The sequence below is a fragment of the Euleptes europaea genome, chromosome 4 (genome assembly GCF_029931775.1).
Source record: "Euleptes europaea isolate rEulEur1 chromosome 4, rEulEur1.hap1, whole genome shotgun sequence".
NCBI lineage: Eukaryota > Metazoa > Chordata > Lepidosauria > Squamata > Sphaerodactylidae > Euleptes > Euleptes europaea.
Window position 1 is genome coordinate 120,644,748 of NC_079315.1, and position 71,919 is coordinate 120,716,666.

The window sequence follows — 71,919 nt, forward strand, 5'->3', positions numbered from 1 at the left end:
GCTATGTCCCTCGATGGAAATGGCAAAGCTGTCTCTTTAAGTATTCTCTCATCTGACCATACCATCTTCTAACTGCTTGTGCCATTTTTAATATATTATTAATTGTTATTGATTGCAGTGCTGCAGAATGCAATTTAATTTTTTTCCCTTAGTTGGCTTGAGTTCTGGAAAAGCAAGACTTATTTTTAAATATATCTTTGACTGCCTCGCTCAGATCTTGCAAATTGAGGGCTGTGGCTTCCTTTATAGAGTCCAATCATCTCTTGTTGGGTCTTCCTCTTTTCCTGCTGCCCTCAACTTTTCCTAGCATGATTGTCTTTTCCAGTGACTCTCGTCTTCCCATAATGTGACCAAAATAAGATAGCCTCAGTTTAGTCATTTTAGCTTCTAGGGTCAGTTCAGGCTTGATTTGATCTATAACCCACTGATTTGTTTTTTTTGGCAGTCCACAGTATCTGTAACACTCTCCTCCGCCACACTTCAAAGGAATCTATTTTCTTCCTATCAGCTTTCTTCACTGTCCAGCTTTCACACCCATACATAGTAATAGCGAATACGATGGCATGAATTAATTTAATCTTGGTGGCCAGTGACACATCCTTACACTTCAGAATCTTTCTAGCTCCTTCGTGGCTGCCCTTCCCAGTCTCAATCTCCTTCTGATTTCTTGGCTGCAGTCTCCCTTTTGGTTCATGATGGAGCCAAGGAATAGAAAGTCTTCAACACTTTCAATTTGCTCATTTTCATTATAGGAAAATTGTGAGTTCAAATCAGCTTGAAAGCCTGACAATGCCACATTATGAACAGGAATATATGAAGGATCGGAATGCAATTTGTCAGATCATCCAGTGAAGTCAATCAAAACCCATGGCCAGTAAGTAGTGATCTAATCACACAATATCCATATTGATGTTTCTCACAAAACTATTAAGATTATACCAGGAAAGGCCCCACATTGACACTGGGAGTCAAACCTGAACTGAAACCCAGATGGGACCTTTATTTTCTCCTAAGCCAGAATCCAAACACTGCTTGAAACTATTTGCCGAATGGGTCAGTTCATCTGTTCAGAGTAACGGTTCAACAACAGCGCCAATTGCCGGAAATATTTTTATAGTTTCAGTGAGTCCAGGCTTCTGTATTCTCCAGTCCTCAACATCTGGAAAGCAGCAATCAAGACAGCCATTCTGTGGCAGCAAGAAACTAGGGGGCAGAAACACGGCTGCTCTTCTGATGGATTCAGCTCACTGAAAATAGGGAGCGGAATCACTGCTAGCAATCCCTTGCAAGTGCAAAGAAGCCTGAACATTTCCCACAGATAAGCTTTCAGCCTCCTCCAGTTTTACAAGAATTAAGTAGGAGCAGCAAAACCAGTTAGGAGGGAAATAAAACTGTGTTCTTTAAAGCCATTTGTTCCATAGCATTAGACAACTCATCACCATAGCTCTGCGCCTTTTAGAAATATTTATGTATCCTATAATGGATAAATGTCACAGAAGGATCTCGGTAGGGGCCGACCGCCAGCTTAACACTTCCCCTTAGCTAACCTCATCTCACTGAAAAGATTAAAAACGTTTTCGGGGGAAAGCTGTTGAAGAGCTGCCTTAATAAGGGCTTTCTATTTCACAGGTGCCAGAGAGAGCAGTCTCTCTTCCTAATCATACAGCTGGTTTCCCAAAGAGCTAAGAGCCTTTTCCCTCATTAAGCCAGGTTTCTTCAGCAGACCAGACGAGGCGGCAAAATATTTGTGCTTCATCCAAGCACCCAAGTCCATATGGTATTTGTATCCTAAGTTCATTGATAAAAAAGACTGTGGGCACAGCATGATTTGAGATACTCAGCATAAACCTTTCCCCAACAGACCAAAGGAAAACTTGTTCCTTCTCTCAACAGAAATGTTTGGTGTGGCTTCATTTTTAATCCTAAATAAAGATCAAAGTACCCTCATCACTCTGGGAACACTCCAGTGATTTTAAAGCAAGCTGCTCTGCTTACCCAGGTTAGCTGTTCCTCTAGCTAATCATCTAGAAGACAAATACAAGTGAGAAGAAAAAGGAATTCACTGCTCAATTTTTGCTAGCCTTGCACTGTCTTCTTACTGAGCCAATCAAGTATGACACAATGAATGGGAAGACACCACTGCCAGGTAGCTAGATATGATTATACACCAGCGTGATGTAGCAGTTAAAAGCAGTGGTTTGGAGCAGCAGATTCTAATCTGGAGAACTGGGTTTGATTCCCCACTCCTCCACATGAGCAGCGGACACTAATCTGGTGAACCAGGTTAGTTTCCCTACTCCTACACATGAAGCCAGCTGGGTGACCCTGTGCTTGTCACAGCTCTGGCAGAGCTCTCTCAGCCCCACCTACCTCACAGGGTGTCTGTTGTGGGGAGGTGAAGGGAAGGTGATTGTAAGCCAGTTTGATTCTTCCTTAAATGGTAGAGAAAGTCACCATATAAAAACCAACTCTTCTTCTTCCTCCTCATCCGAGTACCCACTAGATGTTTATCTTGCCAAGGATCTATGGGCAACGCACATGGTTCCCTTTCACCCCTTCATTTTACTCAGTGGTGTCAAACATAAGGCCCACGGGCCAGATGCAGCCCCTTAAGAACTCTTATCCTGCCGGCGAGCCAGCTGAGGCAGCCACCACCACCACCCCACTCTCAATCTGGGCTGGTGAGGCATGGCCCAGCCTGACCAAGTGACATTTATGTCATGTCCGACCCTCATAACAATTTTGACACACCAAACCTAGGAAGTCCAGGGTTGCTATGCAGAAGCGGGCAATGGCAAATCACCTCTGAACTTTTCTTGCCTTGAAAACCCTAAGGGGTCGCCATAAGTCAGCTGCAACCTGAAAGCACTTTCCACCACCACCAGGCTAGGTAAGTGTCTAGCCCAAGGTCAACCAATCAGTTTCATGGGAAAGTGGTGATTTGAACCCAAATTCCCTGGTTTATATATTTATTTAGGAAAATTTTATGCCACCTTTACAGAGTCCTACTCAACACCTGAACTCCTATACCATGCCAGCTCCTTCACATATGCAATGAAATCCTGAGAAGAAGTACAAGCTTGTTTCAATAGAAAAAAGAGGCAAATTATTTTCACAAGGAGTGTCCAAGATTAGACACTGCTTTAAATGTTTATGAAAAACTGAGTGGATTCAGGTCAGCCACAATTTTGCCTTGATTCTTAGTAATTCTATAGTTTGAAATTGGTGAGTTTGTTTTTTAACACAAAAGAACTGCCCGACTGGATGCCCTCGCTGACAAGAACTCTAGAACATAGAGCTTATCCCTCAACAGGAAAAAATTGCCTCACTGCTACTTCATGCACAATGGAAGTACAACAGGAGATTCTCTGTATTCTCTATACTGGTAAGGAATGTAAATAATATACAGCTTGAAGGAACATGTTTCTGCCCACAGATTGCCCACATTAGAAAAGGAAGAGAAAAAAGGAAGCAATTGTTTCAAGCTTCTCCTGTACTCCAAGTGTTGCACTCTTATCAGAAGTTTCACTTGATCTCTCAACGTCTTATTTCTTTATTTACTTACCATGCCATCAGCCAAAGTAAGATATCCAATAAACAATGCAATAGGGCTAGGTGGGGAAAAAATCAGAAAGACTATGCAAAGGTAAAGGTATCAGACATTATAGATAAGAAACAACGCAGAATATGCCATTTAAAAAGTGGAAGACAATGGAGAAAGAGGAGGATAAACAGACAACACTGGAGTAGACTTTTTTCTTTTATAAAGCGGTGTCCTCCAGAACCCTCCAATTTTATACATTCTGCAGAACGACGGATGTGCAGCAGCCTTCCTAACCTCTTCTGGCAAGGACATTCCAGAAGGTGGAAGCCACAGTGGAGCATGCAAGCATACACAGCTTCATCTCTTGAGGAAATAGAACAATGGCAAAAAGTGCCACACAAAAAAATCAAGCTACATCCCAAGATGGCCCTATTGCAGCGTACAGTGCGGTTGGTTTGGTGATGGGGAAACTGAGGCACTACAGACACTGTTAGCTGGGTGTATAATGGTAGCCCACACAGTCCGAAGGAAGGCAAAATGTGTGTGCTACAAACAACGCATTGGATAGGCTTAAAAGCCAACAACCAGAAACTTAAAAGCCAACAACCAGAAACGCGAGAACATTACAACAGATCAGACCTTGAATATGCAAGGACCACCACCTGTTGAATTTCAACCAAATTAGTATCATCCTGTGACAAAAATATCCTATAACTGCCCACCCTCACATTTTTAAAAGTAACATTCAAATGTTTGCAGTCATTCTTTGTGTTTATAAATAAACGAGAGCCAGCGTGGTGTAAGTGGTGAAGGTGTCGGACTAGGAACTGGAAACCCAGGTTCAAATCCCCACTCTACCATGGAAGCTTGCTGGGTGACCTTAGGCCAGTCACACATTCTCAGCCTGGACCCTAGCAAATATTTGGATGGGAGACCTCCAAGGAATACCAGGGATGTGACGCAGAGACAGGCAATGGCAAACCACCTCAAAACCCTAGGGGGTTGCCACATGTCAGATGTGACTTGACAGCAAAATATATATATAGTGGCATGCCAGAACCACCAAAGGTTGCTCCAAGCCCCCTCCCCCCGTGGCAAGGGTTGTATATGCCATATGCTTGTTTCCCTTCAGAGCGGAATGGAGGAAACTGGGCTCAGAGAACACATGCCATGTGAGTTCAGTTCATAGTTCTCCCACACATGCACACACCCTTTCAGCAAGCATGAAGCAGTGTGGCACGCTGGTCAGAGTGTCAGACTAGGGGCTGGGAGACCCAGGTTCGAATCCCTCCTCTGCTGTGGAAGCCTGCCAGTCACATACACTCAGCCTAACCTACCTCACATGGTTGTTGTGAGGACAAAATGGAGGAAAATTAAATGATTTAAGTTGGTCCAGGTCTCCATTGGGTATAAAGGCAGGGTATATAGGAAGTAAACAAATAAAGTGCTCATTTAACGTTTAAAGAATCAAAAAGAGAGATACAATGTATACGAACATTCATCCTCACTTTCCTCTTTTACAAATTCTTCCTGGGTTACAGCTTGTAAAATACACATGCATTAATACAGACAACACACATTGGATAAAGGGAGCTCTAACTCTTAAAAGCATATGCCCATGTTGGGTCTCCGAGGTTCTACTGCACTCAAATCTAGCTCCGAAAACACAGAGAATCTGGCAGATCAGCCAAGAAACAATTTTCAAATCCAAGCAAAATACCATGAAAAGTGAATTTTCAAGAGCAGATGTGAACGTTTCAGAATTTGACAAACACTATGTACAACTTCTATATAACATCCCAGGAATACAGATAGGAAAGAGGAAGCCTAACAATGCAGCCAGGCCTATGTGAACAAATGGCAGCCACATTAGTACAAACAACACTGAACGTAGCTGCTTAAAAGTGTAATGCATGAAACAGCCAGAAGTTTGCTATCCTTTTGCAAAATACCCAGTGTTTTACGACAAAGGAACACAGCTCAGTTAAGGCAAGGCAGAAAACAAGCAATAGCACCAACCTTTGCGATACAGTTAGCCACTACTTTAAAAGGATTTGACTTTAGAAGTTAAAACAACACTGGGAACATAACTACTTATCACTCAAGCAGAAAGGGCAGAGGGAGATTAACTTAAAATTCCTGGTCCTTACCCAGCTTTATAGCTATAGTAATTTTAAACAGCATTTTCCAGACATATATACGTGTGAATACAGACACAAATATATGTACGCACATGGTGAAAACAGCCAAACAGAGAAAAGCTCACAACACTTGCCAGGATCAGAGGGAACGGAAACACAAGATACTTTCTCAACTCCAGACTTTACATCAAACATGAGTTTACAAGGATTAACACAACACCTCCACATAACACAAGCACAAACAAAAGGCAACTCCCCATATTGTGTGCAGATTTAGCACCAGTGGTGTATAGACAGCACACAAAGTTAAAGGCATCAGATGTTCTTTGAACGTGTGGTGGTTAAGAATGGTGGTTTGAAGTGGTGGACTCTAATCTGGAGAACCGGGTTTGATTCCCCACTCCTCCACAGGAGCAGTGACCTCTAATCTGGTGAACAGGGTTGGTTTCCCCATTCCTACACATGAAGCCAGCTGGGTGACCTTGGGCTAGCCACAGCTCTCTTAGAGCTCTCTCACCCCCACCTACTTCATAGGGTGTCTGTTGTGGGGAGGGGAAGGGAAGGAGATTGTAGACCGGTTTGATTCTTCCTTAAGTGGTACAGAAAGTCGGCATATAAAAACCAACTGTTCTTATCTTGTTTAAGTACAGACTGAGTCAGGTAGATGGTCGAACACAGAATTTTATGAGAAACATGCAATATGGCCAAAAATAAATAAATAAATAACCACACTGGCAGAGAAATGCTAAGGATATCAAAGCAACAAGCATCATTTGGGGTAGCCTGTCAAGGAAGAAGGCTGTATTTTAATAGTTTACTTACAGTCTTCTCTTTTTCTCCTACATTCAAACCCAGCTCCTGTTTCTGACCCTGGGGAAAAGCAACTGTTCTAAAACCTACATCATGGCCGCCAAAGCCAACCAAGAGGGCATTCTCTTGCCTGTGCAATTTTATTATAACCCTTTCCCACTGATTCATAAGACAATACTGAAGATACCTTGGCAGCCAGAGGAAGGCAGGGCCAGACTCCCAACAGTCACTTACAGGAAAACCAAGCAGGAAATTGGCAGGCAAAAAAAGATATTGACTCCAATATTGCAGTATCGTCAATTTCTTTAGGTACCAGTAAAATGACTGTGTGTATCCCCATAAGAAGTTAGCCCATCCTTCAGCAGGGCCAGAAACTGACTCACCTTCAACCTACCTAAAGCAGCTGCTCCATTCTTAGACTTTCATTGACTATTGCTCTGACCTAAAGTCAGTTGAATCCTAGAGACCGCTGCAGTCAGGCTCAAAATAGCAAACTACCTAGCAATACTATTTTTTCAAATTGGGTCATTATTGTTTCTGCAATATTCTTTTCAAAACTGCAGCGATAACACATTTGTTTTTCTATAAACAGTAGCCCAAGAACATAGCATTGCTCCAGCTTCCACTTCTTTACCCGCTCCAGAAATCACTGAGAGGTAAGCAGTACAATAATGACTATTCTCAGATCTCAAATAAAGTTTGCTGGCTGTTTAGGCAGCACCTTTGTTTGAAGAGATTTCTTCTTGTACAATTTTTTTTCAGCACTCCAGAAGACACACAATTCAAATTGTCACAACCCCACACACAAGCACACCTCTCCGCACATAAAAACCTTTACAAATTCACTTCATCCCAGCTGATTACATGATTTAGAGCCCACAAAGGCCTAGGCTATGTTAAAATTACTTAGTCTTGGAAGAAACCACAGGATTCTTTTGTTCTTGCAGATGTAGGAATCCAAGAAAACATTCCCTATTTCTTTATCGCAGGACACCACTGACGACCATCCCACACAGGCAAATTCCAGAGGGCTGCCATATTAACCAGCTAAAACGGCTAATAAAATAACAAATTATTTAGAAGCACCCTAAAGACTAAAACGTTTATTAGGGCAGAAGTTTTCATGAGCCAGCCATTATCAGACACATGAAGCTACTGATGGTTTCATCCTGAATCTGACAAAGCGGGCTCACGAAAGCTTCCCCCCTTACAAATGTATCTCAAGAAGGGAGGTTGGACTCTTGAAAGCTTGAACCCCCAAAATCTTGTTCTTTAAGTAGCTACCGGATTCAAATCTAGATTTTCCACTGCAGAGGAACACGGCTTCCTTTTTAAAATAAAAAGATATGTGAAAAAGGGAGCTTTGACTTTTGAAAGCTTATACCCTGAAAATCCTGCTGGTCTCTAAGGTGTCACCAGACTCTAATCTAGCTGTTCTACTGCAGACCGGCACCGCTCTCTTTTGAAAGTGAAAGCTATCTGACAAAGGGAGCTTTGACTCTTGAAAGCTCTTACCCGGAAAATTCTGTTGGTCTCCCAGGTTCCACCGGACTTGAATCTAACTGTCCTAAAGACTTAAAGCTGCCAGGAGGCCCTTGGTTATTTTGACTGGAGATACCGGCATCCCCGCCACCATCCAACAGCCCTTCTGCCCAGCAAAGGAACTGGGAACATAATGTGCAAAGGAGGCTGGGGGGAATGGGGAGAAAAGAAAACTCAAGTCCCAGCCTCCCATGAATGGAAAGAGTGGTGGGGGGACTAGCTAGCACCCATCCAAGGAAGGGACCCAAGGAGAGCAGCCCAGAAGGACACCCCTCCTATCCAGGGAAGGGGGTCACCACCACCACCCGTGGGCGAAGGAAACCCCCCTTCCTTTTTGGGAAAGGAGATTTTTTTAAATTGAGATTTATTTTTTACTTATACCAACCAATACCTTTAATGGCATAAAAAAGAAATCTTAAGTTATACAATAAAATATTTTTTTTACTTTTATTTAGAAGGTTATGCAGGGAGCTTTTTTGGGGGAAAGGAGTTTTTTATTATTATTAGATTTATTGTTTTACTTTCATTTAGAAGGTTATGCAGGGAGCTGGAACGTCACCAGATCGGAGTGGGGGGGGGGAATTGGCTTTGCCCCCCGCCCAAGAAAGCCCCAACAGGGGGGTGGAGCGGCGCACGTGCCTTGGCGGAGGGGGCCATTCTGCAAACTTCTGTGGTTCCCCCCCCCCAATAGAAACTACTTCTGTGCCATACGGAGGGTGCTGCTGAAAGTACTCGGGTCCCCCCCCCCACGTCATACAGCCCCAGCCTCGTGTGGGGGAGGGTCACAGTTCCCGGCCAATGGGGAGCCGGGACGCCACAGCTGGGACACCCCACACACCTGTGGGGAGACGGTTGGACGCGCTTCGTTGGGGGGGGTAACCTTGGTAACCGGCAAGACCCCCCCCCCACCTCAGACAGACACACAACAACAACCCCTATCCCAGGGTGGGTGTTCACTCTTCCCTCACGCCTTCCCCCCCAATTTGAGGGGGGTTCCTCCGCGGGGGGGCCCCGAGTGGGGGAGGGGGTTTTTCGTGAGGGGCCCCCCCACGCCAAGCCGCCCCCCCCGCGGACACGCGCGCGCGCGCTCGTTACCTGCCCCAATGTGCTCACAAAGCAGCAGCGGCCGCGGCGGCGCCCTCCCCTGTCACGTGACCACTCCCCGCCTTTCCCCTCCAGCCCTGCGGTCGCGGAGCCCCTCCCCCCCACGTGACGAGGACCCCAACGGCCGAGGCTGGCCCCGCCCCGCCGCCGCCGCGCGCGCGCCCTCTCCGGAGAGCGCACGCGCGCCACGAAACCTCCCACTGGTTCCCCCGCGAAGGGCGTGGCGGGCAGCGTGGCGCGTGAGCAGCGCCGAGGCGGCAAGGGAAGGGCGGGGTCCCGCTCTCACGTGATCCGGCGGCGCTTCCGTCGCGGGAGGGGGGGCGGGCCAGGAGCGTGAGCGTCGACACGCAAAGAAGGCGGGGTCAAGAGAGTCTGCGGGGGCGCTCTGGCAGTCGAGGGGCTTTTGCCATTGGTGGCTTCGTTCGGGTGGGCGTGGCTTCCCTTTAGCAACTTTGTTGCGCGCGAAGGCGGGTCCCGATTCTGAAGTCGGAGTGCACGTTTCCTGGCAGCCCTTGGACGACTTTTGTCTTGTTTTGGCTTCAGACAAACAGCTGCGTCATCTGTCATAGAAGGGCGGGGCCTGCTGGGCAAAACCCCACATGGCTTCTGTAAGGGTCGGCCCTGTCTCACTAACCCACTGGTTCCCAACCAGGGGTCCATGGACCCCCAGGGGTCCGCGAGAACTAAGTTAAGGTCCGCGAAACAAAGTTATAAACCCATAATAAATTAATATTTTCAATTAAAAGTTCTCTATTATAAAAAATATATTCAAATATTATTCTAAGTTTAATGTTTAACTAACAGTTATGATTAAAGTTTATTTTCAAATTCTCTGCATTTTTATTTTGAACCTTGGGGTCCCTGCACCGAACAAAAAAGTCCTAGTGGTCCCTGGTCAAAAAAAGGTTGGGAACAGCTGCACTAACCTATTAGAGTTTTTTTTTGAAAGCGTCTGTAAGCATGTGGACAGGAATGAGCCTGTGGATATTGTGTATTTGGATTTCCAAAAAGCTTTTGACAAAGTCCCCCACCAAAGACTGCTAAGCAAACTTCATAGTCACGGGATAAGAGGACAAGTCCTCTTATGGATTGAGAGCTGGCTGAAAAATAGGAAGCAGAGAGTAGGAATCAATGGTCAGTTCTCCCAATGGCGGGATGTGAGCAGTGGGGTGCCTCAGGGATCTCTGTTGGGACCGGTGCTTTTCTACCTGTTCATCAATGACCTGGAGTTGGGGTTAAACAGTGAAGCAGCCAAGTTTGCAGATGATACCAAATTATTTAGGGTGGTTAAAACAAAGTCGGACTGTGAAGAGCTCCAGAAGGATCTCTGCGTACTGGAAGAATGGGCATTAAAATGGCAAATTAGATTCAGTGTGAACAAGTGTAAAGTGATGCATATTGGGGCAAAACATCCCAACTTCATATATACACTGATGGGATCTGTGCTGGCGGCGACAGACCAAGAAAGGGATCTTGGGGTGGTAGTGGATAGCTCAATGAAGATGTCAACCCAGTGTGCGGCTGCTGTAAAAAAGGCAAATTTCATGCTGGCCATAATTAGATGAGGAAGAGAGAATAAAACTGCTGATATCATACTGCCCTTGTACAAATCTATGGTGAGACCACACTTGGAATACTGTGTGCAGTTCTGGTCACCACACCTAAAAAAGGATATTACAGAGCTTGAGAAGGTGCAGAAAAGAGCAACCAAAATGATTAGGGGACTAGAGAAACTGTCCTCTGAGGAGCGGTTAAGACGCTTAGGGCTTTGGTTCTTGTAGGTTATCAGGGCTGTGTGACCGTGGTCTTGGTTAGGGCTGTTTAGCTTGGAAAGAAGGCGGCTGAGAGGAGACATGATAGAGGTCTATAAAATTATGCATGGTTTGGAGAGTGGACCAGGAGAAGTTTTTCTCCCTCTCCCATAATACTAGAACACGGGGTCATCTGCTAAAGCTGGAGGGGGAGAGATTCAAAACAGATAAAAGGAAGCATTTTTTCACACAACGCATAGTTAAATTGTGGAACTCCCTGCCCCAGGATGTGGTGATGGCTGACAGCTTGGAGGGCTTTAAGAGGGGAGTGGACATATTCATGGAGGAGAGGGGTATTCATGGCTGTTAGTTAGAATGGATATTAGTCATGCTGCATACCTATTCTCTCTAGTATCAGAGGAGCATGCCTATTATTTTGGGTGTGGTGGAACACAGGCAGGATGGTGCTGCTGCACTCGTCTTGTTAGTGGCTCCCTAGAGGCACCTGGTTGGTTACTGTGTGAACAGACTGCTGGACTTGATGGGCCTTGGTCTGATCCAGCAGGGCCTTTCTTATGTTCTTATGTCATTGTAGAAACTATAAACAGGGGCGTCGCGGTACCCTGTGTAATATTTGCAGGCACATGCCAAAATACAAAAGTAAAAAAAGTTAACCTAGCAAGCTTTTATTCTAGCATAAAGGTAAATTATGTTTTGTAGAATATATACATAGATTATATGGAATACATTGGATATGGACTAAGACAGCATTCACCGACACGGTGCCCATGGCCATTGTGGCACCCGCCAGGACTTCCCTGGGTGCCAGACAAGTTTTTCAGAAAGTGGTTGCATGGTATGTTGTATGCCTTGAAGTGGCACTGTCGTCAGTTAGTGCTGGCATGTCTACTTTTATTGATTACATTTTAATTTTACATGATTGCATCACATGAACACATACACATGAACACATGAAGCTGCCTTCTACTGAATCAGACCTTTGGTGCATCAAAGTCAGTACTGTCTGCTCAGACCAGCAGCAGCTCTCCAGGGTCTCGCTGAGGTCTTTCACATCACCTACTTGCCTGGTCCCTTTAACTGGAGATGCCGGGGATTGAACCTGGCACCTTCTACATGCCAAGCAGATGCTCTACTACTGAACCACGCCCCCTGCTCATCTCACTCTGAACTTCTTGCATTTCATGGCACTTTGATTCTGCACTTTGCAATGCTTTTCCCTTAAGTATTTGTGTGTGCATTGTAATGTTTACACATCTACTCCATATTTGATTGAACTTCCAGGCTCCCAAAATCTGGAATACCTCTAGGCTGGGTATTACTTATGATTGGCTCTACAGCTTAATCTAACTGTTCTGGGGGGCGGGGGGGCCCTCTGGGGGGTGCATTTTCCTGTCCCTGTTTCTGTTTGTTTATTTTATTTATATCCCACCTTTTCCCCCAATAGGGACACAAAGCAGCTAACACTGTTCTCCTCTCGTCCATTAGGCTGGGCGATGTGCCCGGCCCAAGGCCACTCAGTGAGCTTTCATGGCAGAGTTGGGATTTGAACCTGGGCCTCCCAACCCCTAGTCTGACACTCTGACCACTACACTACACCACGTCTAACCACTGCACCATGTCTCTTGTTTTGAGTAATGTTACTTGAGCAGACCCGCAGCATATTTTATAATAATCGCATTTTACATTTACATTCGAGTCCAGTAACACCTGATAAACCAACAAGATTTACGGGGTCTGTTCTGCCGGAGTAATCACATGCAGACATATACGCAAGCTGCACGCATAAGATGCTTACAAACAGAACCACAGAAGCTGTTTTCCCTTTAGCACCAAGCACGTAGGCACACTCACATTCCAAAGGCTGGAAACCTTCCTCTCACATAAGGAAAGGCTCCAACAGCCTCCCTCCCACCTATTCCTCCTTTCTGATACTTTCGCTTCAGCCTGCAAGGGAACACTAGGCTCCATTCATTAATGTAGCAAGGCTCACACAGGCGCTGTAGAAACGAATGACGTTGCATTGACAAGCTAATATCGGATGTTAAGAAAACGTATCGTTGTATTGGAATGTCAAATGTCTATAAAACCTCTTGCATTTGAACTGCCTTGGTTTGACAGGATCGCGGAGCTGTTTGTCTGGATCCTGGCTCACCCGGTTTATGACTTCTTGGCCAATAAAGCTCAAACCAGCCTCCTTGCCCTCATTGCTCATTGGACTCTATGATAATGGGGGGGCACTTCAGGTCTTACATACCTTGCGTACTTGGGTTGCCAGCTAATGTCATCTACTGCAAGCCTGGAAGGGCAAGAGCTGGTCTTTGAGGACCTCTTCTGGGGTTGGCTCTGCCTTCCTAGGTGGGTTCCAGGACCAGCCCTTCCTCCCAGGGTCTGCTGTGGCTGCAGGCTTACAAGTTGCTCCCCACTGCAGCTGTTTCTATCTATTTGTTTTGTGGCACTTCCACCTTGCCTCCCTTCCACCACATGAACACATGAAGCTTCCTTATACTTAATCAGACCATCGGTCCATCTTCTAAATCAATATTGTCTGCTCAGACTGGCAGCGGCTTTCCCAGGTCTCAGGCAGAGAAAGGTCTTTCACATCACCTATCACCTGGTCCTTTGAACGGGAGATGCCGGGGATCGAACCTGGGAACTTCTGCATGCCAAGCAGATGCTCTGCCACTGAGCCACTGAGGTCTTCCACATCATCTCCTGCCTGGTCTTTTTAAATGGAGATGTTGGGGATTGAACGTGGGACCTTCTGCACCGGGTCATTCCTGGCCCATGGGGTGATGTCACATCCCAACGTTTACTAGGCAGACTTTGTTTACAGGGTGGTTTGCCAGTGCCTTCCCCAGTCATCTTCCCAAGCTTGACTACATCCTTCTTAAATTGTAGTGGTTTCAGTGTAACACCTGTACTGTCTCAGTTGTACATTTACAGTTTGGTTCTATTTATGCTTATTCAAAAATCATGCCCGGGATTGCAACCCTCAAAACACAGGAGTGTGAGAATTGTTCCCAAGTGTAACTGTATTTTAAACGTCGTACTTACTGTGTATGTATATCTATGATGTTAGCCGCCCTTAGCAGGGACGTGGCAAGCCGAGTGTTGTTGGTGCATAATGCACGAAAGCTTTCCCGAAAACAAGAAGGAAGCAAATCTCATCGCCTTGAGCCAGCCACGGATGGCTCACTTTGTTTCTCCGCCAGGGAGGGAGAATAATTGCTGGCCTGAAAGCAGTTTTGTCAAGCTCGGTGACAAACATATCCCTGCATTCCCTTAATCTGTGCCACGTAAATGAATATTATTAGCATCTTTTAATCACGACTTGGCATCCTCTGCTAATGAAGATGGGTAATTGGCAGGAAGCACCCAAGATGCAAGGAGGGTGCGTCAGCTGGAATTCCCACGGGAGTCACACTGCAGCTGACTAAGTTTAGGGACAGCCATGCACTGTGGGTCCAGGCACTGTCTCTCAGTCTGATCCACCTTGCAGGGTTGTTGTAAGGAGGGGAGACCTGTATACAGTGCCCTGAGTTCCTTGGAATAAGGATAGAAATGTGGCTGAATGATAGGCATGCCCCTGGAGATCTTCATGTTGGAGTCTTCACTGGAGCATTATTTCCAAAAGTGCCTGGAAAGTGATTCACTGCTTCCAGGTTGGTTGGAGTTAGCCAGCAAAGGCCATCCTCATCTTGAAGCATTTACACTGCTTCTAGCTGGTTTTGTCACTTCCAATTCTATACTCCACCTTGAGTCTCAAGGAGAGAGGCAAAATATAAATGAAGTAATAAATAAATAAACTGGTTAACTTCCGTGGTGGACGGGATAATGAGCAAGATGAGTAACTGGTTTGATCCAGTGGGGGAGGGGGTTGCGTTAATATGATTGGAAAGGTGATTGACAACGTGATAAATGTAATATGTAGAAGCACTGGGAGGAGAGAAGAGTGTGGTTTCCAGCATCTGAATAAAGACAGGAGATTCATCCCGTGCAAAAACATCCCTTGTTTTGCATTGCTGCTTATGCATGCTTGACACTGCAGTAACTCTTTCAGCCTACATTCACCATCCCAGGGGGTCGTATGTTTGCTTGGCCTTGCCTTTAAATTTCATTCTCACTTATTAGCTGGATTTTATCCTCAAGCATCTTGCAACCAATCAGTAACTACACCCACCGTTGTTTCAGTTCAATTCACACACCCCAAGAAGCCAGCTGTTGCCAATGGCAGTTCCTTCTTCTAGGAACCGAGTACTACTCTCTGCAGTGCCTCAGCAAGAGCAGGTACATATTTTATTTAGGGCTTCCGAGTTCCAGGTGGGGCCTGGTGATCATAGAATCAAAGAATCATAGAGCTGGGACCACCAGGGTCATCTAGTCCAACCCCCTGCACAATGCAGGAAATTCAAAACTACCACCCCCACATCCCCAGTGACCCCTACTCCATGCCCAGAAGATGGCCAAGATGCCCTCCCTCTCATCATCTGTCTAAGGTCATAGAATCAGCATTGCTGACAGATGGCCATCTAGCCTCTGCTTAAAAACTTTCAGGGAAGGAGCACTTACCGCCTCCCGAGGAAGCCTGTTCCACTGAGGAAGCGCTCTGATAGAAACTGTTGTCATTCCGGGAGATTTCCAGGCTACAGCAATCTTAGGGTTGCCAACCTCCAGGTACCAACTGGAGATCTCCTGCTATTACAACTGATCCCCAGCCGATAGAGATCAGTTCACCTGGAGAAAATGGCACCTTTGGCAATTGGACTCTATGGCATTGATAAAGTTACCAGGTCCCTCTTTGCTATTGGCGGGAGATTTGGGGGGCGAAGCTAAGGAGGGTGGGGTTTGGGAGGGGAGGGACTTAAATGCCATAGAGTCCAATTGCCAAAGTGGCCATTTTCTCCAGGTGAATTGAACTCTATCGGCTGGAGATCAGTTGTAATAGCAGATCTTCTGCTATTACCTGGAGGTTGGCAACCCTAGGCATTGAAGTCCCTCCCCTCCCCAAACCCCACCCTCTTCAGGCTCTGCCCCCAAAACCTCCCACCAGTGGTGAAGAGGGACCTGGCAACCCTAAGCAATCTGCTCCCCTGGAGAAAATGGCTGCTTTGTATGGTATTTCTCATTGGTGGAAAGCCCCACCATTAGTGGGCCAGATTTGAAGGATCCAGCCCATTGAACGCAGCCTGGTAGAAGGGGTGGTCTTCATGATTCTAGGGCCTCATCAAAATTTCCCCAGAATAACTCCCCCCACCCCGGCTCAACGAGCAGCCCTTGCCCAAGCAAGGTGGGTGGACGAGCAAAGCTAGAGCTGCGACTGCTGCCCGAGCCCTCAGGGGTAGGACATACACAGGGTTGCCAACCTCCAGGTGGAGCCTGGAGATCTCCTAAAATTACAGCTGATCTCCAGATAACACAGACCAACTACCCTGGAGAAAATGGCAGCTTCAGAAGGTAGCCTCTATGGCATCACACCCCCGCTGGGGTCCCTCCCCTCCTCAAACTCCACCCACTGCACCCCTCCCAAATCTCCAGGAATATCCAGACCCAGATTTGGCAAGCCAGACTAAGTTGCCAGATTTTCCCTAGCTACCTTTGGGGAGTGAGGGGGTAAGATTGCCATATCCAGTTCGGGAAACTCCTGGAGATTTGGGGGAGTGGAGCCTGGGGAGTTTGTAAATAAATAAATAGCTTACTGTTCATAACATTAACTGGTGTGACAAAGTTCCAGGAATCACTATAGAAATAACTTTTTATTGAAATACCCATATTAAGAATGCACAAATATTTCAGTTCACACAACTTCAACCACAGGGGAAGAGAAGGGGGGGACGGCACTTAAAAACACTTATTCTAAAGAACAGTGCTGTAGTAAAAAAAAAAAAATTAGTTTGTCGGAACTCAAAGGAGATGATATTCAAGGTGAGACTATAATGTACTACGTCCAAGTAACCAGGCAACACACAGGCCAACCTTCTAGACATTGTGTCATTGATTTTCTCCATCTTTTGCTGAGAGAGGTCCCGTGCTCAGCAGTGGCATTTTGGAAAGGGGCTACAGAACAATCTTGCAGTCAGATAACAGCAGTCGCTTCGCTAACCATTCAACGTAAATCGGGGAAAGCTCTCGGCTCTTTCTCGCTATCTTCTCCACTCCTCCAATCCATGTTCTTAGAGCAGGGGTGGGGAACCTTTTTCCTGCCAAGGGCCATTTGAACATTTATAACATTATTCGGGGGCCATAACCAGGTGTAGATCTCCCGGGGGGGGGGGAGACTACGGTTTCCAGGTCTCCAGCCACCACCTGGAGGTTGGCAACCCCAGGGGAGACCACGCAGAGAAGGCCTGGAGGGCGCCCCCGCTCCCTTGTCCCCCCTCCCAGGTGGGAGGGCAGCCAGCGGTAGGCCTGAGCAAACGAGGCGCCAGGAGGCAGCCGATCCACAGGGAAGGAAGGGAGGAAGGAAAGAAAACAGAGAAAGAGGAAAAGGGAGGGAGGGGAAAAGAGAGAGAAAGGGAGAAGGAAATGGAGGGAGGGGGAGAAAGAAAGAAAAGGACGGAGGGAGACAAAGAGACAGAAAAAGAGGGAGAGAAAGGAGAGGGAGAGAAAAAGAAGAAAGAAAAGCCTTTCCCCCCCCACACACACACCTGTGCACGCCGGCCCCATGCGACCAGGCCCCAACCTCCACGCCTCCCCCCCCACACACCCCCGGCCCCGGAGCTCCCGAGGGCTGCAGAAAATGTCTTCGGGGGCCGCATACGGCCCCCGGGCCTGAGGTTCCCCATCCCTGTCTTAGAGCATAGCTGAAGTGGGATTATGACCTTTTCTCTTTTTTTCTGCGTTTTCATACTGGCAGACAATACGAAATCAAAGTCCTGGAAGCCCACTGATTAGGTTTTCAGCATAGCCGGCGACATTCAACCCTCATTTTCCAGCTCCGTCCCAGGGAAAAAGAGAGATTTGCAGGAAAAAGAGAAATTAGCAGGATCCATTTTTTCCTCTTTCTTCCACCATTGAGAAATGGCACTGCAGTGCTCAGAAAAAGACGGGCAGAGACAATCTAGAAACACTTCATAGCAAGGAAACAAAGAATTCAACCAGAAAACCTCCCATTTAACTCCTTGCACTGAAACATGGTGGGGTAGGGGGATGGACATCTAAAGTATCCCAGATGAACCATCACCTATGTTCCTATTGCAATCTTTAGCAGATTTGTACATGTTTAACTAAAAAAAAAAAAAAAGACAGATTTGGACAAAGGAAAAACCAATCCAGAGGGTTTAACATTCTTAAAAGGTTCTGAACTCCTCCTTCCCCGCACAACAAAGGTTACTCAATCTTCTCTCTTGGGATTCATTCACTTAGTTTTGAACATTAAAAAAAAAAACACAAAATGGCAGCAGTACCCCAACGAGATGGCCGACAACTCAAGGTGGAATGGTTGTTCAGAGACCAGATGAGGAAAATGAGCCTTAGGAACCAAAAGTGCAGAATTTAACAGTACACATCCACGGAAGAGCGGAGTCACCTGGTAGAATTAAACTGGGACTTTGAGCCCTGATGGAAAAGACACTCAGCAAGAAAAGGGAAGTCACTCTTGGGTAACTAAAACCAAAACGGAGGAGCCAGCCTGGGCGTGAACAGTTTTATATTCATTAAAGTGCTCTCACGACATCACAAGATGCAATCCAAGTCTCGTTCACAAATGCAGAATGAGGTTGTACAATAATCTGAAATTGACTGCCGGGGGTGGAATGTCCCAGCAGACCACATTTTAGAGTATTCCCCAAGAGTGTGGTGACCCGGACTGCAAACCCATTCACACAACATGGCCTACTTAGCAGAAATAAAACACAAACTCGACTCTTGAGATTGTAGTATGTAGGACAGGATTGGGAGTGGTGGGGGGTTCAACCCATATATGTATCTGTATCAGATATACAATGTTTGTGCCCTGCCGGGGCAAATCCTGAATTCAGAAAACTTGCATTCCAATCATAAGAACCTAAGAAAGGCCATGCTGGTTCAGACCAAGGTCCATCACACAGTGGCCACCAGGTGCCTCTAGGAAGCCCACAGACAAGACGACTGCAGCAGCATTGTCCTGCCTGGGTTCTATGGCACCTTATAGAATAGGCATGCTCCTCTGATCCTGGAGAGAATAGGTATGCATCGTGACTAGTATCCATTTTGACTACTGGCCATGAATAACCCTCTCCTCCATGAACATGCCCACTCCCCTCTTAAAGCCTTCCGAGTTGGCAGACATCACTGCATCCTGGGGCAGGGAGTTCCACAATTTAGCTATGTGTTGTGTGAAGAAATACTTCCTTTTATCTGTTTTGAGTCTCTTATCCGCCAGCTTCAGCAGATGACCCCGCATTCTGGCATTATGAGAGGGAGAAAAGCTCCTCCCTGTCCACTCTCTCCAAACCATGCATAATTTTATAGACCTCTATCATGTCTCCCCTTTACCACCCTCTTTCCAAGCTAAACAGCCCTAAGCGTTTTAACCGCTCCTCACAGGGCAGTAGCTCTAGCCCCCCTGATCATTTTGGTTGCTCTTTTCTGCACCTTCTCAAGCTCTGCAATGTCCTTTTTTTAGGTGTGTTGACCAGAACTGTACAGTCTTCCCAAGTGTGGTCTCACCATAGATTTGTACAAGGACTTTGGTTCTTTGGTTGCTTAATTATCCACTCTCCCTGACCCTGTTGAAGCAGAACCAAAAGAACCGAGCTTTTTGGAAGCTTCTGGAAACCAGCTTGTGGTGCTTTGGTACACAAATATTTTGTGCATGGTTTATTTCCGAGGGGCTTTAGATTTACGTTTGCTGTGGTTTAAAATGCAGGCCTCTAAGGTAAGAAAGAAGGGCTAGGAGGAGGTGAGTGAAGGGTGTTGTGATTGGATGGCAGCTGTACCTCGGGGGCAGAGATGACTGATTTGTTCACAAGGTTTGTGTGTGAAAAAGAGTTGAGTGGGTGAAGAACTGTATCTACCTGAAACCACTTATACTTCTAACTAAACTATGTTTAAATGAAAACAACTGGTTTTAGAGTAAAGGTTTCCCTTTTACCTCAAAGCCACCCCCCAGGCGCTGACCATTTTGTGATTCTACCAAATATAACTAAGCCACCCTGTTCATGGGGTTCAACTAAGAAGCCTAAGGCAACTTATTTTCACCTTTGGCAGCAAGAAAAATAAGTAGGAAAGGCTAAGGAAGGCAAAGAGGCATCTCAGAACGCTACCAGAGAAGTACCACTTTTTCAGGTTCGTTGAGCAAGGTGTCTTAGAAATGGATAAAACATTACACTAGTTAATAAATCAAAATTGCCTGTGACCTGGGCGAGAACAGTTATGTTCTGGAAGGAAGGGATGAAAATGGCAGCAGGCCGGCAAGATGAAGAAAACACCTGCTTTATAAAGTGTGTGTATTTAGAAAGCTTTTGGGGGGGAACAAGAAGAAAAGTTGGTTTGTATCCCACTCTTCTCTACCTTTAAGAAGAGTTGGTTTTTATATGCCAACTTTTTCTACCTCTTAAGGAAGAATCAAACTGACTTACAATCACCTTCCCTTCCCCACAACAGGAACCTTGTGAGGTAGGTGGGGCTGAGAGAGTTTGGAGAGAACCATGACTAGCCCAAGGCCACCCAGCAGGCTTCATGTGGAGGAGTGGGGAAACCAAGCCGGTTCTCCAGATTAGAGTCTTCCGCTCATGTGGAGGAATGGAAAATCAAACCCGGTTCTCCAGATTAGAGTCCGCCGCTCTTAACCACTACACCATACTGGCTCTGATCCATCTGCTTTGGAGTTTGACCAATTTCCATGCAGTTCGCAAATCCCCCGCTTGGAAACAAAGCGGCTCGTCAGCCCACGGGCAAAATAAGCACAGAACTCGGTGGAAAAACTCGCACTCAAGACAAATCCACACATTTGATTTTATACACCACACTCCTGAACATCAAATGGGAAAAAAGTTACAGTTCAATGAACAGGTTTGGCTGCAGTTTTAGAAGGTATATTTTTTCTTTTCTTTTCTTAGAAAAAGACAAAACGAATGTCCAGTTCCAAAGACAGCGACAAACAGAAAATTCCTATTGCAGGCAGCTTTCACAAAGATCAAGGTACCATTGGAGAAAGGCACGTTAACCTCTGATTGGTCCTGTGTGTTATTTGGATGAAAATCGTAGTGGCGAGTAACCCTGAGATTGTGGAAGGCTATCAGCAAGACTAAAGCCGGATGCACAGGCAGGAGGTTTAAAAGTACAAGTTTAATGAGGCTTAAGACCCAGGTAGAGCGAGGGCGACCCTGTTACAGAAGGAATAACTTTTCTGTACAGGGATAGTGCTGAGGGAAGAGAGACTCTCGGCTTTTCAGATTTCATATGCGCATTCCTCCGAAGTGCCTCCCTGTCTAGAAAGCTTAAAAACTCTGTTGCTCATTACGGTTTTCAGTGTACGTGTCCAAAGTTGCAGAGATGCTCTTTTACACACAAATGCCCGAAACGTGTTCACAACCAGGGGTTCGTACAGGGACTCTCATCGTTGGATGATTCCGTTTGTTGGCAGAAAAACGGGTCGGATCCGGCAGCTCCATTCCACTAAAGGCAGCTCTTTTCCTCTGGCAAGAGGAGCCTTCACCTGACGCAAGAAAGTGGACTGCTGCAGTAAGTGTCCGCGGATAGTTGAGCAAAAACTTGTGGGAATACTTTCAACTCTGGGGACCGGAAAGGATTCTCATTGGCTCACGGCGGTACTGCCAATTTAGCCCGTCAGCCTGGCTTCAGCTACGCATGCACTGATTCCCCCGCTTCACCCCCCAAGTTGCCCGCACATGCCCCTATGCCTTTTGGTACCCTTCTCCAACACACACAGCATCCTCATGAGATACTACTTCCACGCTGGAGTTTGCCTGTAGCCCTTATATCCACACGAGTCTTCCAGTGCCGCTTCGGAGGAAGAGGCAACCAAAAAGAAGGCAGATTGGGGCGGGGAGGTCCAAATGGAAAGGTGCCACAGATCCCACCTACAGAAGAGATTGAATCGAACCACAGTGACGCAGCGAGCATCGCTAAACTTGTACTTTTAAAGACGGCGTGAAACTGGGTGCAGACTGAACACGGTGGATGAAGCAGTGGTATCTCGTTATATAAATATTTTTAATCTTTTTTTCTCCTTTTAATTACAAGTCGATTTTATTCCAGGTAATGTGATTGATGAAAGTACCTGCACGTACGTACATAATCACATGCGCACGCGCACACATACATACATACACACGGACACACGCGCACAGCCCCGGGGCTTTCACAGAAAGCTCGGCAGCAGCCGATCTAACGGAGGACTCCTACCTCACAGCGAAGTAAGGGGGGGGACACACATCAGGTTGGGCGGCCTGAGCTCGGGGCAGACTCAGCCATTTTCCAGGAAAGGCAGTTAAATGGGGGGAGGCGCAAAAACCCGTTGTATAAAGATCAAAGGAGATTCAACAAAAATTAAAAACTTGTTCAAAAATATACAAAACTTCTGGGAGACCAGTAGAAGATAATGCTCCCCGTCGCGTCCCCTCCAAAGAAAAAGATAGATAAGTTAATCCCAAATTGCATCAAAACCAGAAGAGAACAATGTCATCACACAATTCCTTTGTCTCGTTTTTAGGGGGAGAAAAGCAAAGAAAATGTGGGTTGGTGGTGGTGGTGGGGTTCAGAGAAAAATCGCACTGGATATCCTGGTTCAGAAACAGAGTTATTAGCTCCAGAGACCAGCGTAATTCCCGTGGAGTCCAGACGGAAGGGGGCCTCCTGCCACAAAGAGTTTCGTGCCAGACGAGTCGTAACAGTGGGTGTAAACGGCATTCGGGAAGAAGCTGATGTCTGAAAAGTAATTCCGCCAGGTTTCGTCATGATTCTGTCGAAGGAAAGTTCATGTCAGTTGCAGCCTGCACCCCTTCACAGCCAAGACCTTTCCAGCGACCAGCCTGCATGAGGTTGCCCAGGCCCATGTATCTCCACCACCGCCTCTACCACCAGCGCAGAAAACTCCCTGGTGTTTTAAGAAGTGGGGCGCCCCCGATAGCTACATGAAGACTGCAGGGAGAGGCCTTCCTGACTGGCCCACCAACCGCAGGAGCTTGCCTAGTGGGCACACGAGAGAAGGCCTTTTCGATGGTAGCCCCACAATTGCGGAACAACCTCCCCTCATGGATCCAAACTAGCGCTACCAGCAGCGGTAGAAGTTCTTGTGCAAACACATCCTGCCTGGAAATTAAGATCCACCTTGAACCAAGAGGAAAGGTGGGAAATAAATGTTTCAATAAACGAATAACAGGAAGAGGCCCTCCTGCCTGCCCGACCAATCAAAGCTCATCTGATAGGCACACAAGAAAAGGCCTGTTTGGTGGCAGCCCCACAACTATGAAACCACCTCTACAGGGAGGCGGGCCCAGGGAGGTGGGCCCTACCCCCCTCCCCTTTTGCTCTTCAGAAGACAGTTGAAGACAAGTTTTATTGAGGACTCCATTTGACTAACTTTTATTTATTGGCAAGTCCTAACTGAGATTCTAAACTGTCGTCTTCATGTACTTTATAACTGTTTTGAGTTCTTTTGAGGGCTTTTGAGTTCTGCAAGCTAGAAAGTTGGCTGATAAATGTTTTAAACAAACGAATTAATGAATACAGCAAATGCTTCAGATTTATTTTAGGACATTTTTATGCTGCTCCGTCAAGGAAATCTGCCTGAAAACAGCTTTGGACCCAAGGCCCCAACCCCAACAGAAATTCAGCTATAACTAACCACCCCACCGTTTTGGAGGATAGCCTTGTTGGCCTGCAGTGGAAGAGCTAGTTTTGAGACCAGCAGCACCTTAAAGGTAAGGTAAAGGTAACCCCTGTGCAAGCACCGCGTCATTCCTGACCCATGGGGTGGTGACGTCACATCCCGACGTTTGCTAGGCAGACTTTGTTTACGGGGTGGTTTGCCAGTGCCTTCCCCAGTCATCTTCCCTTTACCCCCAGCAAGCTTAGAGACCAACAAAATCCCCCCTGTAAGGAAGAAGCTTTTGGAACAACAGGGGCTGGAGTAAGGAGCAATCTGGCCTTGAGAGTTTCATGCCCCAAGGAACCACTGCTGTGATAGTTTTGGGAACAGGTGAAACTAATGAGGAAGCAGGAAGCCAAAGTCGGCGGTTAGGCTGGGGGTGGAGGCTTTTTTCACGTTCTTTGGCTTTTGCTACAGGGACTGGCAGGAAGAACGAACAGGACCGGCTCTGCTTTGTGAGTAGCTCTTTAGTCACTTTGAGTTTGTTATTTTTCTTTTTAATTGCCTGTGATACACCATTCACTTTTCTTTTGCTCTCTCTGAAACCAATACACACTGTTGTATTATTTAAGCAAAGGTGTGAGGCCAGTGTGACTCGTCCCTGCCCAAAAACGAACCTCAAGGCTGGAGTAGTAAAGCCTGAGTATTGGGAAACTACTGGTCCAAATAAAATTGGTCCAGGTCTCTCTCTCTTGCTTGCCGTGTTGAGGGGAGACTGGAACCTTACACCCACACACAAACACGCACTCAACTCCCCTAATGGTCTTGGAACTAGGGAAAGCGGGAGTTTCTGATACCTGACTGTTCTGTAGCTCACGGCCAGGAACAAGTTGTTCAGCCTCTTACCATTACCAAGATGGATCAGGGTCCTGGCAGAGGCGACGTTTGCGGCTGGCGTACCCACCTCCCCCAAACACCGCAAGCGACGAGCGACTCACCAGCCAACCTTTGCCAGTGGACAGCTTGAGAATTTCGCCGCTTCCCAGTTTTGATCCGCAGCAACTGTGCGGCGGTTTCTCATCCAGGAACCGTTGGGCCCGGATGTCGTAGAACAGCAGCGAGCCCTGCCCGGTCCCCACCGTGATAATGTGCTCGTAGAAGCTCACAGAGCGAATACCTGTTGCGGAAGAGGGAGGGAGGACATTACTGCAGTCAACTAGTGGCAAAAGACGGGCTCCCGCGGCTTTTTTAGGGTTTCCTAAAATCGGCCCGACTTTGACTGATGTTAACTGCCAAGGAGATGGCTTCAAGGTGTTGGTCTGCGGTGGAAGACCTAGATTCAAAGCATTTAACATAGCATACAGGCAGGAAACATACATCTGACGAAGGAAGCTTTGGCTCTCAAAACCTTATACCCTGAAAATCTTGTTCCTAGATTGCTAGAACCATGTGCAAAGGCAGTATTATCTCCAACTACTGTACAAAGGATAAAAATAGAAGGGGTAACTGAGACAGCAAGTAGCAGCAAAATGCAAGGGCTGTACTTTATGGTTTCTTGGTAAAATGGTGTAATTATTCATAATCATTTTGCCTAATTAAACAAAAGAAGAAATTAGCCATGTCTCAATTATCTAGGGAAGAAGCACCAGACTACATTTTGATTCGAGCCCAGCAGCACCTTAGAGACCAACAAAAACTTTGAGGTATAAGCTTTCGAGAGTCAAAACTCCCTTCGTCATATACAAGTTGGAAAGTGAGATAAGAATGTCAATGCAGACCTAAGAGCGGCAGTCCTCAAACAGCGAGCTTCAAGGGGAGATTACAATGTGAAACTGCTGAACTTGAGTTCATTCACAAATTCAGAACAATGGACCCCCCCCTTTCCAGGGCTGAATAGGGACATAGGATTATTGTTATCAGAGGAAGGGAGCATTGACCCTTGAAAGCACATACCCAAAAATCTTGTTGGTCCTTAAGGTGGTACTCGATTCAAATCTAGCCGGTTCTACTACAGACCAACACATCTGCCCTCTGGAACTATTATCAAACCAGAAGCACAAACTGTGCCCAAGTTAATGGGAAACCACCTCTTGTAAGAATCTTCCCTGGGAACTATTTTGGGCGCACACTTCAAACCGGAGAGCCTGGCGGGTGCAACCTGAGAACATGGCAAAGTTCAATGCTCCAGTGAGGAGAGACGCAGGAGCTCCTCCTCCTAGCCCAAGAAGTCGCAGCCCAGCACCAAGGGGCTTCGGCCGCAGCGGATCTGCATCCATTTCACTTTCACTGATTTAATGTCCTGACTGTAAGGAAGTAGCTATTGTAACAGCTGGGATGGCGCAAGAGCGATCTGGCCTTGAGAGTTTCTCGCCCCAGGGAACCACAGCTGGGATAGTTTTTGGGAACAGGTGAAACTAATGAGGCGGCAGGATGCCAAAGTCGGCCCCATTAAGTGAAAAATGGAGGTTGCTCTGGGGAGGGGAGGCTTTTTTCGGGTTCTTTTGGCTTTTGCTCCGGGTAACCGGAGGTAAGAACGAATTGGACCAGCTCTGCTTTGTAAAGTAGCGTAGCTATTTGGTCGCTTTCCGTTTTGTTATTTCCCTTAATTTCTTGTGATGGTGTGAGAGTTCACTGGTCTTCCGCCCTCTCTCGAACCAATAAACTTTGTTGTATTATTTAAGCAAAGGTGTGAGGCTAGTCTGTGCGTGGCTCTTCCCCACCCAGAAACGAACCTCAAGGCTGGAGTAGTAAAGCCTGAGCATCGGGACACTACTGGCCTAAGATAAAATAGGTCCACGGTCTCTCTCTCTCTTGCCTGTTGAGTTGAGGGGAGACTGGAACCTTTACACTGACCCATGTGAGAAACAGATGGTAGATCAGCTGCATTTTAATCCCAAGAAAGACGCAGGAAGAAAACAGGCAGTGAGCTAGAATCATAGAGTTGGAAGGGACCACCAGCGTCATCTAGTCTAACCCCCTGCACAATGCAGGAAACTCACAACTACCTTCCCCACACACACACCCAGTGATCCCTACTCCATGCTCAGATGGCCAAGATGCCCTCCCTCTCATCATCTGCCTAAGGTCACAGAATCAGGTTTGCTGGCAGATGGCCATCTAGCCTCTGCTTTAAAACCTCCAGGGGAGGAGAGCTTACCACCTCCCGAGGAAGCTTGTTCCACTGAGGAACTGCTTTAACCATTAGAAGATTCTTCCTAATGTCTACACGGAAACTCTTTTGATTTAATTTCAACCCACTGGTTCTAGTCCGACCTTCTGGCGCAACAGAAAAAAACTCGGCACCCTCCTCTACAATGACAGCCCTTCAAGTACTTGAAGATGGTTATCATATCCCCTCTTGGTCTTCTCCTCTCCAGGGTAAACATACCCAGCTCCTTCCACCTTTCCTCATAGGACTTGGTCTCCAGACCCCTCACAATCTTGCCCTACTCTGAGCACAAGGGGCTCCCAGAGGCAATGAAGGGCACTTAACTGGCTAAAAAAAACCCTGTACAGAGTGGCTCAGCATTCCCCTGGAGCAATGCATCGACTGGAGGGGGAAAGTGCCGTCAAGTCGCAGCCAACTTACAGTGACCCGTAAGGAGACCCGCAGGAGACGAGCAGAGGTGGTTTGCCATTGCCTGCCTCTGCATAGCGACCCTCAGCTTCCTTGGTGGTCTCCCACAAACGGGGCTGATCCTGCTTAGTTTCTGAGATCGGGCTATCCAGGTCAGGGCAATGCATCGAGTGGAGCATCTTCACAATGTTCTTTTATCACTTTACCAAGTTCATAATTGATCAGAAGGGTGAACTGCAGAGGACGTCAAATAGTTGGGGGACAGCAAGGACTTCAGAGGATAAGAGGAAAATTCAGAAGAAGCCAGCGTGGTGTAATGGTTAAGAGTGGTGTTTTGGAGCAGTGGACTTTAATGTGGAGAACCGGCTTTGAATCCCCACTCCTCCACATGAGCGGCGGAGGCTAATCTGGTAAACCGGGTTGGTTTCCCCACTCCTCCACACGAAGCCAGGTGGACGACCTTGGGCCAGTCACAGCTCTCTTAGAGCTCTCTCAGCCCCACCTTCCTCCCAGGGTGTCTGTTGTCGGGAGGGGAAGAGAAGGCGACTGTAACCCTCTTTGAGACTCTTTAAAGGTGGAGAAAATCATCATATAAAAACCAACTCTTCTTCTTTAAAATGTACTAAAAAGGGGGTCAAGAATAGGATGAAATGTGGAGAATTCAAGGGCCTACACTCGGGCAAAAATCACTGCAGGCACAATTATTGCTTAGGTAATAGGTGTACCAAGGAACAGTGTATTAAAAAAAAGGCCAGTGCAGAGGCAGGGAGAAAGAACAGGACACAAACTGTCACTGATGCCAAATACAAGACAGCAGAAGAAGGAGTTGTTTTTTATATGCCGACTTTCTCTACCACTTAAGGAAAAATCAAACTGGCTTACAATCACTTCCCCCTCCCCATAACAGACACCCTGTGAGGTAGGTGGGGCTGAGAGATTGTGACTAGCCCAAGGTCACCCAGCTGGCTTTGTGTGCAGGAGTGGGGAAACCAACCTGGTTCACCAGATTAGCCTCCGCCACTCATGTGGAGGAGTGGGGGAATCGAACCTGGTTCTCCAGATCAGACTCCACCACTCTAAGCCACCGTTCTTAACCACTACACCACGCTGCTGCGGGGAAAAAAGCAATCTCCACACTGCGTTGCAATCAATTAGGGAATTAGGAGCCTCGCATGGATGTACTTTTCCAGCGCTGACCCTAGCATGCCAGAAACCTTTGCTGGAACACATGCCGCTACTCACTTGTAACTTGTAACAGAACATCCAACTGCATGATTAGGGGAGCACTGCCATCAGCTGCCTCGGAGGCCGTGGCACAATCTTTATCCCCTGGAGGTCCTTCAGGACAGACTAAGCCAGCTGCCCCGCAGATGATAAAAGAGGATTTAGTCACCGACTGACTGGAGATGCTCAAGGTCACTTCCAGCAACATGCGTGGAAATGAGGAGGCGCAGTCCCTTCAAAGAGACGTTTGCTCGTACAGAACGTCTGGCAGACATTCCCATCAGCCACAGAGATCCTCCTCCCCCATCTATTGTTCCAGCATAGCTGGTGAATTTTGATGCTTTGAATGACTCTTACGAATACCTCCAATATTTATTTATTGCATTTATTTTAAATGTTTTTACGCTGCCTTTTCAGCTTTATTAAGGTGCCTGAGGCGGGGCACATGAACATATTAAAACATTTGAGTAATTAAAAAATAATTTAAAATGATAAAATAATTCAATCAAAAGACAAAAAAACAATAAAAGAACCAGGGAGAAAGGCCAATAACTGAACTTGGGGGTACGTCAAATGAAAATTTTTTAAAGTCTTCACACTGACAGAGGGAAACAGACAAAAGTCCCTGGGGAGGGGAGTTCCAAAGTTTTGGTGCCACAACCAAGAAAGCCCTTTCATGGGTCGCCACCTGTTTAGCCTCAGACGACAGGTTGCAACTGAAGATGAATGGAAGGCACAGGCAGGTTCATATGGGAGAAGGCAGTCCTCAAGGTGTGTTTGACTTACCATGTCAGAGTTCCAGCAAGTTCCCCATTTTTTCCCAGGTGGCCATTCACTGACACTTGCATGGACCACCACCACTATCCCCTCACTGCTATAAGTAGGGTTACCAGATGCCTGTTAATGGCAACAACCCACCAATTAACTGGTCTGCCCACTGTCCCTCAGCTGGCTGGCAGGGGAAGCAGGCCAGCCAAACCATTCACACACACACGCAGCAGCACATAGCACAATGTCCCTTCTGGGGTAAACCCAGAAGTGACGGGGATGCTCTAACACGTCCCTCAGAACACTCTATGGAAACCGTAGGGTTTTTGGAGGAATATGCTACAGCGCCCCTGCCACTTCCAGGTTTGACGAAGGATGTCCTAGCACACTCTTCCCAAAACTCAATGGTTTCCACAGAGGTTTTTGAGGGACGTGCTAAGAGCGCCACTGTCACTTCCGGAAGGAACAATACTGCATGTGCATGCTGCCCGCTCGCAAATTCCCCCCCCCACACGCGCGCACATACACACCGAAGCTCAATTGGTGGCAAGGGGGGACCTGGCAACCCTTGCTATAAGGGGAAAAAATGATGCGCATATTTACATTCAAATAGGAATGTTCCCAATAATCCTCCAAAAGAATATCCATGATGAATTACACAGTAGAAGCCCAGCCTTCATGTGTTAACCAGGTCAGAATCCTTACCGCTGCCTCGCTCCCTGGAACAGACAGACTTGACATTGTGGGAAGGTTGCCGGGGGTCCAGGAAAGATACATGTGCCTGAGACCCAACTGCATACACAGACCACTCCTGCCCATAGGCCAGGCACACGTTCTCTCGACAGTAGGGTAATTTTGTCGAGAGCAACTGAAAGAAACAAAAAGACGACAATCCTTATGAGATTGAGTGGCAATAACCGTCACTAATAGATTGAAGTCTCACTCGAGGAAGTTCCGTTGACGCCTTCTACGAGACTATTCACCGATCTGCGATCGATAACCTGAACGCATCCTCGAGTGGGATGTACCAGAATGCTTTGCAAATTGCCCCCTCCTCCATCAGCTGTGTTATCTAGAACTACTACTTCCCCTCTGTCCAGGAAGCCTCATCAAGAATAACTTCTCCAGAGCTATCCACCAAGCTCTCTGGCTGAACATGATTTCAAAGATGGGTTTCCAGTATTCAGACTCAATGCTACAATCCTGTGAACTTCCTGCTATTAATGCCGGACACAGTAGGTCATTTTGATTTAAACAGTCCATTGCTCATCCAGAATATCAACCTGGTTTTATAACATAGAAGGAAGGAAAGGAAGAAATTGCTGAAGAGGTCTCCAGGCAGTGGTGGAAAGCGCATCCGACTTATGGCGTCCCCATAGGGTTTTTGAGGCAAGGGAGTAACAAAGGAGGTTTGCCACTGCCGGCTTCCACATCATGACCCTGACCTTCCTTGGTGGTCTCTCATCCAAACACTAACCAGGGCCGACCCTGCTTAGCTTCCAAGATCTGACGAGATCGGGCTCGCCTGGGCCATCTTGGTCAGGGATGACTAATTAAGTGCTGTTCAAGTCACAACTGACTCATGGCAACCCTGCATGGGGTTTTCAAGGTAGGAAACGAACAGAGGAGGTTAGCCATTGCCTGCTCTGCGTGGCCACCCTGGACATCCCTGGTGGTCTCCCATCCAAGTACTAATCAGGGCGGACCCTGCTTAGCTTCCAAGCTCTGATGAGATCAGGCAAGCCCAGGCCATCCCAGTCAGGGAAATACCCTGGCATAAGGAAGGAGGTGCACATTAGAAAGCCAAAATGTTGTCGAGCTATGAAGAATATAAAGCAGCGTTCTGTATCTTCAGCCCAGCAACAGACACAAACGACAGATAACCACCTCTTGATGCCCTCCCCTTCTCCATCATAGAATCAAAGTTGGAAGGGACCACCAGAGTCATCTAGTCCAACCCCCTGCACAATGCAGAAAATTCCAAACTACCTCCCCCGCACACCCCCAGTGACCCCTACTCCATGCCCAGAAGTTGGCCAAGATGCCCTCCCTCTCATCATCTGCCTAAGGTCATAGAGTCAGCATTGCTGACAGATGGCCATCTAGCCTCTTCTTAAAAACCTCCAGGGAAGGAGAGCTCACCACCTCTCGAGGAAGCCTATTCCACTGAGGAACCGCTCTAACTGCTAGAAAGTCCTTCCTAATGTCTAGACGGCAATTTCACAATGCCAGTCAGGCAGACAGGATGGCCCTAAAGGATCCTGCAACTGGCCCTGCCCCATGCTCTGAAGGAGGCACGCAGAGACCACTGCAGGCCGGCTGACTCATCTCCCACAAGATGCAAGAGTCGGGCAAACATTTTATCACTCCTTCGCCTCCCTCTTGAAGCCTGTATGCGGGTTCGTCATCCACCACCTGTCGCTGTCAGGCATGCTGACGAGGACTGGGAGTACTGAAGGGCAAGCTGAAAGCTCAGTAATCTCATTGGAAAGACTATCCCCCCTCCCCACTACGTAGCAGACATCAGAAGTCACCTTTGTTAGCGTATATTCGGCTTTCCAGAGATGGAAGTACCCGTCCAAGGACACTGCTCCCAGCTCCTAGAAGAGGAAGAGAGAGTTCATCATCCATGGGGCATTGTCTTGAGAACGGTCACATTTGCCAAATCAGATGCCAAATCAGCTCTGAAGTAGTCACTTGTTCTACTGTAGCTAAGAGGCTGGCAGATTTCTCCGTATCGCCGGTCTTGGGCTCATAGCTCACTTCTGCCTCTGACTTCCTCATCTGCAACATGGGGATAGCAATACCGACTTGATTTCTAGGGCTTTTAGGAGCACCAGAATTTCTAGGAAGTATTTTAAGCATGCTAAAACATCATCCAGAATCCAGATCAAGTTTACTGAATAAGGCCGTAGGCCATTACAGTCTAAAACAGTATAACAACAGGTTAAAATATACATCATTAAAAGAATACGGAAATTAAGAAAATAAAATATGCTACAACAACATATTCACAATGCTCCCACAAACCATTAAAAGTAAAAAGTACTGGAAGAGAGTAAAGGCAGGTGTGACAAGGGGACAGCAGGTATCGCCAGATGCTTTTCGAGTCCAGTACTGTGGCTCAGTGACAGAGTGTCTTCTTGGCATGAAGATCGTCCCAGGTTCAATCCCCGATATCGCCAGTTAAAGGGACCAGGCAAGTAGGTGATGTGAAAGACCCCTGCCTGAGACCCTGGAGTAGACCCCTGCTGGTCTGACAATATTGACTCTGATGGACCAAGGGACTGATTCAGTATAAGGCAGCTTCATGTGCATTCACCTCAGAGACGAACAAAGTTTTCATGGCATAAGCTTTTGAGAGTCCAAGCTCTGATCACCAGACGCTTCTACGTGGCTGTACCCAGAGCTTCCATTTAAAACAAGACAAAAACCCCTCTGACAATTCAACCATATTTAGCCTTCAAGACCAAAGAAACATGTTTGAAAATCTGATGGCAAAACACACCAGGGACGGCCAGACGCCAGGGATTTTAAAAGCGAGTCTGATCACGTGGGACACCAACCCATTGCTACATCTAAGCACCTTCGCCACAGGCAACACAGACTGTGAAGGTGACAGGAAGAGGCCCTCCTGACTGTCCCAGCTTCGGCAGCAGGAAGGCCGCAATTTTGCACCCTCGTAGGCCCATTTATCTTCTCTGACCTTGTTCCTGTTGTTGAAGGCGAGCGCCCGGACCTTGCAGTTGTCTGGGTTGGTATTCTCCTTGGGGATGTCCTTCAGAGCCTTGTGTGTTATGTGAGCGTAGACCGGAACTCGGGACAAGTTCCGCCTCGCGTCACTCTTGGCCAGGACGTCGTCCGTCACTTCCCACAGCCCCATTGAGCCGTCTCGGGAACCTGCCAGAGAACATAACCCAGCATGCATTAATACACAAACACACGCACACACACAATCCCTTGCCAAATTCCTCAAGCAAGACTGAACATGCCCCTAGAAAATTAAATCAAAAGAGTTTCCGTCTAGACATTAGGAAGAACTTTCTAACAGTTAGAACGGTTACTCAGTGGAACAGGCTTCCTCGGGCAGTGGTGGGCTCTCCTTCCCTGGAGGTTTTTAAGAAGAGGCTAGATGACCATCTGTCAGCAATAATGAATCTATGACCTTAGGCAGATCATGAGAGGGAGGGCATCTTGGCCATCTTCTGGGCATGGAGTAGGGGGTCACTGGTGGGGGGAGGTAATTAGGAATTTCTTGCATTGTGCAGGGGGTTGGACTAGATGACCCTGGTGGTCCCTTCCAACTCTATGATTCTATGAAAGACCAAGGGCTCTCTGTTCATTACTCTAACCCAGACCTGAACACATCAAACTGCCTTATACTAAACCAGAACCTTGGACCATCAAAATCAGTACTGACTGCTCTGGCAGCAGCTCTCCAGGCAGAGGTCTTTCATATCAGCTACTGTCTGGCCCTTTAAGGAAAGGTGATCATAAGCTGGTTTGATTCTTCTTTAAGTAGTAGAAAAAGTTGGCATATAAAAACCAACTCTTCTTCTTCTTCTCCTCTTCCTCTAAGAGAACTGTGACTAGCTCAAGGTCACCCAACTGGCTTCATGTGTAGGAGTGGGGAAACCAACCCAGTTCACCAGATCAGAGTCCACTTCTCCAAACCACCCCTCTTAACCACTACACCATGCTTTAGTGTGCCTATTTTTCTGTACTTGCGCTATTCAGAACATGACTTATCCCAAGTCCGGTCTATGTTAACTGCTCCTGTCTGTGCTTCTGTTCCTTACATCGATCAGATCTGGGAACGTGCTCAAAATATGTGGGCTAGTAACAATACTGCCAATACTGCAGACTCAGCTGGAAGACAGCTGTTCCTTATAAAAAGTGCAGCTTTCTATAAAACCCCTAGCATCAACAGGCCCCTTGTGAGGAACAGGATTCTTGCTCCTTGGCCCCCAAACCTTCCCAGAATCACAAGAAGGGACATCAGGTTTATCATTCCCTACAGTATTCCGGAACAATGGCACGACCCACCGGAAACTCTTCTGGTAAAAGCCAAAATAATATTAATGAGGCCTCAGTAAGATCCGTACTTGTTTTGCTCCCGTTAGACGGTGAAGGTCAGGCAGGAGATGTTCCTGATGAATAGAGGCCTTGAGAGGGGACTCCTCCAGAAGGTCAGCATTGGTGGGAAATCTTAATACTTGAATTCAGCATGCAATGAGTTTGTACAGTCTGCCTCTGATAAGCAAATACTGCTGGGGCTTTACAGACTCTACTGTGGTACAGTGACAGTTTCCATGGCAAAAAAACTGCACCACATTTTAGGCAACATGTCCATCAGCAATCAGGGAAGAGAAAAGATTTCTCTTTTATAAAAGAACACAAGCCCAATTTTTAAAATTTAAACCAATTTAAATTGGAATGCTCTCAATTACAGCATTTGCTTCTTTCAAAACAAGAGCAAGCATGATGAAACGTTCATTAAACACCAGTGTTAATATACGTCTCAATATAACTCTAATACACACAATGTGTTAAAACAAGAAGAGTTATATGCCGACTTTCTCTGCCACTTAAGGGGGAATTGAACCGGCTTACCATCACCTTCCCCTCCCCACACAGACACCCCTGTGAGGTAGATGGGGCTGAGAGAGCTCTAAGAGAACTGTAACTAGAGGAGGAGTTAGAGTTACTCAGGCCTAGTTGTGGCCTGTTCTGTGAGGTGGCTGTTGTGTTCCAATAAACACAGTTTATTGGTTGGCTCCACCTCCTGTGTCAGCCATTTTGCAGCTGCGCCCACCGCCCTGTGTCAGAACGCCAAATGTGCCCACAGGCTCAGAAAGGTTGGGGACCCCTGGTTTACGCGCAGACGGTAGACATACTTAGAGGCTGGCCTTTAAAACACACCAGCGTTTGTTTCCTCGGTAAGCAAAGCCATAAGCAGTCATGCAAACATTACCAGAAACAGCCATGGTGTCACTGATCCATGCAATAGAAAATATCCAATCTTTGTGTCCATCCTAGGGAGAAAGAAGGGGGAAAAAATGAGGACCTGAGATGATATTGAGCCAAACTTTTATTTGCCTGAGCACCAAATGTCACTAACTCTTCAATATTTTCCTTAAGCAAGCATGTAGATTTGTCCCTAGCAGGCATCCAAAACACCTGATGAGAGCCAGCTCTTATATTCTTACCCTTGTGGTGTTCAAATCGCAGCTGACTTAGGGCAACCCTGTGGGGTTTTCAAGGCAAGAGTGGTTCAGAGGTGGTTTTGCCACTGCCTGCCTCTGCGTAGCAACTTTGGATGTCCTTGGTGGTCTCCCATCCAAGTACAAACCAGGGCCAACCATGCTTAGCAGCCAAGATTTCAAGGCAACATACATTCAGAGATGGTTTGCCACTGCCTGCTTCTGCACAGCTGCCTATTCTTTCTTGGTGGTCTTCCATCCTGGGCTGATCCTGCTTAGCTTCTGAGATTTGATGAGATCAGGCTAGCCGGGGCCATCCAGATCAAGGCCTGCCTCTGTGTAGTGACCCTGGATGTCCCTGGTGGTCTCCCATCCAAGTACTAACCTGGGCTGATCCTGCTTAGCTTCTGAGATCTGATGAGATCGGGCTAGCTTGGGCCATCCAGATCAGGGCGTTCTTACACTACACGACTGTAAACCAGGAAGCACCTAACAGTGCTATTCGATGCAGAATTACTCTGGTCTAATCCTATTGAAATGAATGGGCTTAGACTGGAGTAACTCTCCCTTAGGATTGCACTGAAAGTTAGCCTTCAGCTGCTGCCTGGCACTGCACGAAAATATCAACATTTGGAGTTGGATATGGCTAAGCCAGGCCTCAAGACCACCCTTGTGCGCACCGGGTAACTTACATCTCCTACGCACACTGGATCGAGCGTAGGCAATCTATAAATCGCCAGGCTGTTTGGGTTGTCACCTCCAGTGGCTAAGAGGGTCCTCGAAGGGTTCAGTTCGATGGCGTGGATCCCGCAGCCCTGCTGGTTGACCATGTCAGGCTCTCGATCCTTCAGAATGGGGATCTTGGTAATCTGACCAGTCTGGACATCGACCACGAACAACTGAGAGAGAAAAGTAAAAATAAATAAATGCAAGAACAGTTTGGCCCGGCTCTTCCCCAAGGCTGAATAACTCAGCTCACCACAGATGATGATGAAGAAGAGTTGGTTTTTATATGCCAACTTTTTCTACCACTTAAGGGAGACTCAAACTGGCTTACAATCACCTTCCTTTCCCCTCCCCACAACAGACCCTGTGAGGTCTGTTGTGGGGCTGAGTGTGACTAGCCCAAGGTCACCCAGCTGGCTTCATGTGTAGAAGTGGGGAAACAAATCCAGTTCACCAGATTAGCCTTCGCCGCTCATGTGGAGGAGCGGGGAATCGAACCCGGTTCTCCAGATCAGACTCCATCGCTTCAAACCACCGCACCATGCTGGGAGAGAAGACTTTCAGCAAAAACTTTGATCAAACACAATTCCAGTGAAAGGGAACAGCAGAGAGCCCAGGTGGTGTAGCGGTTAGAGTGTCGGACTAGGATCTTGGAGACCGAGGTTCGAATCCTCCGTTCTGCCATGGAATCCTACTGGGGGATTCTGGGCCGGGCACACACTCTCAGCCTAACCTACCTCACAGGGCTGCTGTGAGGATAAAATGGAGGTGAAGAGAACAAAACTGCTTTGGGACCCCACTGGGGAGAAAGATGGGGTATAAATAAAATAAATAAAAATAAATTCTGACGCAATGGCTGCTAGCATACTGGCTGTGAACCATCTATTGAGCTGGGAAATTGCCAGTTCATACCTCCTCTCTGCCGTAATTCACTAAATGGCATAAGGCCCTACCCCCCCCACCCAATATGGAGATCACACTGACCTAGTTTAAAACAGCCTGTAAGGATGAGAACAAAATAATGCACACCAAGCCCTATATACATATTATTATTATGGCAAACAACTTACATGGATCATTTGATTCAGCGCCCTTAAAATGGTTCTATAAACAGAATGTTACCTGCTCTAAATAATGATCCTCCACACATACAGAAAGAGCATAGCTTAATCAGTCATTTAATTATAATAGTATTACGGTACTAAGGTCTTCGCTGCATTCTTATAACCAATTAAATGCAGTTAAAAGCAGGAGAATTAAAAACAACTTACGCCCCTGCATAATTCCAGCTAAAAGCCACAAGAAAACAAGTCTTACAAGCACTTCCAGAAGACTTATAAGACTTGGAATCTGAGGGTCTCTGGATTACTGAGAATCAACCCGCACCACGCACCCCTCTGCATACACCCCCAGCCACAAAATGACAACCTAAATGAAGAGGCGAAGAATTGCCACTGTTGTGTGATGACAATTTTCCTCCAGGCCAGATTGCCCGGGGATCCTGGAGGGATTTTGTTGCCATCTTCTAGGCATGGAGTAAGGGGTCACTGGGGGTGTGAGGTAGTTGTGAATTTTATGCACTGTGCAGGGGGTTGGACTAGATGACCCTGGTGGTCCTGCCCAACTCTATGATTCTATGATAAGAAAGCCTTTTCTACATGCTCAACATTTTCGTGGAAGGTTACTAAATCTCATGTCTCTAGTAGAGCCCAATGGACAAGAATCCGCCCCCCACCCCAGGTCACCTTAATAAAAGGGAGAATTAAGGTCAATCATCACCCTACAGAGGGTTGAGGAACTATTTTGATTCTTCGGCACCAGTGACAAAATGAGCAAGAGCTGCCTTTCAACAGATAAGAAAAATATTCTCCAAGGAAACAGCGCATAATTTTGGGTGCCCGAGCAACCAGCCCTTCTGGGATTTGGCCAGCCTTGAATTGCTCTTAATGCTAAGAACAAGCAGCGATTAAGATTTTATTAAAAAGGAAATCTCATCCTTCGAGTTTTTTTATTTAGAGATCACATCAACCGGGTGTCTGCCAATAAGGGACATGAATGCAGCTGCCTCTTGTGTTCATAAGAACATAATAAAGGCGCTGCTGGATCAGACCAAGGCCCATCAAGTCCGTCAGTCTGTTCACACAGTGGCCAACCAGGTGCCTCTAGGAAGTCCACAAACAAGACAACTGTAGCAGCACCATCCTCCCTGTGTTCCACAGCACCTCATATAATAGGCATGTTCCTTGGATACTGTAGAGAATAGGTATGCATAATTACTAGTATCCATTTTTACCAGTAGCAATGGATATCCCCATCCTCCATAAGAACATAAGAAAGGCCCTGCTGGATCAGACCAAGGCCCATCAAGTTCAGCAGTCTGTTCACACAGTGGCCAACCAGGTGCTTCTAGGAAGCCCACAAACAAGACGACTGCAGCAGCAGCATTGTCCTGCCTGTGTTCCACAGCACCTAAGATAACAGGCATGCCCCTCTGATCCTGGAAATAATAGATATGCATCATGACTCTCCTCCATGAACATGTCCACTTCCCTCTGAAAGCCTTCCAGGTTGGTGGCCATCAGCACAGCCTGGGGCAGAGAGTTCTACAATTTAACTCTGCGTTGTGTGAAGAAATACTTCCTTTTGTACTTCCTCTGCTTAACCTCCGAGATCTGAGAAGATTGGGCCATCCTGGTCAGGGGAGATGAAGAAAGGGGTTTGCCGTTGCCTGCCTCTATGTAGCAACCCAGGACTTCCATGGTGGTCTCCCAGCCAAGTACCAACCAGGGCTGACTCGGCTTGCCTTCCAAGGGCTGATGAGGACAGGGCCCGTAAATGGAGCAACAGATGAACTTCAGCCATTCGGAACTGGGACTTGCTGACTCCACAAAAGCTCTCCAGCCCTACACTGGATCTCATCGTTCCCAGGGCCGTCTCCATGACGGTGAAGGCACAATTAAGCCGGAAAAAAAAAAGAAACCGTTTAAGCATGCTTTGGCTGCACTTTGAGGCAGGAACTTAACTATAATAGGCACGTTTGAATGTTCTAAAGAAACTATTAGCACCAGAGAAGCTCGTTAAGGGTGCCTTCACACAGATCTATCCTGTTCCACTGCATTTTCTACATATCTGGTAAGGAAGAATCAACAAGAGTTACTCGGCAGGTTGCGACGGCCCATGGAACAGATGCCCTGCTCGACTCCAGAGGAACACCACGAACAAGATAATGAGAAAGCCACGTCGTTAGGGCCCTTCTCAGATGCTACAAGGTACAGTCAGATGATAACAGTTCCCCAAGGCTTCGTTCACTGCTTTCTGGGCACATTGCTTCGCTTCAGCTGTAAAAGATGCCAACTGCCTTTTAAGAACAACTGGGAATCTCAGGGAGGGAAATCCACCACTGCCCCAAGACACACAAACCATTTCAGTACAAACGCAGTTTTTAGGCATAGATAATGCAAACCACCTAATACAATACAACAAAAATAAAACCCTCAAAATACATCTTTGGCAAGGATTGCAACAGGCACATAATTAAATTAAGGGTCTAAAGATCTTCTCCTAACAAGGACGGCTGCTTTGCCACCGAAGGCACTGAAAGATCCAGGTTCAAGTCCCCCCTCGTGCCGCGGAAGCTTGCTGGGTTACCTCGGGCCAGTCATACTCTCTCAGCCTACCCTGCCTCACAGGGCTGTTGTGAGGATAAAATTGAGAAGGATATAAACCACTTTGGGTCCCCACTGGGGAGAAAGGCGGGGTATAAATGAATTAAATACAATATATATATTTTAAATGACACTGGATGAATCAAAGCCAAACAACTTCTCCCCCACCCACACCTTTCTAGGTTGCAGAAGATTCTACCTGCAGCACTCCAGAATCTATCGAAACCATGGAGCATGCCTTATTTTATTGTAAAAGGTATAAGCACTTAAGCACACAGCTGATCAATCCATTAATCCCTGATTTACACATGACTGTAGCTAATAAGTGACAATTTCTGCTTGGTGGTAGTGATCCAGCTATCGCAGTTCCAGCAGTGAAATTTATTTTGGGTTTATTTGAATTTGAGACATGAGGAAAATTTAAAGAACATATATACAATTAAATAAATTACATGATTTTTTAAAGTCTGCCTAGCAGTTCAGTGCTATTAGCTCACAGCCTATTGGCTAGGAGCTGTGCCATTAAAGGACGGAAGAATTAAGTCACCCACATTTCAAACTGCACAGGGTCAAACACCGGCCCTCTTTCAGACAAGCAGCACAAAAGCATCCCAGCTGCTTCAGCCCGAGTGCTGATGGAGAGGGGTTTACAATCTAATCCCCATTTTACCCTCAACATCCCTCAACGGACAGTGACTCGCCAAAGGGCGCTCAGAAAACTTTGTCACATGCAGGGGTCTAAACCTGGATGCACAAAACGCATCAGGGGCCCATTCTGTGCCACACCCCGGCCTGCGATTCAGGAAGCGAGAACCTGAAGGCTTCAAAGTTCACCCAGCCGGATCTGGCACAACGCCCTGTCTGGGTCGGCCTTCTCAGTTCCCAAGAATGGAAAAGGAGCCAAAATGGAACTTCACGGAGAGACGTTGGAACAAGCCAGGAAGCAACAATTTGTCACGAGTGCCGAACAAGTCATTCCACAGAAGCAACAAACATCACGTGGTGTTACTTACTTTATTAAAAATACGGCTAACAGCCAAACAAATACAGAAGACGTCATGTGGCATGTAAATGAAGGCATGCTAGTCACACCCAATCTTAAGAGAGCAGAACAGAAGCAAACACATAACTTTACTTGTATATAGCAATCAACATTTAGTTCTAAAACAGCAAGGACACTCCACACAAAGGAAGGACAGACTCTTCTCTATGCAGCGGCCAAAGCCCAGGGGCCATATAGCGACACTCGGAAACTGTTTCTGCAACTGGCTGGTAAAGCCAATCCACTACTTAAGGTTGACGTTGTTTGGTGCCGGACCGACCCAGCTCCCAAGCAGCATGAAGAGTTAGAGCTCAATACAGGACCATTGCAAACAGAGGGGGAAGAACTGCAAGCGCAGCTGGAGGCTCGCTTTACCAGGATCACCCCCTCACCAAGAAGAACCCCAAGGCACCTGAAGATTTAGCAGAATGCATTAAAGATAAAGATAGTCCCCTGTGCAAGCACCCGGTCATTCCTGACCCATGGGGTGACATCACATCCCGACGTTTACTAGGCAGACTCTGTTTAGGGGGTGGTTTGCCATTGCCTTCCCCAGTCATCTACAGTTTACTTCCAGCAAGCTGGGTACTCATTTTACCAACCTTGGAAGGAAGGAAGGCTTCCGTCGGAATCGAACTCAGGTCGTGAGCAGAGCTTGGACTGCAGTATTGTAGCTTACCACTCTGTCCCACGGGGCTCCTTAGCAGAATGCATTATGCCTCGATAAATCTAATTATCTTTAAGGTGCCTCAAGAATTCCTTTTGGTTTTTGATGCAACATGGTAATGCTACAGAAAAACTAAAGTCACAGTCCAAAATTATATCCAACATTAAGTCCTTGCAGCCTCACGGCTCCAATAGCACTCATCTCCTACGTGGTACAAAAGGCTTGCCTGTAAAGATGGACTGAGAACAATAATTCGTTCACCTACTAACCAGTACAAACTTCCAAATACTTGGGAAGCCTCTGTCAGCAATGCTGATTCTATGACCTTAGGCAGATGATGAGAGGGAGGCCATCTTGGCCATCTTCTGGGCACGGAGTGGGGGTCACTGGGGGTGTAGTGGGGAGGTAGGTTGGAATTTCCTGCATTGTGCAGGGGGTTGGACTAGATGACCCTGGTGACCCCTTTCAACTCTATGATTCTATGATTCTAACCTGTGTACCTCTCTGTATTAGAGGTGGGGCTGTGGCTTAGTGGTGGAACATCTGCTTTTCAATGCCAAAGGCCCCAGGCTAAGGGTGTTGAACTCATTTGTTAGGAAGGCCAGATAGAACATAAACGTCACTTGGTCTGGCCGACATTGTGTACCAAATAAATAAATATTATAAAAAGTAATGCCACATACTGGAGATATGAACCTTATAGAAGACACAGGTAAAGTTAATTAATGATATTGTCGAAGGCTTTCACGGTCAGAGTTCATTGGTTCTTGTAGGTTATCCGGGCTGTGTAACCGTGGTCTTGGAATTTTCTTTCCAAGAAAATTCCAAGACCACGGTTACACAGCCCGGATAACCTACAAGAACCAATTAATTAATGATATTTTTTTTTACTTAAAACAAACACGTTTACAACAATAACAATCTTACAGTATTTTCTTTTATTTAACAGTCTTATTGTTATTGTTTTAAGTATGCTTGTATAAGTAAAAAATAAACAATATCATTAATTAGCTTTGCATATATCTTCTATAAAGTTAGTATCTCTAGTCCCTTGCATTAATTTTTTTCTTTTACATTTTAAACTGGGGGGGGGGGGGTGGCTGCCTTGGCTGGTGAGCCCACAGCTGACTCGCCAGCCCAGATCTGGACTGGGGGGGGGGTATCTACCTTGGCTGGCTAGCTTGCAGTGGGCTCGCCAGCCCAGAATGGGATGGTGGGGATTGCTGGGTGGGCGAGCAAGGCCAGAGCGACCCCGGTCTGCCTAGAACGGGACTGGGGAGGGTCACCGGCTGGGCTCGCGGGGCCAGCCCCAGAAAACCCAGAAAGGGAGGGGGAGTGGGGGCTGGTTGCCTTAGGTCTTGGCAACCAGAGAAAAGCCCTCCGGGGGCCGCATCCGGCCTCTGGGCCACATGTTTGACACCCCTGCCCTAGGCTCAATCCCTAGGGTTGTCAAACTCTGGGAATGGCCTGGAGGACGCCCTGGAATTGCAACGGATCTTCAGAAGAGACCAGCTCTCATAGGAATATATGGCAGCTTTGGAGGATATACTCCATGGTATCTCCCCTGATGAGCCCCAGCCCTAAAGTCACCTCTCTCCTGGTTTACCTGCTACTCAGCAATCAGATGATGCGCTCTTTTGTTCATCAGCCTATCCTGGTGTTACGTCAGGATACTGCACCACCACTTAATTTAGAATCAACCTGGAACTGGGAATTAAGTTATTTGCCACATTTCTCTTTCTCTCTCCACCACATAATCAAGGATTATGCCGAATGGAGCATTGTTTACTCACCGTGAATGCTCCTTCTCTCCTGAGGCGAAGGCGTCTTGGATTTGCGGGTTATTTCCTTGCATCATCCGGGTAGGCAGGACCAAAATCTTTGAACTTCCTGTCTTCCCCTTGGCGGGAAATAGCCTGCAATATCTCAGTTCAAACTTGCAAAGCTACTAACAGACAGGAACGAATGAAGCTCCTTGACAACAATAACATGAACAACACATAACAATGAACCCCAAAAAACTGTAACAGTGCCGGGCGGGCAAGACGCCTTCGCCTCAGGAGAGAAGGAGCATTCACGGTGAGTAAACAATGCTCCATTCTCCTACTGAGGCTCCAGCGTCTTGGATTTGCGGGACCTCCAAGAGCTCCCAAATGGGTGGGAAGGGCACTCTATTCCACTACATGTTGTAAGACCCTACGGCCGAAGGCGGCCTGAGCCGAGGACCATGTGTTCACCCTATAGTGCTTTATGAAGGTAGATACAGACGACCAGGTAGCGGCCTTACATATCTCCTCAACCGGGGCTTGATGGTCAAAGGCCGCCGAGGTAGCTGCGCTGCGTAGAGAGTGCGCAGTAATGCCTTTCGGAGCAGAGACTCCAGTGGCCTTGTAGGCCTGAACAATGCACAGTCTAAGGGTTCTGCTAACGGCCGAAGCCGACATCTGCATTCCCTTCCTGGGGTTGCTGATTCCAACAAACAAGGAGTCTGACAAACGGAAATCCTGTGTTCTCTCTATGTAAATGCGTAGAGCCCTACGCACGTCCAGCTTATGCCAGGAACGTTCTTTTGAATTTGACGGATTAGGGCAAAAGGAAGGGAGGTTTATTTCCTGTCTCCTATGAAACTGGGAATTGACCTTAGGAGAGAAGGTAGGGTCTGGAATTAAGACAACCTTATCCTTATGGAAGGTGCATAGGCCCTTGCGAATAGAAAGGGCTCTGATTTCCGAAACCCTTCTGGCAGAAGTAATAGAAACTAAAAATAGAACCTTCATGCGAAGAAATTTAATGTGGACCGATCGTAGCGGTTCGAATGGAGCCTTGGTGAGGGCATTAAGCACCAAGTTGAGACTCCAGGAAGGGAATCTATGAACCACCGGAGGTTGTGTTTGATTAACTCCCTTTAAAAAGGCAAGAATGTGCTGGTGTTTCGCAGTGGCAATCCCTTCTAACACTGGTACTACAGTGGAAATGGCCGCTATCTGCCTCCTTAGGGTGGAAGCAGAGAGTTTGAGTCTAAGACCTTCCTGTAGAAAATCAAGAATGTGTTGGACCCCTGGTTGCAGAGGATCCACTTTCTTACGCTTGGCCCAACGAACGAAGGCTTTCCAAGAGGTGTTATATATGCGCCTTGTTGAAGGCTTACGCGCCTCAATTATGGTGTCTACCACTTCCTTTGAGTAACCCTTCTCTAAAAGGTGTCCCCTCTCAAGCGCCAGGCGGTCAAGGAGAACCAGTGAGGGTCTGCATGGATCAGAGGTCCCTGGCGTAATGTGCCCCAATGGGTTGGAATTGGCCATGGCTCCTGAACAGACATCTGCCGCAGGGTGGCAAACCAAGGACGGCGAGGCCAGAATGGTGCTATTAGGAGAACCTGGGCTTGCTCTTGTCTGATCTTCCTCAGGACTTTGGGAAGAATGGGCAGGGGGGGAAAGGCGTAGAGTAGACCCTGAGGCCAAGGAGTTAGGAGGGCGTCTATGCCTTCTGCTGCTGGGTGGTAGAATCTGGAGAAGAACCTGCTTACCTTGCAGTTTTCTGCGGTAGCGAATAAGTCTACAAGGGGCATTCCGAAGATAGCAGTAACCTGCGAGAAGGCCACTTGGTCTAAGGACCATTCCCCTTCGTCTGCGAACTGCCTGCTTAGGTTGTCCGCTTGAAGGTTCATTACACCCCTGATGTGCTCTGCCCGAATGGATCTGATGTTTGTCTGAGCCCAGGAAAAAATCTGAACTGCCTCCCGATGAAGGGAGGAGGATCGAGAGCCTCCCTGTTTGTTCAGATAGGCTTTCGTGGCTACATTGTCGGTTCGAACTAAAACATGTTGGTCCCTGAGAAGGGGGGCAAAGGTTTTGAGAGCTAACTTCACAGCCCTCAGTTCTAGAATGTTGATGTGTAAAGAGGCCTCCCCTTTGGACCATTTGCCCTGGGTTGAGTGAGAAAGCAGGGTGGCTCCCCACCCCTGCAAACTGGCATCTGAAAAAATTTGAATGGGGTCCTTGTGGATATAAGGAGTGGATTTGGTCAGGTTCACCTGATCTGACCACCATCGGAGACTCCTGCGCGTTTCTTGGGAAAGAGAGATTGTTCTGTCCCTCTTCATGGCTATGTCCCTCTGAAAAGGACGGATTTGCCATTGCAAGGGTCTGGAGTGGAAACGTGCCCACGGGACTATACCTATACATGAGATCATTAGCCCAAGAAGATGAGCTAGAAACATAACCTTGACCCTTTTGGTTCTGGCTGTAGAGACTGCTGCATGTTTCAATTTTAGCATGCGTTCTTGGGAAAGAGAGATCGTATTGAGGGAAGAGTCTATACGAACTCCCAGATGAGTCATTGTTTGAGAAGGGGATAGGGAACTTTTGGCAAAGTTTATGAGAAAACCGTGATCCTGAAGGATCTGGATTACTCTGTCCGTGTGCTGCCTGGACTGAGGTTCTGAACGAGCACAGATCAGAATGTCGTCCAGGTATGGATGCACCTGGACACCTTCCTGCCTGAGAATGGCTATCAGAGTAACTAATATTTTGGAAAAGACCCTGGGGGCGGGACCTAAACCAAAGGGCAGGGCTCTGAATTGGTAATGGTTCTGGGCAAAGGTGAATCTCAGGAAGCGTCTGTGCGAGGTGTGAATGGGCACGTGCAGGTAGGCCTCGGTCAGGTCCACCGCTGTCATGAAGGTACCTGGGAGTAGGGATTCCACAATGGATTTTACCGTTTCCATGCGGAAATGTCTTCGAGCCATCCTTCTGTTCAGGTATTTTAAATCTAGGATGGCTCTCCAGTCCCCATTCTTTTTTGGGACTGTGAAAAAGAAGGAATATACTCCCAGGCCCCTCTCGAGAGTGGGGACCAGCTCTATAGCCTGAATAGAAAGAAGGTGCTGTATAGCTCTTACAGTTCTGTTGAGCTTCTCCGTGTTGATGGGAACTGGAGACTGTATAAAGCGATCCTTCGGAAGGGAGGAGTATTCTAGAAGGTATCCCGAGGATATGACTTGGGAGACCCAACGATCCGGCTTCGAGGCTGCCCACCTGGAACTGAAGAACAGAAGCCTTCCCCCCACTGGTAATAGATTGGCGTCACTGGGGATTAGATTTTGTAAGTTTATCCCCTCTTTCGGCACGAGACTGTTGATTCCGGCTTTTGGAGAACCCACCCCCCCTACGAAAGGGACGGGAGGAACCCCATGAACCTCTCCTGAAATCCGAGCGAGGCTTGGATAGGGTTCTGGAGGGACGAAAGGACTGAAACCCTGAAAATCTAGGGTCTTTCTTGAACTGTTTTGGCATTACATGCTTCTTATCTTTGGTCTCAATTAAAATTTTTTCTAATTTGTCACCGAAGAGACGGCCCTCCTGAATAGGATAAGCCATCAAATTAGTCTTCGCCTTAAAGTCCGCCGGCCAGGCCCTGAGCCAAAGGGCCCGACGAACCTGAGTCATAGATGCCATGGCACGCGCAGTAAAGGACATGGTGTCCAGGGAAGCATCGGCCATCAGGGTAATTGCAGCTTGCACTCTCTCTAAGCCCCCAATTACTCTATGTTGATCAGGTGGAATTAGTTGAAGGATCTTTTTTACCCAGAGAAAAGAGGCTCTGGCAAATATGGAGGTAGTTGCGCTGGCCTGGATCGCCAGGGCAGAGTTCTCATGAGCCTTTCTGGTAAGAGCTTCTGCCTTTCTATCCAATTGATCCCTGAGGGATCCTAATCCATCCTCAGGCACGAGACCTGGAGATTGTAAGTCAACTATAGGAGCATCAACCAGTGGAACCTTTAGAAGGCTCATGGCATGAGGGGCAAGGTTGTAAAGTTTTTTAATAGATGGTGGAGTTTGTCTGCTTGCGGCAGGATTGTTCCACTCATCATGCACTGCCCTCAGAAAAAATTCAGGAAACGGAACCAAATTGTGTCTGACAGATTGGCGAGGAAAACATTCCGCTACACCTAGTTTCAATTTAGGTTGAGAAGGCTCAGGCTCCGAAGAGTCCTCATTAAGGTCCAAAGCTAAAATGGCTTTAGCCAAAAGGGATTGATAATCCTCATCCTTAAACAAACGAACCTGAGGCTCCTCTGTGGAAACCTCCTCCTCATCTGTCTCAAATTCCCCCTCCTCTTTCTCCTGCTCTGATTCTGGAGAGGAGACTTGAGAATCCTCATCCTGTACCAGGACCCGGGTTTTTAATGCTGCCTTGGTAGGCCACTGAGAGTTGGATGCAGAACTCTTGACATGGGAGGAATCGACCCTATCTATTGTAGACTGAGATTTATTAGATGAAGCGGTCGGGGAGTCCACTGAACCTTGCCCTGCCAAAACCTGCGAACGGGCTTGGTGGGCTTGAAAGGCAAACCATTGCCTTTGAAGGGCAATATTAATTAAATCATCAGCCTCTTCCCTGGTAAGGGTCCTACTACTAGAGTGGGGTGGGAAAGGGCCCCCCGCATCTGGAATTACTGGCGCTGACTGAGAGTTAGCAGCCACGAGGCTGGGAGAAAAATGGCCGCCCGCAGAAGGGTAGGTCCCAAAATGGCCGCCCGGAGGAAAGGAGGGGGGCAAGAAGGCGCCCGCCGCCACATGGAAGGGGGCGCAACCGGCATAATTAAGATTACCCGCTCCCGAAGGCCAGGACATCAAGTGAGGAACCGGAGGGGATCCTCCGGCAACTGCGTCCTGAGCGGGAACTGCCGCGACCGAGGAGGCGGGAATTTTCTTACCGGCTCTCGGGGATGAGGCTACCTTGTGGCTGCGCTTGCGTTTGCGAAGAGCTTGAAGAACCGGCGCGGCTTTTTTAAGCGATGCCGGCTTGCGCGCCTTTTTTGCCTTGGTAGCTTCCTCCGGGGCTGTTCCAGAACGCTCCTGCCCCTCACTTCCTAAAGCACCGCAATCGCGGGCATTGGAAGTATTTGGCTCCTTAGCCACGGACTGCACCAGACCGAGTTGGTAATCGGTCACCGAGAGGAGGTCGTCCTCCCTCTCGGTAGCAGCGTCCGCCATTTTGAATCTCCGGAGGACAGAGGCACCGGGGATCAAAGAGCCGCCCAAAAAAAAACTAAAAAAAAAAAAAAAACACCACAGACAAAAGGAACAAACACACAGAGGACAGATGATAGCAGAAAGACCACAAGGAGCTGAAGAAAAAACGCTGATGGAAGGCAAAAATTCCAACTCAGTAAGCACAGAGCTGTGCTTGCGACCTGCTAACCCTTCGGAGGCAGGACGGAACTGGGATATTGCAGGCTATTTCCCGCCAAGGGGAAGACAGGAAGTTCAAAGATTTTGGTCCTGCCTACCCGGATGATGCAAGGAAATAACCCGCAAATCCAAGACGCTGGAGCCTCAGTAGGAGAAAGTGCCTAGTGGCCCCATAACTATGTGCAGTGAAGAAACTTAAGATGTATTAAACAAACGTTAAGACTGAAGGGACATGTATTTAAAAGAGTTCACTTCAAGACATTCATCTTTTTTAAAAAGCTACATTACTTTGAACACAAAAGCTCACCTAACAGAAAACGCAGCACTACCAGAAAGTGACCCAAAGGTGCGTTCTTTGCACCTAGAAATGAATTGCATCACTGACACATGTGAAATTGGCTTACACCATCGATCCAACTATCTAGCTCAGAGGACCCTAACCTTTTCGAGCCTGCGGGCACCTCTGGCATGGCATGATAGGCATGCTTCAGGAGGCAGAGCCCACCGCTAAATTACTTCTGTGGCTTACCTTCCATCGCACAGTGAAGATCCTTGTGTTGTGGTGGCAGCTGCTGCCGAGGCAACAATGTTTAAAATCTGCACAGCCAATGAAATCTCCAACGGCCAATCAGAAGTCTTGCTGGGCAGAAGTCCCACCTGGCACCACCCACTTTTAAAAACCCTTGCTGGGCACAAGGAAAGGCGCGGGTGGTCACCATGTTGGGGACACCGAATCTAGCTCAGTAACGTTTCCTCAGATTGACTTGGGGGGGGCATCTTTGAGAGTTCTCAGGCAGTCCTGCTAATGGAAATATTTTAAAACGGAGATGCTGGGGAACAAAGCTGAGACACTGAACATGGAACAGAGCCACAGAGGCAGATGTTCTGCCCATCAGCTGTGGTCTGTCCTCAAAGGTAGCTGAAACCACTAGGCAACAACCAATTTGCAACCACATTTAATCCTAAAATTTAATTATGAAATTTATACCCAACCTTTCAGCATTTTGCTTCCGAGGCAGCTTAGAAAATATATGGCGTATCTATATTTAGATAACTTATTTTCCTTCAATACTGTCCTGCACGCATCAAGAAAGGTCACTGCATTTTTTTCTGATTTTTTTAAAAATAGTATATGTTATCCTGTGATTTATACACCTTAAGAGCCTGTCAGCTGCGGAACGCTAACTATAAACTTTAAATACATACACCAATACCAAAAGATACAGGAGGTGAGATTTCGACTCTTGATAACTTACTGCACTTACAGCTAATACACGGGGGGGGGGGGGAATCAAGGAACTATTGAGAGAACCTGTTACTTACCGTGTTGCATTTCGTCCCACACACCACTTGCCGGTGGTTCAGCCACTGAGACGCAAACACTTTGTTCAAAGTCCCAAGGTGGAATTCCCGCTCCTTCAGGAGGCTGGGCAGCTGCTGGGCTGCGTACCCGTGCAAGAGCCGGTGGTAGCTGGACTCATTCTGCAGGCGCACCTCCCTTCCTTTCAGGTAGCACACCAGAGACCTTTTAACCGGAGGGAGCCGCTTCCTTTTGTGGACCGAGTGATCCCAGCCATACTATGGGGAAAGCATCAACAGCAAACTGAATATTGTCTTGGGAGTTACATTGCAATAGATATGTATTGAAATGTCAAGCGCCACCTGCGTCTCAAGGAGGAATAATAAATTTAAGGTAACATCAGGCATCCTTGATTGGGCCAGATCAACCCTCCTATTTCAAACAGGTGAGCTAGATAATGAAGAAGCTTATAGTACCCAGGGGGATTTCAAAGACATGCCTTCAATTTAATTTTTAAGCCAGTATTAAGTGAAAAGACTTTCCTCCAGAGAACCCAGGAAATCCCAGTTCTGCAGAAGATCTGTAGCCACTTTTGTTATTCCCACAAAGGCAAAAACCTATAGGGTCTCTTTGGAGGAAACCACGGCAATTAAAGCAATATAACATCAATTATAAGCCTGAGGGGTAGAAATACTTTAACAGCATTCGAGCCCCTATCAGTCCTTCCGCTTGTTTCATGTTCAGGGATACAAAGAAGAGAAGAGTTGGTTTTTATATGCCGACTTTCTCTACCACTTAAGGGAGACTCAAACCGGCTTACAATTACCTTCCCTTCCCCTCCCCTCCCCCCAACAGACACCCTGTGAGGTAGGTGGGGCTGAGAGAGCTCTAACAGAGCTGTAACTTTCCCAAGGTCACCCAGATGGCTTCATGTGTAGGAGTGGGGAATCAAACCCAGTTCTCCAGATCAGAGTCCACCACTCCAAACCACTGCTCTTAACCTCTACACCACACTGGCCTTGAAGTATTATTAAAATTTAGACTGTGAGCCTTCAGAAAGCATCTTTGTTTAAAATTAACTGCAGTAAAGAAATAATAAAATTTATTTTAAGTGTTTTAACAGATAGAAACCTCACAGTAAGAAGTACATTGATTGTTTTTCTTAATAAGGTCCTACAATCCTATTAACAGCTTGAAAGGGATTTGCCTCCAACAATACTTTGCAATACTTTTAAATATATGCCTGTCATGATCAAACCACCACTTTGGATGGCTTGGAGAAAACACAATGATTTGTTTCTCTAACTGAACCAAGATGTACTTTACGAAGTTGATACTTGCATGCACACTCTGTATGAGAGACCTATACGGCCCAGGGAAGAACAACTTAAACTTAAAGGTATTCTACATAGAGGGATTTCTAATTCCAAATTGTTTATACATCCTATACGCATGACTGGGCTGGTATAAAGTTATTTATCTATATATGGTCATCCATTTGTTTAATACCTGTGTATGCATTATGTTTTTATTTGACCACTGAGGAAGGCCTGTAGGCCGAAACACGTATGGTCTGTGTGGTTCAGGTCTATCAACCTTATGAGTTGCCATTGTGCCTTGGTTTTATAATTTTTAGAAGAGTTGGTTTTTATATGCCGACTTTCGCTACCACTTAAGGGAGACTCAAACCGGCTTGCAATCACCTTCCCTTCCCCACAACAGACACCCTGTGAGGTAGATGGGGCTGAGAGAGTGGGACTAGCCCAAGGTCACCCAGCTGGCTTCATGTGTAAGAGTGGGGAATCAAACCTGGTTCTCCAGATCAGAGTCCACCACTCCAAACCACCGCCCTTAACCACTACACCACGCTGTTTTCCACAGAGATATAAGCATCTTAAAATAAAAATATTTTTCTATTGTACAGTTTTATCTTTTCCACCCAACCTTGGGTACCCAGCTAAGACGTGGTCTCCCAGTTTAGAAGCACGCGGATACGCATTTAAGATCCTGATCTTAAATGTCTTGTGAATTAAAGAGTTGAGAGGGCTGGAGGAGGAAACATGGGGCGTGTTAAGTGTTAAACACTGTCGTGAGGAAACCAAGTTGTTAAAATGGGGGAGGGTCCAGCTTCAGTTATCAGGCCAAACCACTGAAGCTGCAACATAAAAGGGAGTGTGCAAGATTCGAACTGTATTGAGACTCGGGGTATCGGAAGAACCATCTTCTCTCATACGTTCCTGCCCAAGAATTAAGATCTCAAGGAGAGGCCCTCCTGACCGTCCCCTCGACCAAACAAGTGCATCTGATGGGTGCGCTAGAGAGGGTCTTTTCAGTGGTAGCCCCACAATGGCAAAACAGCCTCCCCAGGAGGTGCCCACGGCCCCCTCACTTTCAATCTTTTGCAGGCAGCTGAAGACGCCTTTATTTAGTAACCCATTTGTTAAGCTTAGTAGCAGTCCTGAGCAGTAATTTTAATACATTTTTATTCTGTTTTAAATTTCTAATATATTTTTATTTGATGTGTTTTATTTATGTTTGTAAAGTACCATGGAGCCCCATGGCACAGAGTGCTAAGCTGCAATACTGCAGTCAAAGCTCTGCTTACGACCTGAGTTCAAACCCGACGGAAGTCGGTTTCAGGTAGCCGGCTCAAGGCTGACTCAACCTTCCATCCTTCCGAGGTTGGTAAAATGAGTACCCAACTTGCTGGGGGTAAAGGGAAGATGACTGGGGAAGGCCCTGGCAAACCACCCCGTAGAAGAAAAAAAGAGGGGAATGAAATGCAACCTAGAAAACAGAAGCTGGGTACCCAAGGTTGGGTGGGATAAATAAAATATATAATGAAAATATAATTTATTTAAAGCACTATGACAAGATAGAAATTATTTTAAAAACGTTAAAACAGCACAATGGCATTGCCTAAGGTTGACATCTATAACCACAAGCCAGACGTGATTCGGCCTATTTGGCCTTCCTCAGTGGTCAATTGAAACCCATGTAAAACATACACACATTTACAGATATTCAGACAATATATGTCAGACCAGGCATGTATATAGGTTGTATAATATATTACCAATTATACAAACATCTGGTAAGATTGTATCAAGTTATTATACTGGGCTGTACATGTCTCCCATATAAAATATGTGCAATTATCAACCTGGTAAAACCACCCCGTAAACAAAGTCTGCCTAGTAAACGTCAGGATGTGACGTCACCCCATGTAATGTAATGACCCGGTGCTTGCACAGGAGGGCTACCTTCAACTTTTTTAAGGTACCCTGAGCTCTATAAGGGAGAAAGGCGGCTATTAAATATTTCCAATAAATAAGCGACACAATTTCCTATTCCAAGACCTAGAGCCGGTGGAGAAAGAGGCAGGTAAATCTTTTTCTCCTGCAACCAGGGCCGTGCTACCCTTAGGCGAACTAGGCGGTCGGGCGCCTGGGGCGAAGACCTCAGAGGGGCGCAGAACTGGCCTGAGGGGCCCCGTTTTGAAACAAATTAGGTTCTTGGGGGGAAATTCAACCAACAATTTATATTTGTTCATTTTGAGATAAGTACCACAACAGTGCCATGCAGCAGAATTAATTATAACATCTTATAAAACATTTTGCGCTTTTATTTTTTTCTACAAGGCATCTGTTTTTCAAAACTGGTTAATTCGCAGTGGTATCTGAAGAAGTGAGCCGTGGCGCACGAAAGCTCCTACCCTACCAGAAAATATTTCTGTTAGTCTTTAAGGTGCTACTGGACCCTGGCCCTTTTTGACCACTGCAATCAAAATTGGTTAGTAATTGGGGGGGGGGAGCACAAGTCGTTAGCCTTGCCTAGGGCGCAAAAATGACTGGCACTGGCTCTGCCTGCAACCCTTGAAGCTTACAACTGGGGCTCATAGGACTGTCCCCCCCCCCAATAAGACCAGATGTCAGGCAGAGAGATGCTTTCCCGCTTCTTGCCACGCTAGTGGGGGTGGGGTCCTTGTCTGCCCAAGGGAGCCCCCACCTGCAAGCCCGGGGCTCAGCCCTGCTCTAGCATGGCCTTCCCCCATCATCCCCCCCCCACCGACCTGCCGGCTCCCCTTGAACACCCAGCCCGGCCAGCCGGCCTTGCGTTTACACGGAGTCCGCAGCATGGAGCCGTTTGCAAACGGGGAGGGGGGGGCGCGATGCGGTCGCTGGGCCGAGGCGGTTAGGAGGCTCCGAATACCGAATGCAAACAGGCGCTGGGGCGGGCGCGCATTGCAAACGGGGGGGCGCGCATTGCAAACGGGGGGGGCATTGCAAACGGGGGGGGCGCGCATTGCAAAGGGGGGGCGCGCATTGCAAAGGGGGGGCATTGCAAACGGGGGGGGGCATTGCAAACGGGGGGGCGCGCATTGCAAAGGAGGGGCATTGCAAAGGGGGGGCGCGGGCCTGGCCCCCTCGCGACCCCCCCTCCCCAGAAATGCAGCGGCTCCTCCGCCCTAGCCGACCACCGGCCTCCAAGGAAGGCCCCCGGGGCGCCTCGGGACCCGCGCCCTTTCCTGGCAAGCACGGGCTGCAAAGCAGGGGCCAGGGGGACCCTCGGCCTCCTCCCGCCGGGCCCGCCCCGGCGGAGGGGGGGGCGACGGCGGCCTCCACGGAGAGGGTTCGAGCCCGGTACACACGTTACGGGGAGGCGGGTGCAACCCGGGCACGCGTGTGGGAACGCGCGGAGCGTCCCGAGGCCACGAGCCTTCGGAAAGGGCGCCACGCCTTTCGGCGCGAAAAGCGAGAATAAAGCCCCGAGTCGGGACCTGGGGGTGGAGGGGCTTCAGTGCACGCGTCGGGCCACCCGCACGTTCGATTCCCACGGGAATTACTCGCCCGGATGAGCGGGGCAACGCGCGTTCGCTGGAAGGAGACCACGGCAGGGCTCCCCGGCCCCTTTTCGGGCACGCCCGCTGAGCAATCCGCGCGTTACCTTCAACACGTGTATGGGGCGTAAAGGGACCTCCGAAAGGCTGGGGTCCCCAGCGGCGTTTTTGAAGGGAAGACGCCGCGCCTCGGGCTTGCAAACGGGCGCCCATCCATGCGGGCATGCACACGTGCGAGTCCACCGTAACGTGTGCACCGTCTGCCGGGAGGCAGGCAACGGGAAGGAGCCGGGCAGACACCGTGCCCTACACAGAGCCTCCATGGCGAGGAGCAGTGTATCGCTCGGGGGGGGGGGAAGGCAGATTAATAGAAAAGTCACCGGGCGGGGGTTGCTTGGAGGCGGCAGGCTCGGGGGGGGGGAAGGCACACCAGACGGCCCCTGGGGGCTCTCCGGGTGGGTGCTTCCCGGAACCTCCATGGCGAGGAGCAGTCTATCCCTCGGGGAGGCTAACAGAGAAGTCACCAGGCGGGGGTTGCTTGGGGGGGGGGAGAAGCACCGGGGGCGGGGAGACCTATCAAACGGACCTGGGGGGCGCTCCGGGGGGGGCGCTTCTCCCCATGGCCCCACGAAACGCTCATGCCCTAAATCAGACGCCTGCGCTGAAGAAGCCTCGTCCGGGCGGCGGCGGGGGTCAGTCCAGATGACCTCGAGGTACCCCGAAACGAGACCCCTCCCTCAGGAGGAAAAGGGGATTATTGGGAGGGGGGGTCCCTCAGGGCGGGGTGGTGGGCAGCCCGGGTCCCTCCCCCCCCCCCAGGCCTCCCACCCACCTGCTCTCCGCCGGGCCCCGCGGCGGGGGCGGCCGCTCTCCTCTTCCTGCTAACTGTCTTCCTGGCCATGTCGCGCGGGGAGGCCCGGGCCCCGCATGAGGGGGGAGGGGAAGGCAAGGGCCGCCCGCCGGCGCCGACGGGGCATGGGACGGGGCGGGCGCGCTCGCGGCCTCCCTTCCTCCCGGCCGGCCTCCCTCCGCTGCCGACCGACCGACCGACCGGGCGCCCCTCACGGCCTTTTGCGCCCGGCGGCGGCGGAAGGGGGCCGCGCTTTACGGCCGCCGCGCTTTACGGCCGGGCCCCGCCGGCTGCGCCACAGCAGCGCGCCGTCGCCCGGCGACGCCCAGCCGCTTCCGGGAGGCCGGCCCCGCGGCCCTCGGCCGCTGATTGGCCAAAGCGCCCTTGGAGCGTTCGTGGGTGTGTTTGTTAGGGAGCCCCCTTCAGGGCATTTTGGGGAAGGTCAGCTTCGGTGCTTCCGGGTTTCCTTAGCCAGGGGACGGAGGCTTCTGGGCTCCTGGGCCAGGCTGCCCTTTGACCCTGTCGCGTTCCACTTTATTCACATTATTCCAATCCAATAAAATAAATTATTGCTTTATGTACATTGTAGTTTTGTGTACGTTGTAATTGTATGAGCCTTGTTTTATGTACATTGTAATTATGTACATTGCCTTGGAGGACATTCATTCATAGTTCACAGAGGGTAGCCGAGTTAGTCTGTTTGCAGTAGTCAAAAAGGGCAAGAGTCCAGTAGCACCTTAAAGACTAACAAAAATATTTTCTGGTAGGGTATGAGCTTTCGTGAGCCACAGCTCAGCTGTGGCTCACGAAAGCTCATACCCTACCAGAAAATATTTTTGTTAGTCTTTAAGGTGCTACTGGACTCTTGCCCTTTTTGACTGATTCATTCATAGGGTCACCATAACACAGACAGATACAAGCTGCCTTGAGTTCTGCAAGGTAGAAAGGCAGAGACTAAGCAGGGTGCAATCTAAGGGGGCCAGGGGGCACCTGCCCCAGGCACCATGCAGCGGGGCAGCAGATAATACAAAGAAACAACAGGTATATAACATGGGGGGGTCGATTTGTACTTTTGCCCCCCTTCATAAAAAATGTAGATCCGGTCCTGTGACTAAATGTTTTAATTAAGTAAATAAATAAGGAAGGCGGTAGCTTCATGCACAGGATTACTTTGGGGCAATAAAACCATAGGCCTTCCTTATTTTATCGTAAAATATTTAGATCCTGCCATTACAACACTCAGGGGGGCTTACAATAATGTTCACATAAAAATACAACCCATACAAAATTTAACCCCGGTACATATAAAAATCCATAATGTTAATACTGAACTTCTCATTGCTCATGTAACTCCACTAAACACTCAAACCCATTTCCCTCTGTCATAAAGCCATAAAACAATTTTAAAAGCCAGCTCTTGCAGGCGTTTCTAAACACCAGTAGTCAATGTATTCTGGCAATTGGAGTTGCCAGGTCCCCCCCTGGCCATTGGCGGGAGATGAGGGGGGTAGGGCTGCCAGATCTAGGCTGGGGAACTCTTGGAGATTTCGGGGTGGAGCCCGGGAGGGCAGGGACCTTAGTGGGTCACAATGCCACAGAGTCCACCCTCCAGGGGAACCAATCTCTGTAGTCTGGAGATGAGATGCAATTCTGAGGGGGTCCCCAGGTCCCACCTGGAGGCTGCTATTCCTACTGGCCATTCATTCCACAACTGTGGAGAAGCCACTGAAAACCCCCATCACCAAACAGTCAGATCAAAGGCTCCTCTAGATTTTCTAATTCCCCACCCTGTTTCCAACAGCAACTACCCAGCGTGGCAAGGAACAGGCTTCCCCTTTGCGTTTGTCCTGCATGCCCAAGATTCCAAGGTAGATTGCCTCTGAACACAGAGGTTCTATTTTCGCTATCATGGCTAATGGCCTTTGATAGACCCCCCCCCCATCATTCGTTCCCATGTCTAATCATCTCAGTGACTGGCATCGCTATATTACAGCAGTAGATTCTGTAGCAAATCTGTAGCAAATATGCACAGTAAAAGACAATCGTGCTGAAAGAAAGATGCTCTTTTATAGATTCTGGTCCACTGTTAAAAACTGCCTTACGTTTGTCTCACTTTGTCCTTCGGGCTGTTCTGACATGAACACCCTCTTGATGATTTGTGTTCTGGTGGTATGGGAGGCAGGGGCTCACACCCTTCAGCTGACCCAGTTTTGTCATAGTGCCTCTTTTTTGTCACTGTGTCCTACTTAGTTTCCTGTGTGTACCAAATCTGTGCTCAGTACTGAAGTATATCCTCCAAATCCTATGTATCTGGTTGGTATCGTAATTCCAGCTTTTTCTGTTTAGTACCGGATCTAACATTGAAATCCTATCCTTGAATTAGGAAGGGCAGGGGTAGGTAAACACACATCAGTTTAGCACTACAATCACACTGGCATCACACAACAACGGCATCAGCCATGGGGGTCCCCAACCTGTTTGACCCTGCAGGCACCTTTGAAATTTTGAGAGGGAATAGCCCCACCCCAAAATGAATGCAGAACGAAACACACTACCTCCCTCTCCACTAGGCAGCCAGGGGAGGGGACCCAGTAACTAGGGTTCCCATCTTCCCGGTAATGACGGGCAATTGCCTGCCAATTGACCCAGCTGCCTGCTGACCCTCAGCTGATCAGCGGGCGGAAGCAGGCCAGGTGAAGGGGGGAGCGATCCACGTGCCCAGTGCAATGGCTAGTGTTGCCAGGTCCCTCTTCACCACCGGCGGGAGGTTTTGGGGGCAGAGCCTGAAGAGGGCAGGGTTTGGGGAGGGGAAGGACTTCAATGCCATAGAATCCAATTGCCAAAGCTACCATTTTTCTCTAGGGCAGTGGTTCCCAACTTTTTTTTGACCAGGGACCACTAGGACTTTTTTGTTCGGTGCAGGGACCCCAAGGTTCAAAATAAAAATTCTGAGAATTTGAAAATAAACTTTAATCATAACTGTTAGTTAAACATTAAACTTAGAATAATATTTGAATATATATTTTTATAATAGAGAACTTTTAATTGAAAATATTAATTTATTATGGGTTTATAACTTTGTTTCGCGGACCTTAATTTAGTTCTCGTGGACCCCTGGGGGTCCGTTGACCCCTGGTTGGGAACCAGTGCTCTAGGGGAACTGATCTCTATTGGCTGGAGATCAGTCGTAATAGCAGGAGATCTCCAACTCGTACCTGGTGGTTGGCGATCTCCTGCTAGCGATGGCGTCTCTTCCGGGTTTTCCTGGAAGCGCCAGCAGCACACCAAGGATGCTCTAGCGTGGAAACGTAGAGGGGAGAGTGCTAGTGCGTCTCTGGTGCAATGCCAGCGCTTACAGGTAAACCCGAAAGTGACGTCATTGCGCTGGGTGTGCAGATCACTGCCCCCAGCCCTGCCCTCATGAAGCTCCCGCCAGGCAACCCTACCAGTAACAAACCCAGCCTTACAAAGGCTTTCTGAAAATCTTGGCAGCTGTCAAGGGTGAGCTAAGCCATTATCACCAGTGCAAAAGGCAAAGACTGGCAGAGTCGAGACCACAATTAAAGATGTGAGGAGCATAGTCTGAATCCTGAGCTTTGCACTGTGGGGTATTCCCCACCAACAGAAATTTCACTTTGCTCTGTCAGGTTTTTTGGATCAATCTTTAGGAGGGTGTTTGGAGGCTGAATTGTGGATGTTCTGATACCTGTGTTCAGTATCCTAGTTCGTATTTGTATTTTTATTCTGTTTTTCTTTATTTGTTGATTGTTTCAAAATGTAGTCTGCACAGTGCCTTACAGATCCCTTTTGGATGGAAGGGCCTGATATAAATGATTTAAATAAATAAACACATTGCTTTCTGTTCGGCTAGCATATTTTGCATTTATTTAAACCACACCCCATCTCTCTGTTTTTGGGTCTCAAGGAGACTTACACAAAATACCAGCTTAGAGCAGTAGGGTCACACTAGGATCTGGGAGACCCAGGTTCAAATCCCTTCTCTGCCATGGAAGATTACTGGGTGTCCTTGGGCCAATCACACATTTTCAATCTAACCTACCTCACAGGGTTGTTGTGAGAATAAAATACAGAAAGGGGAAATGTTGCAAGCTATTTTGGGACCTCATTGGGTTGAAATGTGGGATATAAACGACGTTAATAAATAAATTGCACTACAAACTTAACAGCATGAAATATATACAATCCCGATCACGTGTGCTCCAACTGTCTGTTCTGATCTCTTTTTCCTGGTCACTGGCTAACCATCATCCCTGTTTTTGCTTTTTGGGGATGGCTTCTTAACATTTTATTAGTGTGAGCTATCAGGGAGGTCATTCCTCAACATGTCAGACACTCCCCAGAGCCCCTAGACATGAAATGGGGAGGGGCTTTTGTGCTGCCCGCGCTGGACGAGACAGCTTTGGCTCAGTGGAAAAGGCTCTGCTTTGCATGCAGAAGGTCCCAAGTGAAGTCCTCAGCATCTCCAGTTAAGAGGACCAGGTAGGAAGTGATGTAGACGACCCCTCTGCCTGAGACCTTGGAGAGCTGCTGCGAGGCTGTGTAAACAATACTGACCTTGATGGACCAAGAATCTGATTCAGTATAAGGCAGCTTCATGTGTTCATGTGTGCACAAATCCCCAAGTAGTGGAGAGGGGATTTAGATTGTCTCTAATGCATTGAGGGGCACAAGCTTGCCATTGGACATACTATTGAGGCTTACGTGGGACTACTGATAACCTGTTGTACAACAGTTATGTTTTTTCTCATGTATCCTTTAACTAAAAAGAAGCCTGCTTTTTGCTATTAAATCAGGAGAGGCTGTCGCAGAGCAAATGCTTGCAGAAGACAGAACAATGATGATCTGCACAGATGGGGGAATCATTAAGTAATCTTTGGCAGGAGAACAGGTATTTCCCTGGCATTTCCCTGTTTTCGTCTGGCACACACCTGGGGCTGTGCAATTAAAACAGCAGCACACCAAAACACTACCTGCATCTAAAAACAGTACAGTACAAACAGGAGGAACATGAGTATAAAATCACCCTCTAGGGATGCCAGCCTCCAGGTGGGACCTGGGGATCCCCCAGAATTGTAGCTCATCTCCAGACTACAGAGATTAGTTCCCCTGGAGAAAATGGATGCTTTGGACAGTGGACTCTATGGCATTGTCCTCCTCAGGCTCTACCTCCAAATCTCCAGGAGTTTCCCAACCTGGATCTGGCAACCCTACCCCCCCCCACATTTTCCTTGATGGTGACTAAGGGGGACCTGGCAACCCTATCACCCTATAATACTCAGGAGAAGAGGACTGACTGTCTGAGCCTGGCGTAAGGGAGTTCAGAATCAGGCCACCGGGAGAGCCTGCCTGAGTGAGTCTTGCAGAACAGGAAACACTACAGAAAGGCGATCCACCTAAGCAGGGAAAAAGAGAGGTGGGAACTGAGTTTGATTAGAAAAGAGAAGGAGTCATAAGAACATAAGAAAGGCCCTGCTGGATCAGACCGAGGCCCATCAAGTCCAGCAGTCTGTTCACGCAGTGGCCAACCAGGTGCCTCTAGGAAGCCACTAACAAGACGAGTGCAGCTGCACCATCCTGCCTGTGTTCCACAACACCTCATATAATAGGCATGCTCCTCTGAGACTGCAAAGAACTTAAGAAAGGCCCTGCTGAATCAGACCAAGGTCCACCAAGTCCCGCAGTCTGCTCACCAACCAGGTGCCTCTAGGAAGCCCACAAACCAGATGACTGCAGCAGCACCATCCTGCCTGTGTTCCACCACACCCAAAATAATAGGCATGCTCCTCTGATACTAGAGAGAATAGGTATGCAGCATGACTAGTATCCATTCTAACTCCAGAAGCACTTTAAAGACTAACAAAAATATTTTCTGGTAGGGTATGAGCTTTCGTGAGCCACAGCTCCCTTCTTCAGATACAGCTAGAATGTGATTCCATCTGTCCTTAAGTAGAGATGAGTGAATTATAGCGCATTCCTGAGCTTTAAGGGCAAAAGACCTTAGGAGGCCAGGAAGGCGCTGTGCCGGCGTCAGTGGCCCCAACGCTAGCGGGACGCCAACGGGCGCAAAGGCCCACGCGGGCGTTCCGGGGGGGTATTCCGACATCCCGGGAGGGATTCCCCGGATGGGGGGGGGGGAGGAACTGCCGCTAGCAGTGCACTAAAATATAACCTTACATACTTTACCAGGAAGATAATTCACAGTGGGTAGTTGTGTTAGTCTGTCTGCAGTATTAGAAAAGGGCAAGAGTCCAGTAGCACCTTAAAGACTAACAAGAATATTTTCTGGTAGGGCTCATACCCTGCCAGAAAATATTCTTGTTCCTCTTGCCCTTTTCTAATACTTCACCAGGGTGTAATGAAAACATTTAATTTCATTATGAATCCATCTAACATAAAAAATCTAATATTCGGTGGCTCAGTGCTAGAGCCTCTGCTTGGCATGCAGAAGGTCCCAGGTTCAATCCCCGGCATCTCCAGTTAAAGTGACTGGGCAAGTGGGTGATGCGAAAGACCCCTGCCTGAGACCCTGGAGAGCCGCTGCCGGTCTGAGTAGACAAAACTGACTTTGATGGACCGAGGGCCTGCTTCAGTAGAAGGCAGCTGCATGTGTTCATGTGTTCCATTCATTCTTACTTTAGGGGATGGGCTGAGGATCAGTGGTGGAGCCTGTGCTTGGCATGCAGAAGGTCCCAGGTTCAATCCCCAGCATCTCCACTTAAAGCACTGGTTCCCAACCAGGGGTCCGCGAGAACTAAATTAAGGTCTGCGAAACAAAGTTATAAACCCATAATAAATTAATATTTTCAATTAAAAGTTCTCTATTATAATATATATATATTCAAATATGATTCTAAGTTTAATGTTTAACTAACAGTTATGATTAAAGTTTATTTTCAAATTCTCAGAATTTTTATTTTGAACCTTGGGGTCCCTGCACCGAACAAAAAAGTCCTAGTGGTCCCTGGTCAAAAAAAGGTTGGGAACCACTGACTTAAAGAGACCAGGCAGGTAGGTGATGTGGAAGACCCCTGCCTGAGACCCCGGAGAGCCGCTGCCGGTCTGAGTGGACAATACTGACTTGGATGGACCCTCAAGGGTCTGATAAGGCAGCTTCGTGTGTGTTCACTACTAACAGCCTTATTTTGTGGGTCTGTTCCTAACCCCCATCCTCCTTCCGGCCCCTCCTGCCCCGCACGCGGAGGCTGAGACTGAGAACCGGAAGTGTCGCTCGACACCACGACGAAGATCCCCCCCACTCTTTGCCTCCTCCCCTCCCAGCGCCGCCTCCTCCCACTTCCGCATCGCGTGACCGGCGCCGTGACGCAGCGCGTCGCCGTTGGCCGAGGGGGAGGGGAAGGGGGGGCGTGTGGGCAGGCAGGCAGGCAAGATGGCGTCGCCCCGTTGCCGAGGCGAGTCCGGAGCTGGGAGGCGGGCCGGTCGGGACTCCTAGTGGGAAGAGGTCGGAGGAGGAGCAGCGCGGGGCGAGGCGAGGCGGGCCCGCCGCCGGAGCGGGTGAGCCGGGAGGGCGGGAGGGCTGGGCCCCCCCAACGGCTCTGCTGGGATTCCCCCCACACGGGGTGGGGGAGGGGGCGGCGCGCCCCTCAGCCCTGCGGGAGGGGTCGCCGTGCGCATGCGCGCTTTGGCCTGGGAAGGAAGTGGAGGGCGCTTCTCCCCCCCCTCCCCAAAAGCCGCCTGTCCCGGGGTTGGGGATGAGGGTCTCCCTACACGCTCCCCTTGCCCCTTCTGCGCACGCGCATTTATGGCGCAGCTCTTGTGGACCTGGGTTCAAATTCCTGCTCGCTTGTGCGTGATCTTGGTTCTCAGCCTGGCCTGCTTCGTGGGGGTGTGGGGGAGAGATGCCTCCTGGAATAAGCCCTCCTTTCCCACAAGCTCAGCTCCTCTCCCGGTTACATGGGTGAGAAGGACTGGCCTACCTTCCAGGGCTGTTGTGATGGTAGCAGCTGAGCATGCCGGGACTTGTAGTGGTGGAAGGTGCTGTCAAGTCACAGCTGACTAATGGTGACCCCGTAGCGTTTTCAAGGCAAGACGCGTCCAGAGGTGGTTTGCCACTGCCTGCCTCTGCATAGCGGCCCTGGACTTCCTTGGTGGTCTCCCATCCAAGGACTAACCTGGGCCGACCCTGCTTAGCTTCCGAGATCAGGCTAGCCCAGGCCATCCAAGTCAGGGCAAGAGAAAAACAGCTGTGGTTTTCCATTGCCTGCCTCTACGTAGAAGAAGAGAAGTTGGTTTGTTACATGCTGATTTTCTCTACCGCTTAAGGGGGAATCAAACCGGCTTACAATCTTCCCTTCCCCTCCCCACAACAGACACCAGGAGAGGTAGGTGGGGCTGAGAGAGCTCTAAGAGAGCAACCCTGGACTTCCTTGGGGGTCTCCCATCCATGGGCCAACCAGGCCCAACCCTACTTCTGCAATCTGACGAGACTGACCTAGCCTGGGCCAGCCAGGTTGGGACTTCATTGGGCTATGGTGTTATTTTTTGTAGGAACCTGGGTGTTGTTGTCACTTGAGTGTAAGACTGGGGAGTTCAGGTGTCCACCCCTGCTTGTCCTGAAACTTGCTGGGTGACCTGGGACCCATTACTGTCTCTCAGTCCTGGCCTACCTTTCAGGAATGTTCTGAGGATAATGTGCAGGTGGGAGTGAACCATGTGTGTTGTTCGGGGTTCTTCTGGTGAACCGATCTGTGTGGTCTGGAGATCAGACCACAGATAGGGTAAAAATGTGCTAAATTAATAATGAGGTTGCAGAAGATACTGACGACAGCTCCTGGAGTATTGGTAGTTGTTGTCATATGGGGACACCTAGTGAGGTTTTGGGTTGCGTTGAACCCCAAAGTGGAAGCTTCCTGATGGGCATATCTTTCGTTTAGCTATAGCCGTGCTCAGCAGGGTAATTGCTTTGGATTCTCTGAAGTTTTATGCAGTTGCTAAATGTTGTTTACTAACTACTATAACACGGGGTTGGGCTGCAGCTCAGTGACTGAGCATCTGCTTTGCATGCGGAAGGTGCCAGGTTCAATCCCTGGCATCTCCAAGATCACACAGTGGATGACATGAGACATCACTGCCAGGGACCTTGGAAAGCTGCTGCCGGTCAGAGTAGACAATACTGACCTTGATGGACTAATGGCTGGACTTGGTAGAAAGTTCATCTTCATGTGTAAGTTTTTAGACACCTGCAGTCAGATCTCAACCATGGTTCTAGAGGGCAAGCCGTTTTTCTTCCATCACTTTTCTGTGGAAAGGGGCAGTTGTTGTCTTGGAGGGTTGTTGTAAGGATTGTGGTGCAGTCTGAGCTTGGGTGGCTGTAAGCCAAAGATGGCTGGGCTGCGCAGAAGAGAGGAAGAAGAGTTGGTTTTTATACCCCACTCCTCTACCTTTAAGGAGAATCAAACTGGCTTGCAATCACCTTCCCTCCCCACAACAGACAACTTGTAGGTGGAGCTAAGAGAGTTCGGAGAGAGCCGTGACTGGCCCAAGGTCACCCAGCAGGGGAATCAAACCCGGTTCTCCAGATTAGATTCCACCGCTCATGTGGAGGATTGCAGAATCGAACCCAGTTCTCTAGATTAGAGTCTGCCGCTCTTAACCACTACACCATGCTACACCTCTACACCTTTTTCTGGAGGTATTTACCCAAATCTGTGAATTTTATTCTTAAAAGTTCAGAGTGATGTTTTAACCCACTAGCTGTACTATGGGGAGAGCAACTTGTCTAAGGCTACCCAGTGTGCTTCACAGTTGAGTTGACAGTAGGGTTGCCAACCTCCAGATGGGGCCTGGAGATCTCCCAGAATTACAGTTGATCTCCAGACCACAGATATGGGTTTGCCATGAGAAATGGGAGTTTCAGAGGGCTTTATAGTTTGTGGCATTATACCCTGATGAGGTCCATCTCCTCTACTCTCCCTAGGCTCTGCTCCCACAATCTCCAGGTATTTTCCCGGAGTTGCAACCCTAGGTTTTCCTGCATCCTTACCTAATATTCTACTCACTAGGTGTGTGTGAAATACATATGATTGTGAAATACACAATCTTCCCTGTTCCTTCTGGATGTGCAAAGCAAATCTTTTATTATTGTACTTTTATTATTTTAAGCTGTCTGGGGTGGAAGCATCCCTCCACCTATACTTTTATTATTTTAGTCTGTGGCTGTCTGGGGTGGAAGCATCCCTCCACCTAAGCTATTTAAGTGGATACTTAAGAGGGGAAAACCTTTGACAGGTGAGGTGCCAACTGTGGAATCGTCCCATCTCTTTTCTCTCTTCATGCCTATAAACTTCTACATCCCTTGTATATTGCTTCCTATGCCGCAATTTCTGCTTTTCCACCTTTTTTTAGATGAGGAAGCATTGGTCATTGCCCTTCCCGACACATTTTTCCACATTTTTCCATATCCTGTGTCCTTCCTTCAGGGCCTTCTGTGAATGACATTTGCTAGTTATTATGAAAGTAAAGGGGCTGTATATAAAGGCCCCTAATCCCTGCGGGAGAGCCAGCATGGCATAGTGGTTAAGAGCAGCAAATTCTAATCTGGAGAACTGGGTTCGATTCCCTACTCCTGCACATGAAGCCTGCAGGGTGATCTTGGTCCAGTCACAGTTCTCTCCAAACTCTCTCAGCCTATATGGAGGCAGGCAATGGTGAGCCCCCTCTGAATGTCTCTTGCCTTGAAAACCCTGTGGGGTCGCCGTAAATCGGCAGTGACTTGTGACTTGATGGCACTTTCCACTAGCAATCCTCACGCTCAGTACGCAGAGTTTCAGAGGGCAGCCGTGTTGATTTTCAGTAGAACAGCTTGATTCTAATCCGGTAGCACTTTAGAGATTAACATGATTTTTGGGGTATGAGCTTTCGAGAGTCAAAGCTCCCTTTGTCAGGTATGACAAAGTTTTTGAATCTCAGAAGCTCATACTCCAAAATCATGTTGATCTCTAAGATGCTACTGGACTTGGATCTAACTGTTGCACTGAGTTCCAGTCATGGTTAATGCTGCTGTTGGTTGAAGTAGAGATCTTGTTTCCTAATCTGTGGAGCAGGAGGGGTGTTATGCCTGGCTTCAGTCATACTAGCTATGTGCTTTTTTTCCTTTCTGAGTAACTTTTTTGGGAGAGGCTGCCAGTAGAAATTCTGGAGTCCATCTGTGATGACACTGCTCAGTAGTATTCACTTGGAACTTCCTCTTACTGAGTCACAGTTGCCTCATTTATTGTGTCGGTTGTCCCAGGTACATGACGTAATCCTCCATGTAGAGCTCTTTGAAAAGAATAAAGAACATTTTGCTGTTCTTCCAAAAGAACCCTATTGAAACAGGCTGTACTCTTTCCCTTTTATTCCACCCCCCAGTAAAGTGATTAAAACTTAACAGTTACAACATAACCACAGACTTATTTTTGAGCGTAATAAAGATAATGAAAAGAGTCTTAATCTCTGGAGACTTCTGGGTCTCTTGATTCTTATTGGCTAGATGCATTACAATAAGTTAGTTGGGCTGATGCCATAAATAGGGATTTGTAAAATAAAAACTGTACTTTCTTTGGAGTGGTATAATGTGAAGGGGAAAGGGTATCCAGTCCTCGGGCAGTGGTCCAGAAGGGGAGGGACTGCACTTCCATAATAACAATGATAATGATAATAACAATAATAATTTATTTATACCCTGCCCTCCCCTGGCCAGGCCCGGCTCAGGACAGCTACTAACACAATTAAATATACATAAACTTACTTAAAATATAAATAGAACAATCTAACACGTTTAAAAACATTCTAAAACAATCAAACCTTAGCACACTGTAATTCTATGATTCTAACTTTGGTGCCCAGGTTCCTATGTAGGGAGTGATGATGGTATAGTTGGGCATGTTGTTACAGCGTCATTCCTACAGTACCAGTCTCAGGGAGGCGGGCAATGGACCCTGGACATATGGGGGAAGGAAGGGTTTAGGATAGGATCATATCTGACCCAGAAATGGGAAGGGAGGGAAGAAGGAAGGGGGAGAGAAGGGGGGTAGGGAAAGAGAGGAAGGGGAGGCCAGTGCTGTGATGGTACCATTGTTGTCCTCAACCTTAGGCCTGGCGGAACATCTCCGTCTTGCAGGCCCTGCGGAAAGCAGCTAAATCCCATAGGGCCTGGGTCTAGTTAGAGAGTTCCACCAGGCTGGGGCCACAGCCGAGAAGGCCCTGGCCCTGGTTGAGGACAGCCAGATGCTAGGGTGGGTTAGCGGGGTGGCTCCTGCCAGTGAGGTGTGTGTCCTTATGCCGGGAAGCAAGGGCCCCGCCTGCCTGTTCTAGAGAATGGGTAGATTCATTTATTTATTAATACGGCAAATGCCATTAAAAGCATTTATATCAGTTATAGAATTAAAATTGGAGAGTATACAGTAACTAAAACTATAGGATATACACAGTGGGTAGCCATGTTAGTCTGTCTGCAGTAGTAGAAAAGAGCAAGAGTCCGGTAGCACCTTAAAGACTAACAAAAATATTTTCTGGCAGGGTATGAGCTTTCGTGAGCCACAGCTTACTTCTTCAGAAGCTCATACCCTGCCAGAAAATATTTTTTGTTAGTCTTTAAGGTTCTACTGGACTCTTGCTCTTTTCTACTACTATAGCATATACAATTCATAAACAGTTTATATAATTTAAACAGAAGTTACCAGCTTTGTCTGACGGATCTTATATATGGCGGCACAGAATTTAGCTACTTGCTTCACCCTCTGGTCTGAGCTTGCTTCACCCTCTGGTTTCCTGTATTGTGCAGGGGGTTGGACTACATGACCCTGGTGGTCCCTTCCAACTCTATGATTCTGTGATCCTTCCCATAGGAGACTCCTCAGTCACCCTTCCTTGGAGCTATCCTTTATTAGATTAAGGAGAGGGGAAATTAGCTTGTATCGGACTTCCTGATTGAACGAGCACCTGAAAAAAGACATGGGCAGTAGATTCAACTTCACCCGACTTGCAGGGACATCTAGAGAATGGGTAAGGGGCTTATATATGTTGTTTTATGGAATAAGTTCAGTTTGGGTGCGTTGGGGAACCTGTATTTGTTTTCCTTTGCCTGGAAACCTTAAATGCACAAGTGTGCTTAATTGTCTGGTTAGTGGAGAAGAGGGACAGCTGAGAGGGAGGTGTATTCTTGCCTGGCTTGGGGGCAGAGGTTCTGGAAACATCTAACAGGCCAACAATACAAAGAGGATGCTGGTCGGATGCTGGCCTGCAGATCTTTGGTCTGCCTCAGCAGGGATCTTACATTCCTGCTTGAATGTTGTAGCGCTATGTTTGGGCCACTCTTACATTGACTAGACACAAAAGAGATCACCAGATCTTCACATGAACATATGAAGCTGCCTTATACTGAATCATACCCTCGGTCCATCAAAGTCAGTATTGTCTACTCAGACTGGCAGTGGCTCTCCAGGGTCTCAGGGGTCTTTCACATCACCTACTTGCCTAGTCCTTTTAACTGGAGATGCTGGGGATTGAACTGGGGACCTTCTGCATGCCAAGCAGAGGCTCTACCACTGAGCCACAGCCCCTTCCACTGTGCAAACGCGTAAAGGGAGAACAGCAAACACCAGACCAGAGCTTGCTGGGTTGATATAGTCACCTTTTCCCGATCCATTAGCGAGGTTAATTTTTAAAATGAATTTCTGACTGATTTATAAAAGTTGATTAATATTATAAATTTAGAACGCCTCCCTGGCAGAGGTTGTAAGTCTGTTATCTGGGCTGTAGATAACTTAATAGTTAGGTTCCTGTTCAATAAGGAACTTGTTCTGAAATTCCTGTCAGGACGCAAACTGAATAAATCAAAGCGGGATACTGAAGAAAGCACATCTGTGACGGGGGCCTCAACTATGGAGAGCTTAACAAGGAAAGCTGCCAAGGAGATGAAGGGAGAAACCCCTGTGTGGAGCGTGCTTGCTTATGTGCAGTTACAGGGCCCTCAATTCTTATTCTGTTTATTATTTTCATTTATAGAGAGCCAGAACGGTGTAGTGGTTAAGAGCGGTGGTTTGGAGCGGTGGAGTCTGATCTGATGAACTGGGTTTGATTCCCCACTCCTCCATATGAGCGGTGGAGGCTAATCTGGTGAACTGGGTTTGTTTCCCCACTCCTACATGTGAAGCCAGCTGGGTGACCTTGGGCTAGTCACACTCTCTCAGCCCCACCTACCTCACAGGGTGTCTGTTGTGGGGAAGGGAAGGTGTAAGCCGGTTTGATTCTTCCTTAAGTGGTATAAAAAGTTGGCAATAAAAACCAACTCATATTTTCATTATTATTACTGGGACCCAAGGTGGATTGGAAGTATGATAAAATAAACTTTTCAGTCAGTCAGTAAACAGATTACAAAATATAATAACATTTTAATCTAACAGCAAAGATTCCTGGTCAGACAAAATAATGCAGTGGGGCTGAATCTGTAGATCGGGAAAAAACCACGGGAAAAAACCAGATGAAACCATGCAAACATATGTTTAAAGCTACAAAACAACTAGTAAAGCATACAAACCTATCTGATTAAGGCTGCAAGACAATCAGTTTTAGAAAAAATGTTGTCCCTAGTAAGTTAGCTCCTTGAACTATTACACCAGGGCTCTACTTCCTCTCCGAGAACCGCTTCCTGAGCAATTCTGTTTTGCGCATTTTGCAAAGCAGTGGAAGCGGGTGGGCTTTCTCACAGCCTCAAGCTGACTGGTTCACAATTCAGGAGCCACCACAAAAGAATGCACACGAACAGGCAAGTTGGCGGTTTTGCCTGTTTGCAGGGTGGCAGAACAGTTGCTGTTCACGTGGAACTTGCCAGTGGCCAGTGAATCAAAAGGACTGCAGCTGATTGCCATCAGCCCAAATGGAGTGAGTGGTCTGCATGCTTGTACCTGGGTTGCTTATCTGGATTGTGCACACCCTCTGACACACTTTGAAGAACACTGAATCTTTTTGCAGTTTGATGCAATCTTTGTGAGGAGGGGAGGCTCTTTCACAACTGTCTGTCTCAATCTTTGACCTTGCGAGGGAGAAGCATTGAGATGGGTAGTTCTAAGTATTTCTTTAACTAGTTCAATCCATACTTCAATTCCCCCCCCTCCCATTCATGTGACTGAAGAGGAGACGGTTTAGCCACATTCATTTTTTTAAATGAGAAATTGCATTTACAATGAGTGGTTAAAACTACTACTGCTTTTCCCTGCTTAAGGCATTATAGATCTACAGTGGGAACATACTAATAATATGCGACACAGGAGTCATATTTAAATTGCTTGTCTAGAAACACGATTTACTTGAAATATCCTATTATTATGACCTCCCACTTGAGGTCAGGGCTATGCTGTGTATTTACAATTAGCACCCTCTCCTTCCATTTCCCTTCAGACTGTGATGATATGAGAGTAACCGACTTACAGATAAGCAGCGATTCTGTTCTGCAGACCTTGTGTCAGTTGTCATGGTTGTTCTTGGCAGAAGGAAACCTGCGGGACACCTGAATAGCTTGGCTTGTGTGGACTGATCTTTCAGAGATGATCAGGAGCCAACGGCTTGAGCTCTGCCCATGACAATAGTGGTGGCCTGCAGTGGGTTGTCTAATAGTCTCTCCAAAGGCAGCTCTCCAAAGTGACTTTCTCCCACCTCTGAACCTGACAAAGACTCTGGAGTTTTAAAAATTGGTCCGCACTTCTTAGAAATTAGCTTCTTTGACATGGGGTAAGCCACTGCTTGCAAAGTTCTCCTCTGGCCCTAGTTGTCTTAGTAACAGAACAGCTAATTTTAGTTCGTATGGTAGGTGTGGCTTTTTTCTTAAGTTTTCAGCAAGCTTAGGTCTGCTTTGGATGGAAGAAAAATGATACCTATATTAACTTTTTTAGAAGCAAAGTTGGTCCTTAGTGGAATTCTTACCATGACTCAAATTTGAGATTAGCAGTTAATTTTACCCATTGTATGCTCATCTTCAGCATAATATGTTGAAAAGGTCCCAAGGTGATGTCTCACTGTGAGAATGTCCAGTGCAATTTACCTTACTTGAATGTAACTTGACAGGTAGCACAGCCCATTTATTCAGAATTAAGTCTTCAGGGGGGACATGCTCTCAAGGAATTGTGTTTATATCCTTTCCATTTTCTTTTCTCCTACATATGCCAAATCAGTCAAGACTAG

The 71,919-nt window shown here is 47.7% G+C and overlaps 1 protein-coding gene across 1 annotated transcript; it reads right to left on the bottom strand.

The window, feature by feature from the left end:
• Positions 1–22,612: 22,612 nt before the first annotated feature.
• DCAF12 (DDB1 and CUL4 associated factor 12) lies at positions 22,613–55,792 on the bottom strand. Its single transcript, XM_056848820.1, has 9 exons — positions 55,705–55,792; positions 50,056–50,310; positions 36,129–36,335; positions 35,208–35,268; positions 32,940–33,133; positions 31,768–31,833; positions 29,939–30,101; positions 24,663–24,841; positions 22,613–22,815 (listed from the first exon to the last, which is right to left on the bottom strand). Exons 1-9 carry the CDS (start codon positions 55,771–55,773, stop codon positions 22,657–22,659), a joined length of 1,353 nt encoding a protein of 450 aa, XP_056704798.1. The 5' UTR covers positions 55,774–55,792; the 3' UTR covers positions 22,613–22,656.
• Between the last annotated feature and the right edge of the window lie 16,127 nt (positions 55,793–71,919).

Excerpts from the sequence above, each read along its gene's own strand:
- DCAF12 (XM_056848820.1), bottom strand. The coding sequence starts at position 55,773 with ATGGCCAGGAAGACAGTTAGCAGGAAGAGGAGAGCGGCCGCCCCCGCC. Across the intron at positions 30,102-31,767 it reads CCGAATATACGCTAACAAAG|TTGCTCTCGACAAAATTACC; the intron begins GTGACTTCTGAT and ends TGTTTCTTTCAG. Across the intron at positions 24,842-29,938 it reads TTCCAGGGAGCGAGGCAGCG|GTATTCGCTCTGTGAGCTTC; the intron begins GTAAGGATTCTG and ends CTTCCGCAACAG.